We start from the raw sequence: 72,089 nt of genomic DNA, 5'->3' as shown, positions 1-72,089 counted from the left end.
ATAAAAATGCATCAATCAAGTGTCCCCACTATTTTTTCAAAGTTGCATTGTTTCCCATCAACCAAAACCACAGGGATTCTTCATTTCTACATCTGATTTTCTGAAATAAAAGCCTTTTGACTCATACTTAAGGCTATCTCTATCTCTGATGGGAGGTCTGTATAAGCTAATGGTTAATCATTTGGCCTCTAAACCTCAATCTCTTCCTCCCTCGACACATAAGTAATATTTGCATCCATGAAATCATTCTCGAAGATATCCCATACCTGGTTACGATAGGAGTGAAGTTGTGGATGTTTGGTTCAACATTTGTTCATCACTTGCACTTTTCTTCCTTGGGCCAAATAAATATAGTAGTACATAGGAGAGTGATCTAACCCCTCATTCCACTATGGGAAGGCCCTTACCCCTGCCTTCATCCTATGGGGATCTCAGATAGTGAGTTAGTAAAGCCCTATTGAGATGAAAGGGTAAGGGGAGATTGGATGAACGGAGTATGAGGGTGTCAGCTATAATTATAAGGGGGGAGGCCTTCCTCCGATTTATACCTCTTTCCATATTGTAAGATACAGGATTAAAATTTGTATGACAAGCCAGGGTCCGCCTTTCTTTAGCCCCAGTAGTGAGCTCTACTAGATCTTCATAAACTGAATATGGTACTGGATATGCTCCTACTCGCGGCAGAGATGCTGGGCGATATAGTGAAAAAGGGTAAACTAAAGAAAATACAACCACTGCTACCTGTGCTCGTTTTGCATCTGGATATGATGGATCTCCCACCTCACCTTCTCTTGCCTTTATACAGATTATTTAGACTGTTGACTGCCATACATAGATCCTTGCATTAACTGATGTTATTCCTATAATTGAAAGCCCCGATATCCCATGTTGAAAAACCCATGAAAATGCCATGAGTTCATTGTGAAATAAGATCATTACGTATTTTCTCTCTGTAACTAACTGGATGAGCCATATGTGATGATCTTAGCTTAGATGTCTCGATGTTATACGTGTTCCCAATGCCTTAACGTATATACTTCGATTGGCTTACAAGTGGCTAGGTCAGGTCATCAAGTACGATAATTTTTGTCTTATTCCTATTTGATTGGATTATATTTTACTTTATCATATAATAACTATAGACGATGCAGACAAAAAGAATCAATCTATACATCCAATTTAGTTCTTACTAGCCTTTGTCCAAGTAGCCAATCTTGCCTTGTTGGTCCATAGAAGAAACTAGCCTTAAGAGATAAGCATATTATATTAGTCCAGTTAATCTTGCCTAGTGATCACAAGCCACCTTTTATCTAGCTAGTTTACCAGTTCTCAGAATGTCACACATTCCGTTGTATCGTTCATTCACAAAACCTCGTATACCCTCAAACATTGATATGCAACCGATCCCAGCAATAAGACTATTTGTGACTTGAACAATGCAGAAAACTCTAACACCCTAAACCTTTTTTCTCTCCAACATCCATAGATCATAATATCAACCACTAATATCAACTACCTCTTTTGTTGTATTCGATTCTAAAGTCGATACTGCAAAGGGAGATATATTTTCCAGATTTACACACCCGCCGAGCTTTGTTTTCAGGAATTTCCATCACCATTACTTCTTAATTCTTCTTCTACTTCCCAAGATTCTTTCTAGGAATGAAATCTAGGGATCCAACTATTGCTGAGTAGGAACGTACATATAAAAATGCATCAATCAAGTGTCCCCACTGTTTTTTCAAAGTTACATTGTGACCCATCAACCAAAACCACAGGGATTCTTCATTTCTACATTTGATGTTTTGTATCTCTTTCAACACATTCCGTTGCATCGTTCATTCACAAAACCTCGTATACCCTCAAACTTTGATTACAATCAATCCCATCAATAGGACTGTTTGTGACTTGAACAATGCAAAAAACTCTAAAACCCTAAACCTTTTTTCTCTCCAACATCCACAGCTCGGAATATCAACCACTAATATCAACCACCTCTGATGTATTCAATTCCAAACTTTGTTAAAAAATGACAGAACTTATCGTTTCCAAGTTTAACGATTAAGAGTTGCATCTTACCATTCACTGCCTCATTTACCGGAGAAGCTTGTGCAAGTCGACTGCTTGGGAAGGATGGGCTTATCATATTTCCCATTCCCTGCCATTCCTAGATGTCGTGAGGAAGAACCAACCTTCAAATATCTTTCTCTGTGCCTCTCCTCCCTCACTGCCTCTTTTACCGGAGAAGCTTGTGTGAGTAAACCGCTTGGGAAGGATGAGCTTATCGAATTTCCCATTCCCTGCCATTATTGGATGCCGGGAGGAAGCAATAACCTACAAATATCTCTCTTCATGCCTCACCCGCTCTCTAAAATTCCAATGTACGTTGAGACATTTTTTCAAACACTTGCCAGGCAAACTACTTCATTTAAAACTTTTGAGTATGGCATGCATACGAGGATGCTACAAGCCAGAATCCAAGGAGTTAGTGGGTTACATTTATCGACAAGGAGAGATGGAGAATAGCCTGGATGCTCGGGACCTGGGACACCACCTCCTCCTTCAGTCTACTTAGATACTTGTGTACCATGAACGAGGAGTGAAAACTGGGAACTGGGCATTTGATTGAACGAAGCCCACTACCAAAAACACAAATCCCATGCTCGGTTGGGTATCATTATATCCGATGAATGATCTTGCATTTACTACATAAACCAAGATAGTCGGGTACCAAGGGTCAATTCCTGTCCCAGAGTAGTCAAATCACCAGGGAAACCCCACCAAGCAAAGCAGCCTATTGAAGCCCACATGGTGCTACAACCGACTATGCATAAAACTATTATATACTATCATATTCCCGAAACGGGGAAAGAGAACGCCGAAGGGGTTAAATTTTGAGTATGCTTAATAATATAAATTATGAAAAAATTATTTTTTAACAATTAATATAAATGTATTGAATATGAAATTAGTATTATATTTAAAAATGATAAAATTAAAAATATAGTTATGTTTGTTATTTATATTATTGAGATTTGAGAAAGTATTTATAATAGGTATAATCAATGATGTAAAATTTAAATAAATTTAATTTTTTCTTTTGAATATTCATAAATTGTAATGGTGAATCTCTATAATTAAAAATCTTCTCATATGTTAGTTTTTAATATATATATATATATATAGATAGATAGATAGATAGATAGATATATTATTTTTATAATTATTAATAATAATAATTTAAAATAAAGTTATTCCCAGACAGAGGTGTGCATCTAACGATACAGTTGGAATGTGACCAGCCATCTGAGCCTGTCTCCCGCTCACACGTCCATTAACTCCATAGCTTTGACAAGACCCGACATTACTCCACAAGCGCATCATTCCTCCTCAAGCACTCTGCTTATATAACCGAACTCAGGTGCATGTCTTGGCTCAATTCGACATTTTGGGCAATGAGTTTGGGTGGTAAGGAGTTGGATAGAGGTTGGGTTTGTGTCTATGCCACATCACTAGGGATGTGGCCTTGGGTGAGGAAGGCAGATGACACCTGTAACAACTTGAACTGGTTTGATATGGATCTATTGGTCTGCCCTTGGGATCCCGATACACAGATAGTCGCGATTCGATCCTGCTCCCTTGGCTCTAGTGGAAATAAGGACTTTTCATCTCTCCTCCAGCTCTTGGATCCTCTCCCGCTCAAACGTACCACCGCATAATTTTAAAGGTTTGTGGGTTTTTATGTGGTTTTTGGTAATTTATGTTTGTAGGTCGGGTTCTGCTTTTGGCCCAAAGGAATTCACAATTTCTTGGACAACTTTTAGGGGTGGGGGTCTTGTTCACATGCAACAATATGTTGGTGTCTCAGAGGTTCTCTGTTTCGGCACCTGGGCTAGGTGGTCTGGAGCCTCTCTCATCGTCGTGGTAGCAGCATTAGGATCGTGGCTCATCTTTGCTCGAGACTGACGGTCTGTAGGTTGGGTGTTTACTGTTTTCTTTGTAGCAACTATTTGACAATTTTCTTTGCGGTCTCCCCCTATTGTGAGCCACCACAATCAGGGCACAGTAAAATGCCTTGCCAGTGATGCTTCCCTCGCTATGGATGGGGGCAGTAGGCCCAGGAAGGTTTCCATGTACCAGGACATCACTCATCCTCTTCTACCTCTTCTAGTTAGGAAATAGAGGAAGCCGAGGCGATTTCCCCTATTAAATCGCCAAGCTGCCTAATAGCTCGTATCTATATGGAATCGATCGTTGAGCAGCTGCGGCACATTCAAATTGACATTGAAATTCTCTGGAACCATAGGTACGAAGAGCGCAATGAAATTTTTGACTATCTCACTAATATTCGATATATCCAAAACACCATCCTGGAGCAGTTGGACAACCTACGGTGCAGCCAACGTTGCACAAATGACCATCTCCAGAGCATACTATATGCACTTTCATTCTCCAGAAACCTCCTTCGTCGGGTGGAGTGCCCCACACCTCCTCGCATTAACCGTCACATGGAGTACAAATGGTGGGGGTGGGGATCCCAAGGCCCCCTCGACTATGGGTTGGTCAACCCCATTGGGGGTTTAATCCAATGTTAAAATATAAAAATAAACATGAAAAATATAGTTTTGGTTATTTCATTTGCTATAAGTTTTTATAATGTTTCTAGAGACCAATAAATCATTTCGGTTTTAGCACATATATATATATATATATATATATATATATATCTATACCTTCCTAAGGTCCAATAAACATTAAGGAGCAGTCAAAAATAAAGAGGAAGGAAGATGAATTACTTATATCTCTGGCTCACAGTGCCTTCAAAAAAGGATGATGAAAGTAGTCTTGTTTTACTTCATTTAGGGACAACAAAAATCTTGGATTTCCCCCTAGCCAGTTGATTTATCACCCCCCCATCCTAATAGCAGTCATTACGAGAGTATATTCCCCACTTATTTCCCCCACATCCTAGTGGATCACAATCACCCTATCTCCTTCCCCTCCCTATCATAGAGGTTGCTTGCATGAACGCTACCCATGAGTTTCGAGCAATGGATGTTATAGGCAAAAGCCTAGTTTTCCCATTTTAGTGGACATTAATCGTCATACACCCTAGTGGATCACAGTCACCCTATTTCCTTCCCCTCTCTATCATAGAGGTTGCGTCCACAAATGCTACCCATGAACTTTGAATAATGGATGTTGCACGCAGAAGCCTAGTTTTCCTTTTCCAGTGGAAATTAATCATCATACACCCTAGCGGATCACAACCACCCTATTTCCTTCTACTCTCTATCATAGTTATCCATGAGTTTCGATTAATGATGTTGCAGGCAAAAGCCTAGTTTTCCCCATTTTAATGGACCTATCTTTCTCTCTCTCTCTCTCTCACTCTCTCACACACACATGGGTCAACACATCTAGTCTATTTGATGGAAGATATTTCCCCAAAGTGGCTTCCATCCTCAACCTGTCCCCATGAGGTTTGAACTTGAGAGAGGTTGGGGACTAAACCCCACTTAACCAAGTGATCTACACCTTATGGGTATATTTATAAAAAATATTGAATCCGACACACACAATTTCATTACATAAAAAAATTATAATCTCAAAATATTAATGTAAATAAATACATTCTTCAATATTCCAAAAAAATCAAATTCCATTTTGTCGAACCAAATCCCATTTATTAAAATGTGAAGAGTTGAAGAAAAAATTTGATATCTTAACTTAGTTTAAACTTAACTTACTTGGGTTCAAAATAAAGGTGATTGACTTAATTTTAATTCATAGATATCATTGACTTGCCATTTAGATTAATATTTAAATTTAAAGGTAAAAATCGATATTTACAGTGAAAGAAATGTGAAAGGTTGGATTGAAGCCAAGAACAAATATGATACCTAACTCAACTAGATAGAATTACATATGAGTTGGCTTAATTCTACCCATATGCCATTAAAGATGGAAATTAATATTTACAATGAAAGATTAAATTGCCATGACTAAGATATAGCTAATATAATAATTAAAAATAAATTACTTTGATAAAAAAATTAATAACAATTAGATAAAAAAAAATTATACACAATAAATTTATTTATTTTTAATTATATTATATAATTTTATTTAAATTAGTTCAATTTTTTATAAAATTATATTTTAAAATTTTGTCATTTAAACTACATTATTAAATTAACGATACCACAATGAAATGTGTTTGATTACATGACCCTATCACCATTGTGTCCAAATATATTGGCATATTTTCATATGATTTATACCATTATTGAACAATGGTTGGACCCTACCCAAAGTTGGATGTCTTGGTTGGTTGAAAATGGTCTAGCAAATGCGCTCTTACTGAACATTTCTCTCTAGCACATTATTCTTGTATGTTGCACCAGACCCAAAAAAATAAATTAATTCAGTAGAGCTTTAAAAAACCATTACCCCACTAAAATTGGCACATTGTTGGCTTTTACAGTGAGCCAATAGTGAAAAAGTATGATATGATTAACATATTGTCTCCACTGCAACATTGACTATTAGATAACATATAACAATCTTAATTAATTACTAGAGAGATGAAAAGGACATGAGTGAATGGGAAAAGATAGATATGTGTACCTTCCCATTCATATTCCAAAGTGACAATGTGCATGCACATATTATTGAGACCAAAGATCCAACTGAACCTACTGGGCTTCCTTTCAACCCTTTTGATTTCAAGAGTACAATTATTTTCCTTTTCTTAATCCTATTTCCAAAACATTTACTATATCCTTTCTTTGCATCCCATAAAAAGGCAACCAAATCACAGTCGCATAACCCATCATTTTTTGACTTCTCCTCAACTTATCGATCCAACGCTTCAGGCCCCAACTATATCTTGGTTTTGAAACCCCCTAAGGCTCCTCAAACTACGTGTAAGGGCTCTCGTAGGGTTGTTTCCAAGGTGAAACAATCAATATTACCTCCTCATACTTCGACGCCCTCCTCCTCACCAATTGCAATAGATTCAAGAGTCTAGACTCCTGTGTACAATACTATTGCACAAGTTTCCATTCTTGGCAGCCTATAAAATGTAAATTCCCCACAAGTCTATTATTTGTCGAACGTTTTGATTGATAGGTGGGTTGTTGCGGACATGCAAATGATCGAAAAAGTTCAAACATGTGGCATATTTCTATAGGGTTTGGACAGATGAGGAAAGTGTCGAGAGCAACCTCCCCTTAAAAAAATGCCTTCGGCGTAATTATAAACTATTATATATTGTAATAAACCAATGGTAATGAGAAGAAGGACTAGCATAAAACTATTATATATAGCAAAAGGGTAATAAAACTATTATATATTGTAATATTATATATTATATACGGTATATGGTATAAAACTATTATAATTTTAGCATTATAAATTGATTTAGAGACCCTTTTGTCTCTAAATCTTAATGCTGCAAATTGATTTAGGGACCATGGGATCTCTAAATCCATCTGCAATGTTAAAATTTAGTGAAATATAACACTTCAATATCAAAATTGCAATTTTTCATTTCCGGAGTAACACAATTAAAAATGACTAGCATAAATGACTAATTCATATACTTGTACACGTTAGTTGGTCATACTTTTATTCTTGGACTATAACAATCATTTCCGTTAATCATTTTTAATTTTGTCACTTATTATCTAGTCATATATTTTAGTCTTGGACTAAATTAGTCATTTAAGTTAGTCACTTTTAGTTGGGTCACTTTTTATCTAGTCGTATATTTTATCCCTAGACTAAATTACTCATTTAAGTTAGTTGTTTTTAGTTGGGTCACTAAAAATTGCTCAAATTTAGTAGTAATTCACTTGAAATAATTGTGGTGACTAAGTTTTTAGTCGTGTAGTCACTAATCTCTCATTTTGTACCAGTGATTTCCACCTCCTTAGTTACAGCTCAAGTGCTAACAACAAAAGGACCAACTTGAGCTTTAAGTTCAAATTGAGATTTTTGCTTCCTTGAAATAAAGTGAATTTCATCACCATTCATACTTTTCCTTATTAATTCAAGGAAAAAAACTCATGTTGTGAGAAACACTAGTAATTTGTATGGTGGTAGTTCACAACCATAAATTTTGATTTTTGTTAAATTCTAGTACAAATAATAGTCTCCAACTTTAGTTTTCTCACTCAACTGTAGGATTGTTTTAATGTCAGATGAAATCCTTGGAACTACATCACTGTTGAGAAGACAAAATGAAACATACAAAAATTGATCAACAAAATCACTTAAAGATAATTCTTTTTCATTCTTCCTGACCAGTGAAGTCTAGTGAATAACAAACCTTTGCACACCCTGCATATTTAGCTTCTGCAAGGACATGTTGAACCTTTCTAACTAATGATAATGGAATAAATAAACTAATATTGACTGATACTTGAAAGCCCTCTCAATCCCAAATTTTAGCAATTGTTTATAAATGCTATCATAAATGAATTGATTGAAATTAAAAAAGATAGTAGGTTTCTTTTGAGTTGCAAATACAGACAAAAAACCTAGAATTGCTTCATCAACTAATTCATCACTATGATATCCTAGTAGGAAATAAAGCATTGAGATGATTTGTCTAGACATTTAAAGGAACATGGCTGAAGAGTATGGTGGATTATGGTAAGGAAATGTAGTTCCTTCTAGTAGAAAATATTCAAAAATGAAGGCCTTCTGCTGAAAGGTGAGCTTTTGATAAATTTTGAACAAAGATTCAATTGAAAAAGCATGTAGGGAATATGAAACCTTTATCTGCAGGGCTTGATCAATAGGCTTTGGGGTTATGTACAATAGGGGTTGAGCATTTTTGGCTATGACAAATTTTCCACTAGGAAAGTACCTATCTACACACCAGGTTACGAATTTAGGGAAGTGATGTGTTTGGGGAAAAACAAACTTAGGTAACATGGACTCCCATAGGTTAAATTATTCACTGGAATCTTTGAATCTTTGAAAGGCCCAATAATCTAATTCATACAAGTCAAACTCGCATCTGGTCTCAACAATCTTAGCATCTAAGTCAACCAATGACAGGTTGCCAATCCTAGGAACTGCGGATAACTTTGAATCTTTAGAATGAATTTTTACTTTTCCCTTTTAAGTACTCATTTTGAAAGAAACGGGTAAGTGCAAAAGAAATTATATTACCCGTGAAAAATCATTAAAACTACTGTAAATTTCTTTGATTGGGTGCAATTTTCTTGTTCAATTTCACTGCAATAATTGGGGAAATAAAATGAACTTTTCAATACTAAAAGGAAGGGCTTAGAGGGACTGTGATGAATTTATAAAAAAATATTATGCAGTGGGGTGAAATTAATGATATATTCATTGCAAGGAAATGTGATTAATTTAAATGACTATTTGAAGATAGAATAAATGATAAATTTAGATGGTTGAGGTTTTATTTTCTAGATAGGTTAAATTAAGTGGAGGTTGTAACGCAAAAATGGAGGCGGTTTGTTGGGGGAGGTTGTAAGTGGTATAGAGTGGTGTGGGGGGAGGGGGGAGGGTTGCACAATTAACAAGCACATAACATGTCACAAATTTTGGTTTCAGGAAACAAATCATTGTGAGCCCCCTCGTCCCAAATTAAATGTCGAGCAAGTCGGGGGGTCCCGCAATTGAATGTGGATTGTTAATCTCAGCATGCACAATAAGGACAGTTGAAAACTTCCCTAGGCTTACCAAGCACATATTTATTCAGTGAGAAATAAAAATATGCCACTTTATTTGGAAAACTAAGACTTTATTATATATGGTATTTATAAATCAACCATATATTGACAAATGAATATATATAAACATTTTACGTATTTTTGAAAAAAATTCTTTGAAGAAAACTATAGGGGTCAAAAAAATTTACAACACCTTCTATCGCCTTGACTTAGGTTTTCATATCTATGACTATTGGTGCCAATATTGGAGCAAGAAAAGTGAAGAAAACAAGCCTATTCTAGGCCTAAAGAATTTCAGTCTTCAAGTCACTATGATCTCTTTATCTGCCAATGTTTTCACCTTAGATCTAATACCATGTTGGAAAAATTAAAGATTAGGGCAGCTTATTATTCCATTTTCCATACATGAAATTTATTTGTGATATTTATTTCTTCTTCTTTGTTTATTATGTTTATGTTCTTTATCAAATAAATGCCAAAAAAATACATATCACAACCATAAGAGAGAGACATCAAAATTAGGATCCAAGCTAAGGTAAAACCCCTCCAAAGGGGAAAACCCACGAGAAATTATTCTTATATAATTAAATCAAAGGAGACTTCCAAGACCAAATCCTAGACCCCTGCTTCCACCAATCAACCAGCTAGACTTCCTTCATAGGTTTCCAAGGACAATGAGATAGGTTCTCTTCAAACAAGACTTTTCAAGAACAATTGTGGTACCTCCTGTAACCTCAAACCTGAGGTAACCCTAAGTACCTTGCATAGGACAAAATATACCTCCTTCACATGCCTTGGAGACTCTCTTTCATACCTTCACTTATCCTCCAAATTGCAGACCAAGAGCTAAGATATGTGAGCTCACTTGTCTATGTTCAAATGGAGAGCAAAGTCAACCTTTTTTAGCCTTTTTTGTGGCTCCTCAAGCCTACATAAGGCTAGCATACACTATCTAGACGACTTCATTTTATGGAGCACTTGACACTTCTAAATCATAAAATAATATTTCTTCTTTTGATACAAGTTCCCATGAGGGTCTTTAAATATATAATAATGACCTTTGACTCATGATAAACCCTATAAGCATTCAATGGATGCTTTGATCTATTGACCAATGACCAAATCATGAACCCATGCTTTATAAATAATTTTCTTTTTTATCTTTACATCAATTCTTTTTCTTCTTTTTATGGATATGTAAAGATTACATCATGACACGAGTCAAATGAAAATTATAAAGACCGAAACTAGTTACATTCTTCAACACTTACAAGGAGATGAGTGGTTAGGGATATATTGTTAGATGACTTATACACCTATGCTACCACACCAACACTAAGGGAGATATTGTTACCACATCGGATAAATTTGGATGACTTATACACCTATGCTATCTTTTGAAGAAATATTTGTGAAGGTGCAATGTTGTTGTTGGTATGGGTGACCATTTTGTCACTAACACAATCTCGTAAGCACATTATTTGTTAATCCAAGTTATCTATTCATTCTAGGAAAAGTGGAGAGGTCCTTAGAAGCTATACATGCCTATTTTATTGCCTACCCTCCTATAAAGAAAATGTCAATGGAAGATTTTATTTATTTGTACCATGGACTAGAAAGGGAAGACACAAAAATATTAAGTACATGATTGGATGTTGGTTTTGTTTGGGAAATTTATTGTACTTGTAAGATTACTATCTCAAGTTTCCAACACGAAGGATTTATTTTGATTTTGTGCAAAATAAAATCCTTTGGAACCATTATTATTACATTAAATCTAAATGGGATTCCTAAATACTAGCCATATGTCTTGAATCTTGAATGAATGATATGTTATGTTAATAAAGAATCATTCTTGCCATATGATGAGACTTTTTGTGTTTTCCTAATGCAAAGTGGTGCTAACAACATTAATATAAATGTTAAGGAAACACATTATCCCTCAAAGAAGTGTTGGATAGTTTTGGGTCGATAATTTTGGGTTGAGATGTTTGTACATCACCAGACCACATCTATCTAGGAATGGCTTGGCCATAACCAAAATTGTGGAAGTCACTTAATCACTTTCTATGAAATTTACCAATAAAAATATTTAAGGTGTTATTTTTATCTTTTCAATAATAACATCAACCATAAATGTCAAGAGACAATAGCACCATACGCCAAGTTCATAGTGGGAAATCCTCATCCTTACAAGAAATCCACTTGAATAATGTTTAACCAAGTCAAATCATTATAGTACAAGATAAGTAGGTTGGGATCCATTCATAATGTCTACAACCTACAAATACGTATGACCAAATAGGAACCAAAAATGATTTTTTTGGGTCATTAAACAACAAATGACCACTGTATGTTGCATTAAACTCTACTACTTTCCATACCAACCTAACAATTGTTGCATTAAAGTCCTGATTTTTTTGTTTGCGTGTTTGCATGTTCATGTATTTTCTTCTTTGCACTCTTGGAAAAGCATGTATACAACCTTTAGAATGATGCCTTGGTCCATCATTACAATTAAAAATTACAAAAAGAAATAATTAGAAACATATCATAAGATAGTATGGAAATGGTATACTATATGATGTTTTATTGACCTTAAATTTCATGATCATATGGAAACATTACACTTGTTTTGTATTGCACAAGACTGTATGGGAGCATTAAGATCCCATAACATGTATTTAGTAGTGGAAGTGCCTTGGCCAACATGTTATTTTAGTTCTAAGTTGTGACCTAGATACATGAAAAGACCAAGATCATCACAGTAGATATATTTTGGTGACATATCAAGACCAACAATTAATGAGAACAAGGCAACAATGCAATCCTATGCATTGAAGTAAAGGTTATGTGTTCTTAGGCTACTTGAGGGAAGGCTCATTCGATATATAGAAATTGAGCAACCTGAATACTTTAATAGTAGAAGTAGCAACAGGTAACAAGAATTAAAAAAAAAAAAAAAAACTTCTTCTTAGACATGGAAGCTTCATGAAATATATACACTCAGATTTGGAGACAATCTATATTTGGAACCCATATATGCAAGTTGGAGCATGCATGGTAAGAAGAACAATGATTATGTGAAATAAATAGTGCCTTGTCAATTCCTAATGTCAGTCTATTGATTGTTTAGATGATGCATTGACTAAAAATGATGAAGGAGGATGCCATCATTAGTTCTATGAAGATATTTCATCATCAAAATCAACATGGAAACATGCTATTACAATTCTATAATAGATTTCCAACACTACTTGGGACATTTCTTGTAAAATATTTTGGCATAGGTTAGAAGCATCTTCTTGAGATAGTTTCCAATGTACTCTATAGAAAATGATTCATTAGTTTTGGGACATAGTGGTATGCCTTATCCATTTAAATGTTTCTTGATTTAAATATGATTTTATTGGATTAATATTTGTGGGCTACAAGTATGAAGATCGGTGTTGTTATCACATGAAAGGCTTTTTGAAGAATCAACTCTCTTGGGGGTTCTTATTCTAATTTTTTTGAAGTGCTTCCATTTAATTTGGAAATGCCAATTCTAACGATATAAAAGGAGGGTGCTACCAAATTAAATGGAAGCGAATGGTTTGATCATTGATAAGAGAGGCACTACACCACCAATAGACACCCTGATAGACATGTCATTTCAATAAGTGATACTACCAAAATAAAAACCATGAGTTGTAATGATTTCATTCGGTCAGATCAATCCGCCAATAGAAGTAATGGTTATTAAAGTTTAAATGGGCATGCTAAAAGCATGAGATGAATTGTTTGTTATGCATCCACGTGTCAGTTCATATCCCAAGGTTTTTATGGAAAAGGTTAGATTCACCGCATGATATTTTTCCCCTATTTCCTTTCTGGTAAGCATATCGTTAGTTTCTAGGATCAATGTGAGAAAATCCTTGATTTTTCTCCATAGTTCCTATATAAAATCAGATATTGGTTATGGTAAAAAGTGTATGGTTGTGCAGGAACGAGCCTGAATTCCCTAAAGTTTTTTAGGCCATCCCAGAGCTCCATGAGAAATTTCATCAACCAAGTTGGGCTAAATTTTTCTTTAGGTGTGAAGGGTTCCATGACGGAGTTTCTCGAGCATTTGCAAAGTGTTTAGATATACATAACATTATCATTTCTTACCTTTCCTTCCCGAACATGAAGGACCTTATTATTTAGTCCACAAGCTTTCCAGTGGATGGTGACTGTTGGTTCAAGAATCAAACCCTGGTGGGTATCGATATTACTTCCTTATCGAAAGATGAACATAAAGACAAATACTGGAGATAGGGGGTGCAGAGGTCATGGCTTAAGCCTACTAGGAGTGAAACCCTTAATATTATTGGAAAAATTTTGTTCTTCAAGTTAAATACTCCATAAGACTTGGAATGTGTAGATCTCCATTTATGATACAAGAATATATATTAAAATGTATGAATGAGAATGATGTTACAAGTGAGAGTGAGGGTCTGCTTATATACCCTAAGTAGGTACCTCTTCATGGAAGGTCATGTCCCATTTAGACATACCTCTTTAGTACTAGTTGCTAATAAACTAATTATTACAATTATCATCATTATATATATATATATATATATATATATATATATATATATATATATATATATATATATATATATATATATATATATATATATATATATTATTCATAACATTACATTCCTCCTCAAAAAGATTTGAAAAGACTTGATCTCTTTCTCTATTTCAAATCTCTTCTCGTCTCAAAACTATCATGCTCGTTGATACAAGTTGATATGATCCTCTAAGCAATAAAAAAAACTTTTGTACTGAGAAGGGTTTAAACCATCCTCAATTAATATTTTGTGAAACTTGACAATTACTTGATAAATGGGATAACTTGTTATCGTCAAACTGGATTGTGTTGACATAATTTTTCTTCAGAACATAATTTTTTTGTTTATGTTCTGAGTGATACGGATTCGTAGATTGATTGATATTTTTGTTCTTGTGATTCAGGTGTAGATAAGGATTCTTCTGGTTTGTCTTTCCCTTATCATATGTGAGGCAAGATTCTGATTTACTTCAGGTTCTGATGTCTTCGAGTTGGTTACAAAATCTTCACTTGGGTTTTTCATCATCTAAACTGAAACAGTTGAATATGGTTTCCCTTCAACTGGGTTTCCATTTTCTTGAGTTTTGATAATGACTGGATCAATATTCATTCCTCTTTCTTCAACTTGCTAAGCTACATTTGAAGACTTTGATATGTTTTCCATTTTGAGTTCTTCTAGTTTGCTTTTCAATATTTTTTTTGTCATTTTTAAGGTTCTTAATTTTCTTCTCGTTGTGGTATTTGAGGCGAGTAACTTCTTCATTTTTGTAAGTAGTGATTTTGTCAATTTCCCTTTGCATATTTTGTATTACTATTTTACCTTCTTGAGAAATTACTTTTGCAATATCTTGCATATCTTCTATTGTTACGGAATCTGGCTTCACTGTAACATCTTGTAATGTTATCTTTTTATTTTTGTATGAAAAATGTCAAAAACTTCATGTTCATGTTTAGGATAAAATATCCTAGTGATTTGATCCAGGGCAAACCCAAAATTGTATCAATATTGTTGCAAAATAAGGTTTTAACGGTGAATTGATAGACAAAAGTATAGTCTCCAATACTTTATTGTATATTTCTTATGTTGTATCTTTTGTCACTTGTGTTAACAAAATTTGTTTCAACTGTATTTGATTCAAGAATCACTAATTGGTAAGCACATTTAGTACTAACATAGTTATTATTTTGAGTAGGATCAATAGAGATGATAACATCATTTCCCACAAGTGATCCATTGATTTTAAATAGTGCACCAATACATATACTAAAATTTTTAGGAAATATTCCCTCTTTCATTTCTGAATTACACACAATTTCTTTCTCGTCAGCAATTGACTCCATTTTACTTTGTTAAGATGAACCTGGGGTTTTTAAAAGTAATCCATTTTATAAGACTTCAAAACTTTATTACTTGATCTTAAGAGATGTCTTTTTTTTATCCTTATAAACCAAGTAGTGACTGATGTAAATGCAGTGACTAGCTTTGGGAATAAAATGATCAGAATTAGCACGGAGGGAACAAACTATTGTTAATGGCAAAGAGCATTGTGCGCTTTATATTTCTTTAATAAAGTTTGATTTTCTAGGAAACTTTTCTGTTTTGGAAGTTTTAGAAAATTCAAAAGATAATCAGAGATAACTGGTTCTTTCTAGTGAATCGCCAATTGTTGTGGCCAACAACAACCCCCCTTTGTATTTAGTATTAGTAATAACACTAAATAAATGGGGACCCTTCTAAAAAAATAAAAACTAGCACTTAGAATTCCCTTTTAATAAAACACATTATCATAAACTTAGGAAAAACATCCGCAAACTCGAAGTCTTAAGTATTATGAAGAGTCTCAAATAAAATCGTTCTCTTAATGATGAACATTGCATCGCAAAAGGGTAATGAAGGGCTTCATATATAAAGAAACTGTCGGAATTGCGAAAACGCGATGATGCGAGATCGCTAGCTACACATATTAATCGCATATCGCAACGCCACCTAAGATAAAACGTCTCAATATTGCAAAATGCGATATAGAATCTTGCAAATCGCATCTCACAGTCGCATAATGAAGCAAATGATTGTTAATGAAAAAGGATTAGCGATATTGTGATCTGCGATATTGCGAAGCAAATAGCAAAATCGCTTTATCGGAGATCAAAAGGGCTCACAGTTCAATGAAATATCTCTCGTCATCTGATACTGAGTTATGGGCACTAATGTCAACTTAGTGGTTTATTGATGGTTATTTATGAGAAATGATTTAGATCTGAGCGAAAGGGTTATTTCATGCAAGGTGATATATTTTATGTGATTTTGAAATTAAGAGCTTTCCCGTCACCTTATTATTTACCATCATTCGTTATCTTTCTTATTGTGTCTTATTTCTCTACTTGTGAACTTACAAGAGCGGTACACATAACAATACACAGAGCAGTGCGCAAAATGTGATGGGGAAGAAAGGAAAAGCTCCGGTATCTGAAAAACAGAGATGACTCCATTATTCATGGACACCACCTGTACCAGAGAAGAAGGGATATCCACTTGGGAAGGCATTTATAGTCTGCTGGAGGAAGAAAACCCGATAGTCATGGAGGTTACAGCTACGACAGATGAACGCGGGTCATCTAAAGCATCATTTACAGAGCTTGCATGCTCATTCCTACACCGTATTGCAGCAAGGCCAAAAATACTTCCTTATACAGATATGGTCAAATGGGTGATAGACCATGCTGAGATAACAGACAGGAAATTCAAGACGCAGAACCAGGAAGTTATAGGATCATTTACCCCACATAATTTAAGACACATGTATCATTTACCAGAGCCGTAGGCTAGCTATAACAAATAGTTTGTGGAGAAATTTGCCAAGGAGAACGAAGATTTAGCGGAATGCACCAAAAGCTGGTCAGCGAAGGAAGAGCCGTTAAAGAAGGACAAATATGGTATGTACAGCACTGGTTCCCTCCCTTCTCCGTATTGTTTCGCTGCTGCAATGTTATGTAGGCTATTCGAAAAACCTGATATCAATAAGTTTTCATCCGAGTGGCTACCCCTCTTGGATGCGGCCACCAATGCCACTATAATGGGCTGGGCCCAAATATTATCTGATAACTTAGCCTCCGCTATTTGGAATTATCGGACTAAAAGGAGTCCTTCTCAGAGGATTTATCCTCCCTTCTTTCTAGCCGCTTATGTCATGGATGCTATCTGTTTTGTTTCTAAATTTCCTCTCATGGGATGGAAATGGACAATACATAATCCCTTACCCATTCAAGTCTACCATAAGGAACTGTGGGATTCTAAGTTCACCCCATATTTTTATAAAATCTGCCATGGAGTTATGCTACACATTCACAAGGTGTTGTATAATACAGATGCCCCAAGATTTTCTCCTAAAGTCAAAATTGATATTCTCCCTGTGGGAAGATGGTTTGGAGAAGAATTTTTCACTTATATCAAAGTATTCGGAAGCATTGCCTCTCCTCATGTACTTCCCTTGTATGTTCCTGACAAATTTATGGCCCGGGAAATAGAATACCAAACTTGTGGGGTTGGAGGAAAGAGCAGAGAACTTAAGGACAAGAAAAAGGCAATCTAGCCGCAATTCCCTGTGGTCTGTGGGGCTTTTGTACTGTTTTATCTAGGTCACGCTTTCAAGGAAGTAGAAAACATGTTGAGTCTATGATTTCCTAAGTTCCCAGGGAGACAATTTGATCCTTTGATGTGATAAAGATTTTTACCACGACAATTAAAATAAAGGTGTTCACTAAGGAAGATGATCTCTTTGACGACATTTTCCAGCAGAAGAGCACACTCAGAGACATCTTACACATGGCCCAAATCTAGTTTGGCCCAGTAGAATTCCAAGAGTTTAAACTCTACAGAGAACGAAGATTGGCAAATGTCCCCTTGGACAAATTGCGTGTAGAACCAATAAGGGAACCCACTCCCAGCATTAGTATGAGTGGAAGCTCGAGGCAAGACAAGTCTAAATCTAAGTCTGAAAGAGAATCGCCAGAAAGGTCTAGACGGTCAGAGAGCGATCACAACAAGAGTGAAGGATCAGTCAGGGATACTGCCCAATCCAAGGAGAATCCTGAGCAGCAAGTGTTGTCGCCAACACAGGTGGAAATTCCTGCTCCCCTCATCCAGCCAACAAAGCCATTAAGAATAGAGCTGGAGAAAGAATGGGAAAACTTTAATGAATTGATCAACACGGAGGAGCAAAACATGGAGACACCAAGGAATCCAGCACAGACAATCACAAAAATGGTGATTGAAACAGTTGTCAATGCTCCAGAAACTGAGCACATTCCCATAGCTCCATCATCTGAAATTATACTAAAGATAGAGGAAATCCCTCCTCTAGATGTGTTTTACAGTCTGCAACACAAAGCTGTGATCAGGAGACAGAGAAAGAGGCGAAAACTAGACAGTGTGCTCTCTCCTAAAGCAGAGCTGCTGGATGTCCTTTGGCGAGACCCTACCACTGATCCGACAGAGAACCTGACTAGATTATCCCAAATCGCAGGAGCTTATGCTTCTGCTACTATTGACAAAGCATCCAAAATTCAACTATTTCTTAAAGATAAAGAGGATAAAATCCTATTTTTGCAGCAACAGTTACAACAGGCCAGTGTTAGACAGGAAGCAAAAGAAAAATTGGTAAAGTTACAACAGGACTTCCAGAAAACGCAGCTGGGTTATCAAAGCAATCTGGTCGAAAAAGAACAACAATCACGGGCCATGTTATAAATGCACAAAGATGAGCCTAAAATCATATAATTTGTCACAGAAGCCCTTGCCCTGAATGATCAACTCTTGTAATAGCAGGAAACGTTTTGCGAAACAATATCGCAATGGAACTCTCACAGCGAAATGAGCGACAAAATCACAAGTCAAGTCGTAGATTTGCGACTTGATTATGATTTAATTTATAATAAATTTTTTGACTATTTGAATTGACAGGAATCAGAGGAAGGCAAGAAAGCAGGGTTGCCCAAGATCAATGAATCCCACAAAGAAATGTTGTTTAATAAATGGGATGCACAGATCAAAAAAGCAGAACAGGCAGCAGAAGAAGCAGCGACAGCAGCAAGAAATGTCATTGACTGTGTCAATCAATATCTACACAAAGCCAACCTAATATCGGAAACCGCTCCAGGATTTCTCCCAAAAACACAACAACTGCAAACAAGTTGGAGACAGAAAGCTGAAGAAAAGGCAAAGTCTATTAAAAATTTTACTAAGTTAAAATGGGACACTTACTGGAAATATTTGGTGAAACCACACAGTCAGTGTATGACTCTGAAGTGCCTTACAAATTCCGCCGAAAAGATAGTGCCAACGCTTGTTGATTCCGTCTTCGCAGGACAATTAAAATTGGAGGTCGGCCAACCGACACTCCTGAAGCCGATGCTAGATGCTTGCGACTTAAGAGAACAGATGCATAGTTGATCTTTAGATACAGTTTCAGTTTAATTTCATTTTATTTTTTTCTTTAGATGAGGATGGTCATTTAAACCTCCTCCTATATTTTTGTAATAACTATTTTTAGTCTTTAGTTAGTAGTATTTAAACCCCTCTCATGTATTTAGAGAAGGGTCCAGAAATTTATCAAAAACAGTTCTTCAGAACATGCACTTTTTCCCCCCTGAGGAGGTTTTGATAAATGAATGGAACAAGATTTATTTATATCTGTGTTTAATGTCTACTACTGAAATGCACTTCTATACTCTTAGTAGATATTGAATTATGAGAAGATAAATCTATATTGCTGAAGCTCATGAGTAGGACTTATTATCAATGGTACTTTTATCTCTTAATGATTTCTGCTTATGCGTCAAGTGATATGTTATTTTCAGTTGTTTATATATGAAGGCCTGAATGTTCAGTTATCATTTGGAACTTTTGTGTGGTGGTAACTATTCTTTTATGCTAAGTGTATGAATAACTTACTATGCGATATGCTTATCATAATTGTTTCGGTTAATTTGTTATATGAAACAATTTACTTTTAATGGATTCTTTTCTCATAGCAATTAAATAATCTTTATTACCAATTGCTGTTGGAAACTATTTTAGATCGCATAAGTGAAGAGTTAATCCCGGGATAGTTTTTAGAATTAGATGTTTTCGTTCATTAGAATAAAATTGCATGTGTTAGATTAGATTTAGATTAAAAGCATTCTCTTTAGAAACTTTTAGAAAGGAAAACATCATCCCTTAGCATCATCACAAACAAATTGGGAAACTGGTCCCATTATCCCCAGTCGGAGCCACTATCCCAAACGGAAAAGGAGCTGCTTTCAAGGTCCGGACCGGGTGGTTATCCCCCTTGTTGTAGAACTGATTTTCGAGGCTTCAACAGAAGTATAAGTGTGAGAGGTGTGGTCCAAAAGTAAAGTACTCGTAAGTTGGTAATTTTCATTTCAATGAACCTTGTTGGTGTTGCACGATCAGAAGGCTTGATTCTCCTTAACTCGAGTGAACACTATTGGTGCATGACAGTTGGAAAAAAAAAATCAAATCAAATATACTAGTGGTTGAATGAATAGCCTAGTGAAAGTGTGTGTTGGTCTAGTTTAGGCAGTGGCGGTTGAATAAGGAGGCCACTAAAATATATAGGAAAGTGGGGATGGAAAAATATTGAATAGAATTGAATACCTTGAAAGAATATACTGAGAATGAGATTGGTGCACGGCTTAAGATATAGAGACTCCTTATATATATATATATATATATATATATATATATATATATATATATTGTGTGTGGCTTAAATTACACAAATTCCATATATATACAAGGGCTAAGTTTCTACATTTATCTTCTACGGCTGAACACAAATTCTTGGTACATTAAAGAAATGAAGAAAGGAAGTAAGGCTAAGAAAAATGCTCCACAACAATAGTGTGCGGGTCATTTTGTGGAAAATGTTGATGGAAAAACCCGAAGAGTAGGCTTGTTTTCAGATACCGTATGTACCAAAGATGTTGGACTTCCCTCTTGGGAGTCAATTTAGCAATATTTTGAAGATGAGGAGCCTAAATTTACCACTAGAATAGTCACAACCGATGATAAAACTTTTGTCTCAGAAGCTATTGCAAGGGATGCTGCCAACTCTTTTCTTCAAAAAATTGCAATTAGACCACAGTTATTTCCATATACAAACATGGTTCATTGGGTAATTGATAATTTAGAGATCTCTGGGAGACTCATTTAAACTAAAAGGGGAATAGTGATTAATTCTTTCGCCAGTAAATATCTTCAAATTATGTATCATCTACCAAATCCTCATTATACATATAATAAGGAGTATGCCGAGGCTTTTATAAATGAACATGGAAACTTTTCAGAACCTATGAGGAAATTGAGGAAAGACCCAAACAAACATAAAGGGGAGGAATCTAGTAAGTACTCACTTGATTCCATCACTTCTGCGTTTTCCTAAGTAGTAGCCATGATGTGTCAATTTCATGCTCAACCTAATGTGTCAAAGTTCTTGGACACCTGGATACCTCTAATCGATGGTTCTTCTGAAGGCTTCATATTTGATTGGGCGACCATCCTTTCTCATAACTTAGCTACTCATATCTTATCTTTTTGGTGAGCTAGAATTATTTCTAAAGATTAGCTACCCCCTTTTTACATGTCCTCTTATATTATGGATGCCCTATGTTTTTCCATGGATTTTCCTGCTATGGGTTGGAAATTGACCATTCAAGATCCAAAGCCTATTCACATCTATGATGATAGCCTATGGGAGACCAAATACTCTAAACATTTCTATCAGATTTCTCACAAAGTAATGATTCTAATATATGAAGCCATTTTTTAGTCTCATCCACCTTATATGTCTCAAGAGGCCATGGATGACCTTCGAAAGGTTAGAATTGGTTCGATGAATAGTTATTTACTTATATCGGATTCTAGGGCAGCATTTCCCATCCTCACATTTTGCCTCTATTTATCCCAAATAAATTATTAAGCAGGGAAGTATCTTATCAGACAGTGGGCTATTGTATCACTAAAGTGTTTAGGGAATCAAGCAAGAAGACATGGCCTATTTTCCCTATCAGATTTGGCATATTCGCATTGGCTAATTATTGCCATGCTGAGAAATAAATATTGGCTATTCAAGCTCTCAAATTTCCCACTGCTCCTAACAGAAAATATGATCCCAGTACAGTTGTGAATAATTTTATTGCTTCCCAAGGAATCAGACAATTTTTCCATGAAGAAGATAAGTTAGATGACTTGTTTGCACAATCCTCCTCTTATGCATATGTACTATAGCGAGTAGAACAACAATTGATTGTAGAGGAGAAAACTCATTTTATGCAATATAGAACTTCCAGTATAACCAATCTTCCACTAGATTTACTACAGCTAACCCTGGAAAAGTCATCAGTTCCAATTGTTCAACCTGACAGTTCTTTGCAACAGTGGTTCCTCCTCGGGATCAGTGAGAAGTTGTTATAGTTTCTTCTACACCTCATGTAGAAGAATTAATTTTTAATCCTAAATTAAATGAGGCCTAGAATGAGTTTAATATGACTCTTAATCCAAAGACCGAGAGTCAAACTACAATTTATCAAATTGCAACTTCTTCACAACAAGTTGATTCTCATAATACTTCTAATAATTCTGAACAGGATACCAAGTCATGATAAATTAACGATAAGTCCTCTATTCTTGATGAGAAGGATATTGAGATTATTCCTATTTTCCCTACTTTACAAGTTACTCTAAATGTTGAAGACATTCCTCCCTTGGACATTTTCTATAGTCCCAAGCATAAGGTTGTGGTCAAAAGGGGAAGGAAAAAGAAAAACTTGATCAATCACAGTCATTGATACCTAGCAAGGTCTCTTCTTTCAAAGTTCTATGGAAAGGTTGTTCTACTACACCAACAAAAGAATTAGGAAAGTTAACCCAATTCACAGGGGCCTATGCTTTTGGCTACAATTGACAAAGTTGTAGAATTCCAAGAACTTCTAAAGGAAAAGGGATAAAATATTATCTCTGTAATCTTCAACTACCTTCCAAAATTTTGGGGACAAAAATACAATTGTAATATTGGGTTTGTAAACACCAAAATTTTAGGGACTATGCCAAAAATTTGGAGTTTGTTTTAGATATGGTTAGTCAATTTGGTGAGGTTTGCATTGATGTAAAAGAGCCAAGAGGGTTGTTCATTGTAAAAAATTTTCATTACATGTTGATTGTGTGTTAGGTTTACTGAGTGACCTAAATTATATTTTTTTTACATGTGTTTGGATTTGAAATTGTACATGCTTATGGAGATTATTGTACTTTCATATTTTAAATTGGTTAAGTAACTTATAATTTCACAAGCACTTAACTAAGGATCATTGTGAGGCACAATCCAAGTCTATTACTAATCATTTTGGTAACCCATCAGGTGGAACAATATTGGTGTTGCATGCCCTATGAGTGCATAATGTGACCTGATTTGTGTGGGTCTCCCTGGAGCTATGATAGGTGATATCATAGCAAGTTTTCCAGGGACTTCTTAACTCCACTCTTATCATCATGATACGTGATATCGAGAGTTGAAGTGAAGTAAAGTTAGTTTGGTGTTGTTGTCATATCCATTATAGTTTTTATTAGTGTAGGAGGAGACTATAAGGTACATTTTACCATTACATCCAAGGCAATTGATGTTCAAGGGGAGTATCATTACATGTGTAACAAGTTGGTGTATCAATTGAAATGATAACAACACTAGTAGTTAGGTGAATTTAGGATTCTTGGAGTGATAAGTTCAAATGGCTAAATCGTAGCAGAGAGATAGTGACATGAAGAAGGACCCTAAGACCCACAAGATGAAGAAACATTTGGTGGATATCGAGAGGGTTGTGAGTTAATTGATAGACACATTATAGGACCTGATGATAGGAGTCTAATAAATAGAATATAGATTAAAGGATATAGAGAACAAGTTGATGATCTAAATAGAGGAGGAATGACCTGTTATAGAGTTTTATAGAGTTGATGATCATTCGACAAAAATTACAGGATTAGGATAACACGATCGTTATATTGAGAAGGATATTGGGAAACAATTGTCCAACACTTCTATGAGGATTAAAATCAAAGAACCAGAGCCATATGATAAGGTGAGAAGTGCAAATGTATTGGAAAATTCCTATTTGGGATGTGAAACAATACTTGGATCAAATGAGTGGGAGTTCTAATGAAGCCAAGATGAATGTTGTAGCCATGTTTATAATAGGAACCGCTAAACTATGGTGGAGAAACTCACTCAGAGAACTTTGTAGCAAGCCACATCATGAACAGGATATCTAGATGGAAGATTTTAAGGTTCTCTTGTATGTGTAGTTTGGGTTTGGCAACCAAGTGTTGATGGCTTAGTACCATTTAAATATCCTTGAAGAATTCATGGAAGATCCAGATATATAACAAAGAGTTTTTGGGGATCATGTTGGAGATCAAGGATATGTCAGAGAAGCCATATGTTGTTCTATTTTATGAATGTACTACAGTCATGGGCATAGAGTGAGTTGCTATGACAGAATTTTCAAAGCCTTGTAGTAGTCATCACCACTACTGATAAACTATTGGACTATAGAGGCGAGGGGAAGTATGATCCAAAGAGAAGTGAGAGGGAGCATGGTGACAAGGGTAAGAAGATGAAAGAAAAGGGGAATTCGAAGGTGTCAACAATGGAAATATGAAGAATATGGATGCATAAAAAAGAATAAGCCAATAATGCGTTGGATATATGCCAAGGAACATTATGTGAAGTATTGTCCTTTGACAGAGAAGTTGTCAGCTTCGGAGCAGATATAGAAGTCGACAATTTGAGTGATACAAGTGCTAGGTTTGGTCATGGAGGTTTAGTCTGCATCTTCACAAGTTCTAGGAGGAACCCATCTGAGCTATATTCATGCATATATCAACGAAAGGAAGGTAGCAACGATGATTGCCAGTGAGATAGTGCATAACTTTGTTAGGGAAGATGTTGCGAGACAACTTGGATTAACACTTCATCCACACATACATCATTGAAGGCTGTGAACTTAGCAAAGAAAAAAGTAGTCGTTATAATCAAATGTATGCTAATCAAACCAGGAGATTTACAAAGCAAGACGAATCTCATCATTATTCTTTTAGATAACTATGAAATAGCGTTTATTAGATTCATAAACACAAAATTATTACCTGGACTATAAACACACTATAAAACATAATGTTCCATACATTCAATAAATTCGTAAACATATAAAATATCATAAACTTTATAATTTAAACATTCATTTAAAATCTTAAACACGGAAGATCTTGCACCAATCATAAACATATAAATTTAGTATGTTATAATTTTTTATGTTATTAAAAATAAACCATATAAAACTTAAAACTTTCATTTTCATTTTTTTAAATAGTTTTTTTCATTTTCATATTTTTAAATAATTTATATATATATATATGCATACATTCTTTAATCACTAATTTCATTTTTAATACGAAGTAATTTAGCTTCAAATATGAAACAATTTTTATACACAGAGTAAAAAAAATATTATAAAAATTTATACAAAATATCTGTTCGAATCTGAAACACAATATCAAAAGATTCGTTAAAAAATTTCACCGTGTATGTTGCCATGGTCGATGATAAATTTCCCATAAAATATTTAATGTATTCATAATATTAACACGTGGCAGGAACGCATGTTGAGCGTCTCATGACACGAGGAGCAACGTGGATTGAAGTGGAGCGGAGCAGGTAAAGGAATAAGTCAAAACCATATTGCCATAGCAGCAAGGGAATCCAATTTAATATTAAAATGAAAATGCATTGAAGCAGGTAGATAAAAATAATAAATAAACAAATAATTAACACAATTACATTAATCAATAGGATAGATAAACGTGAATAGCCTTATATCAAACACATATATTAATGTTATTATTAATAATATTAATGTTATTATTAATAATATTAATATAAATATAAGAATCATATTAATAATAATTAATATTATATTGTTATTATAATAATAATAAAAGAAAGATAAAATAAAAATTATATTTATTGTATCTAAGTTTCTGTGATTTATAATGAATTAAGCAAAGTCTTTTGGTAGAAATCATATAAGAGAAATTTTTGGCCTATGCGTTTCGAACCAAGTATGGTTCGTGATCAGGACCATGAAGAGATAAACCATGGCAAAGGCTTAAATAAAGAGCAATGTAGAGACATAATTTCAAGTAACAACTATATTTGAACAATAATATTTAAATTATGAGATTAATTTATTAATATATTAAAAAATATTATTAAGTAATGGTTATATTAAACGACTAGTTTTTGAAAAATAATATTTAAATTAATTTATTAAAACCAAATATTACTAATTTATTAAAAATAATTAATAAGTAATGGCTATAGCCATTTAATAATAATAAACCAAAGGGAATAATATTAAACTCAACGAATTAATATTATAAATACAAGGTATATAAACCCTAAGATAAATATTATAAACCCAAGGGAATAATATTAAACCCAATGGATTAAGATTATAAACCCAAGGAATATAAACCCTAAGATAAATATTATAAACCCTAACATAAATATTTGTCACAATGAGACATTGGAATATGGTTGACCGTGATTTATTTTCTTATTGAGACAAATTAATGCTAAAATAAACATGGTTGACCATGATTTAACATCATTGATTTCCATACTGAGACTTTGTTTATCACAATCTGACATTGGGTCATGGTTGAGCATGGTTGATCATGGTTGATTTTCATATTGAGACAACCTTTGGCACATTGTGACATTGGACCATTATTGACCATGGATGACCATGATTGTAAACCCAAGGGATTTATATTAAACCGTAGCATTAATATTATAAACCCTATGAATGATATTAAACCAAATAAACCGAAGGGGTGAATATTGTTGAATTGAGGCTTCTGTGATCCATATCAATTTAATGAGAAATTTTTCGGCGTAAATCACATGGAATTTTCATTTGTCGATGCGTTTCAAACCAACAAGTGTGGTTCATCGTTAGGACAAGTTGAAGAATCAAATCCAGCTTCGCATATTAAATAGTAAGAGAAAAACATCCAACGACTATATTTCTCAAAGGCTAGTTTGACTAACGGCTAAATTTGACTGGGAAATGGTTAGTTGATAGGATTAAGGGCACGACCTTTATTTTAATAATTAAGCCAATTCCAATGAATATTAAATTGATAGTTAGTTATATATTTATTAAAATAAAGGTTAAAGGGACTTAAAATAGATAAATTATAAAATAAATTAATTTAATAGTTAGTTTAAAAATTATTAAATATATAAATAATTAGTTAATTTTTTATTAAAAAGTTAAAGGGTTATTTAATAAATTAATTATAAAATAAATTCAATTTAAATTATAGAAATTAATAAATAAGTCAATTCTAATGAATATTAAATTGATAGTTAGTTATATATTTATTAAAATAATAGATAAATTATAAAATAAATTAATTTAAATTAATAGTTAGTTTAAAAATAATTAGTTATATTTTTATTAAAAAGTTAAAGGGTTATTCAAAAAATATATATTAAAATAAAATAATTATAAAATAAATTCAATTTAAATTATAGAAATTATAGGGGGTTGGAAAGAATATTATTATTTTTATTATTATTATTATTTATTATTAATTATCATGTTATCCTAGATTGATAGAATTATTAATAGAGTATTGAAAGGGATAATTGTATTGTAACCATTAATATAATAATATTCAATTAATTTTATTATTAAAGTCGAAAACCTATAACCTAAGTAAAAAATAACCCTGAAGAGCGACTAAGAGGCGAAGGCAGGGACCCAATAGCTAAAGATTATCCATAAATTAAATCAAACAACTCATCAAAGATTAAAGGCCAAAGAGAGAAGGATACGGGAGGAGATTAGACCAAGAACCAGCTAAAAAGGAGGGAGGGGAGGAAGGGAAGAAAATGACTAGGAAGAGAGGGATGGGATCCAGCAACTACTAATCTTCCATCTGTCTTCTCTATTGAGATTGTTCGGTCTTTTTTCAATCTCAAGGGCTTCCCTAAATTTGTGGTGATGGAACTGCGAAACTTTAGCAATAACACTCGCCTCCTCTATACAAACATGATGTTTGGTACTCTCTGCATGCTCAGCTAAAGCGGAAGACTTGGTTCTCCTATGCTTGAGGTCCGTTGCATGCTCACTAATCCTTTGATTAATGGAGTGACCAGTCTCACCAATATAGGGGGTCCCACAGGGACAAGGAATAATATATACCCCTTTCATATTGTTACGGTCGATATGATCCTTCACAGATTTGAGGGACTTATGAATGGTGTTGAGAGGTCTAAAGGTTGAGGGGACATTATGCTTCCTAAGAATCCTTGCAATCTTATCAGTAGTCCCCTGTACATATGGAAGATGGACACCTGAGACCCGCTCTTTCGGTTCTCTTTTAATGAATTTTTGGCAGCTTTGAGGAAAGCTTTCTGACCCAGGTACTTACTATAACCATTCTCAACAAAGACATTAAGGAGGTGGGATTTTTCTTTCTCAAAGCTCTTTTCATCAGAGATCCTCAAGGCACGAGTAGCAAGGGTGTTGAGAACACCCAACTTCTGAGCCGGGAAATGGTGGGAATTGGCATGAAGATACTACTCCGTATGTGTTTTCTTTCGAAACACTTGGTGGGAGAGGGAGCCATCACTATTCTTTGAAATAAGAATATCAAGGAACGGGAGGCAACCATCAACTTCTTGTTCCTTGGTGAACTTAATGGCAGAGGATTAACTGTTGAGATGATCGAAGAAGAGATCTAACTCCTCTTGGCCATGAGACCAGATGACATTAGTGTCATCTACATACCTTTTCCAAAGCTTCGGCAGGAGGCGGGCCGAGTTTAGAGCCTTGGATTCAAAATCTTCCATAAAAAGATTCGCTACGACAGGGGATAGGGGGGAGCCCATGGCAACACCACAGGTTTGCTCAAAGAACTCTCCTTCAAAACTGAAGAAGGTAGAAGTGAGGCAGATCTCAACTAATCGAGCAGTATCTGGATCTGTTAGGTGGTTGATCACCTCCATGGCCTCATTTATAGGGATGCAGGTGTACAGGGAAACTACATCAAAACTAACGAGAATGTCCTTGGGGTCCAGCTTAATGCCCTTGAGCTCATTAATAAAGGAAGCTGAGTCTTTGACGAAGGACTTTGTTCGGCCAACTAAGGGTTTAAGCTTTAAAGCAAGGAATTTAGCAAGAAGGTAGGTAGGACCACCAATGGTGTTGACAATGGGCCTAAGGGGAGCTCCTTCTTTGTGAATCTTGGGGAGCCCATAGATCCTAGGAGTGATGGGATTGCTCTCAATGAGCTTATGGTGCAAGGAACACACAGATTTATAGGATTTAATGGCAAGGGCCACATTCCTAGAAATCTTCTTTAAAGGGTTTTTGGGAAGCTTCTTGTAGCTTCCACTATTATGAAGATGATCCAACATCTTACAGCGGTAATCAACCTTGTTGAGAATGACAGCAGCCCCACCTTTGTCGGCTTTCAGAACAACGATATCATTGTTCTGGTTTAGGGATCTAAGGGCTACAAATTCTTCCCTACTAAGGTTGCTCTTAGGGGGCTTTGCCTTCCTCAGGATTACAACACAATCTTGCCTGATAGTGTTTTTAATATTATCAGGTAAACCTCTAATCCCGAATTCTATGTCACAAATAATGTCATAAATATCAGGCAAACCTTTAATCTCAAATATTAAATTAATTTATTTTATAATTTATCTATTATTTTAATAAATATATAACTAACTATCAATTTAATATTCATTAGAATTGACTTATTCATTAATTTCTATAATTTAAATTGAATTTATTTTATAATTAATTTATTAAATAACCCTTTAACTTTTTAATAAAAATTTAACTAATTATTTATATATTTAATAATTTTTAAACTAGCTATTAAATTAATTTATTTTATAATTTATCTATTTTAAGTCCCTTTAACCTTTATTTTAATAAATATATAACTAACTATCAATTTAATATTCATTAGAATTGGCTTAATTATTAAAATAAAGTTCGTGCCCTTAATCCTGTTCAACTAACCATTTCCCAGTCAAATTTAGCTGTTAATCAAACTAGCCATTGGGAAATATAGTTGTTGGATGTTCTGCTCTTACTATTTAATATGCGAAGCTGGATCTGATTCTTCAACTTGTCTTGACGATGAACCACACTTGTTGGTTCGAAATGTGTCGACAAATGAAAATTCCATGTGATTTATGCCGAAAAATTTCTCATTAAAAAGAGGTGAATATTATAAACTAAAGGGAATAATAAACCCAAGGGATTAATTCAAAAACCCAAACGTATTATAAACCCAAGGGATTAATATTATAAATGCAAAGTATATGAACCCTAAAGGGATTAATATTATAAACCCGAGGAAATAATAAACCCAAAGGATTAATACTAAAAACATAAGGGATTAAAAGTCGAACGGATTGATAATATAAACATAACAGAAAAATATTAAACCCGAGGGATTAATATTACAAACCAAAGGTATATAAACCCTAGGATAAATATTATAAACCTAAGGTAATAATAAACCCAAGGGAATAATAGTAAACCCAAAGGATAAATATTATAGACCCAAGGAATATAAATCCTAAGATAAATATTTGTCACAATGCGACATTGGAATATGGTTGACCATGATTGATTTTCATATTTAGACAATGTTTGTTACAATGTTATGTTGGATAACAACTGATCATCTTGACCATGGTTGACCATAGTTGACCATGATTGAACCCAAAGGTATTATAAACCGAAGCGCATAGTATTAAACCCAATGGATTAATATTATAAATGCAAGATATATAAACCCTAAAAGGATTGATATTATAAAACCAAGGAATTAATACTAAAAACCCAAGGGATTAATATTAGAAACCCAAGGTATATAAACCGCAAGATAAATATTATAAACCCAAGGGATAAATATTATAAACCCGAGGAATATAAACCTGAAAATAAATATTATAAACCCTAAGATGAATATTTGTCACAATGCAATATTGGAATATGGTTGACCATGATTGATTTTCATATTGAGACAATGTTTGTCACAATGTGATGTTGGACAATGGCCAACCATCACTGACCATGGTCGATCTCCATATTGAGACAATCTGTGTCACAATGCGATGTTGGACCATTGTTGACCATGGTTGTGATAATGTGACATTAGACCAAGAGACAATCTTTGTCACAATGTGTCCATGGTTGTTGACCATGGTTGACCATGATTGACCATGTTTGACCATGGTTGAGACAACCTTTGTCACAATGCGGCGTTGGAACATGGTTGACCATCCTTGATTTTTATATTGAGATAATGCTTGTCACAATGCGACATTGTTTGATTTTCATATTGATAAAATCTTCATCGCAATGTGATGTTGGACCATGGTTGACCATGATTATAAACCTAATGGATTTATATTATACCCAAAGATTAATATTATAAACCCTATGAATAATATTATACCCTAGGAATATGAAGCCCTAGACTGATAAACCCTATAAATTATTAGTTTATAGGTTTTTTAATGAAACGAAATAAGAATTTGTAAATTCATAAATTCATTTACTATAATCTCATTTGAATATATTAAAATTTTAAAAAATATATCATGTGAAATATTCTAGATGGAATTTTAAATCTATGAAATTACAATTTTTTAATTTATAATATATTTCAAAAATTGATAATTAAAAAAAAACAAACAAACACTTATTTTATATTTTTAGTTCATTTATTTTACTTATAATCAATTTACAATATAATATATTTAAATTTTTAAAAATAAAAATACATTTCAAAACATCAACCATAATTTCTAAATTTCATAATTTATCAATCATGGAGGAACTTATCATGGAACTTATTAATATAAACAAAGTACTTCATAGCTAAAATATTTCAATGTCATATTAAGTAAAATAGTTCTAAGACAACTAATATGTACAATGAAAAGACATACATTTTCATGGTAAAAACATTTTTAAGCATTTCAAGTAATGCTATTATTTTATATTTGGGCTATATTTTTTCATCAATTTTATTTTTTAGATGCAAACATTATTTTTCAAATTTTTCATTTAAAAAAAATTACACAAGAAGAAATTATATCACTCTAAACACTTCTTAGATTTGTGATTAAAATAGATCAAAATTGTTCTTTTGAGAAAAAACTAATAAGATCAACTTGCAATTTTAAAATGTGTTATTGAATGATTGCTAATTAATTTTAGAGCACAAATTCATTCATGCTACTTTACCTAATTTTAAACTAATCCTACATTGAAAACCTAGGAGATACCAAATTCATAGTTGAGCTACTTTTATACATTTGCATTTGAAAATTAAATAAATCTTCCATAGAACAATCCTTCAAATCATTAACATCTAAACCACACAATTACTAAATTTATAGCAGTTACTAAATTTATAGCGGACACATAATTGATCTCGTGGAGATTCATGGCATAAGCTGGTCAAAGCTTGTACTCCTCATTTGTGTGGTGACACATATTCCTCTCACGAGTCAAGGTCCCGTAAGTCGACCTCGTGATCTAATATCAAATGCCCAAACTTCTCTACGAGGTTGTCCACGTTAAATTTTCCACTATCAGACACGTGTGGTAGTGTACAAATATATGTATGTTTAGATACTGGTAAAGTAGGCAGAGAAGTAAGTTGTTTCCATGATTATAGAAAAATACCTTGTTATACATGGTATGGAAAACTATGTCATTAATCGAAGAAGACGTAACATTAACAACTTGTATCCCACATTCTTCTAGTAAGAGTAAAAGATTGGAGTAGACAATATGATCTTGGAACATGTTGAGGGACATCTTAACGCCAGAATGGATGGAATTTATTTGAATGATAGAATACATTGTTATATATTTTATTATATATAAATGAATGTTATAAATAATAATGAGGAACTTAGCATGGAGGAACTTATTAAAATTGGAATAATCTCAAATCCCTAGGAAATTGGTGGGTGGGGAGCCATGTGGCACAAATCTAATTTTTTTCATTTATTAAAAGTAATGGACCATTTTTCTATTCCCTTGAGAATCAATCTAAGTCCTCAATTAAAAAAAAAAAGAAAAAAAATCAACAACCTTCCTTCCATCTAAAGTTCCTATCGACAAATTATTTCAAAAAAAAAGTAATCGACTATAATAATATTATAGTGGAGATGTATTTTTAGGCTTCTTACGAAATGAATTTTTCACGATATTTTTTCTAGTTAAGTTTAATGAATTTTTCACGATATTTTTTCTAATTAATTTTAACTAAAATCTAGTAGGCCTTTTAAGAATTTGAGTTTAAGTTTTTATCATAGAAATCGAGTGTCTGATATTTTTCCATGCATTCAAAAATATGTTTTAAATAACAAAAAATCATTTAATAAAATTAGACTACATATTGTTTTAAGAAAAAAAAAATTAAAATACTTTTAATAATTTTATTTTTGAGTGTGATTGGGAACTCTTTATGTATAATTAATATTTTGTTTTAAATTATTTTTATATATTTATTAATAAAGGGTAATAAGTCATCTTATATTGATAATGATAATTATTTCGATTATTAAATACATTATAATAAGTTTTCTTACCATTTAAATAACGAAACTTAATAAAATTTATAATATATTAAAAAAAATAAAGTTTCAAATACAAATATTTGATTGTATTGCATGTTAAAATATTTAATCTTTTAAAATTAAATATACAATGGGAAGTAGTTCTATTTTTTTAGTCTTTCTACAGAGAATGAAATTGTGTTAATATTGAAGATCAAATGTGGGGATCAGAGGACTATCCAAATATGTTTGATGAGGAATAGAATCAAATTATTTTCAAATCTATAGAGTTGGATGAAGTACACAGGGTACTAAAATATCTCCTCAAAGATAAGTGTTATGGCCTGGATCGCTGGATAGTTGATCTTCCCTACATTTATTCAATCTCATGGGGAAGGAACTTATGAATATGGTTGAAGAATCGAAGATCACTGAGAATATTATTGGAGCCATAAACTCAAACTTTATTTCTCTCATTCCAAAGACCCCAGATCCCGCCACCAATATGGAATTCAAACCTATTTCTCTATGCAATATTACATACAAACTCATCTCAAAAATCATTGTGAAGCGCTTGAAGTCAACTCTCTCGACCTATAGCACCCCAGAACAATATGGTTTTCTCCACAACCGTCTAATTCATGATGCAATGGCAACGGCCCAAGAATGTATACATTCCATCCACACGAAGAAAATGGAGGTGCTAATCATGAGGGTTGATTTGCAGAAAGCATATGATTGCATGGATTGGACGTTTTTGCATATATTGACAAAGATTGGATTGGTGATGTACAATGTTGAATGGATTAATGTGTTACTTCGGTACAGTTTGCAGTGTTGATCAATGAATATCCTGCCCATCTTTTCCATGCTAAAAGGGGTTTACAACAGGGATGCTCATTGTTACCACTTCTATTTATTCTTGTTACGGACGGGCTCAGTCACAAAATCCAAGAGGCACAAACTACTGGTCTTTTTTGTGGCATAAATATGGGGAGGAACACCAAAATATCCCACAACTTATTTGTCGATGATATCCTCACTTTCGGGATGGTATCCAAAGCACAATGGTTGGCTCTGCATTATATCTTTATGAGATTTGGTGAGGCATCTAGATTGCAAGTTAATGGAGGAAAATCACTTATCCTTTACTCTGGCAGAGACCGAGAGGTGATTGAATTTATTGCTGGTATATTTGGTGTGGCTACAAAGCCCCTGTGTGAGGGTTTCACATATTTGGGACACAGACTCAAGCCCAACAACTATAGGACTAATGATTGGCTATGGATACTAGATAAATTTTGTCAGAAATTATTTGGCTGGTCTCATAGATGGCTCACCCTGGGGGGAGATTCACCCTTGCACAGTCGGTTCTTCAGCAAATCTCACTTTACTAGGCACACTTATTTATGCTTCCTGCATCCATTGTATCCAAAATCCGGAGCATTATGCCACATTTCATCTGGGATGGCACTGGCAAAGGAAGAAAATACCATCTGATAAAATGGGAGAAGATCATTATCCCGAAAGAATATGGAGGATGGGGGATACTAGATGTGAAATTTTTTGGATGTGCCCTATTGATTAAGTCATTATGGTGTGCACTATTTCGATAGGGTACCTAGAGGGACATCGTTTGGGAAAAGTACCCAAATCACAAAGAAGCATTGGTATGGATCAGGGATGGCTCTATAGGTAAAAAATTTGGCTCTTATATCTGGTTGAGTTTTAACAAAATCAAGTTATGGCTCCTCCAGCAAATCTGTTGGTCTTCTAGTACGAGTAATTGCATTCTTATTGGTCTATATAACACACTGGGTGTCAATCCAACGAACGACCTCTCGATGGACATCATAGACAGATTACATGCCAAAGGGTACTTCTATTTGGCACAGGTTATTCATCACTGGCATGGGAGGTTTCCAGTTTGGAAGATGGCAATTGACATTGGGTTGACGGGACATAGTGTTGAGGTTTGGGATAACCATATAATGGAACTCAGAAGGACGAGCTTGTGCAGAACAGAGAAGGGTGATCATATTTCATGGGCTGAGACTTTTTACAAAGGTATAGTGGTGGTTGTGGAAACTTACAAATACATAATGTGCTCCAGACTCTCTTTAAACAACAAAACATGGTTCCAGAATATATGGAGAATGAAGGTCCCTACTAAGATCATTCTATACACTTGGTTGGTGTGGCAAGACAAAACCTTGACTTGGGAAAATCTACAAAAGAAGGGTATACATGGACCAAGATGGTGTGTACTATGTCATAACTCAACTGAGACAAATTTACATCTACTGCTGGAATGCCCGATTGCATCACAGGTATGGCATTGTACTTCTCTTTTTTTTAATTTCCCTAGAAGAAGTTACATCTCAATTAAACAATGCCTGTGTTGGTGGAGCGAGAGAGGGAGAATACACCAGCCTATCCCTCTCTTCATTTTCTAGGAATTATGGAGAGGTAGGAACAAAAATATATTTGATGGTATTCCCATAAACACTCACAAGATTTGTTCAGTGAGAGAGGGAGAATACACCAGCCTATCCCTCTCTTCATTTTCTAGGAATTATGGAGAGGTAGGAACAAAAACATATTTGATGGTATCCCCATAAACACTCACAGGATTTGGTCCAACATTGTGATGTGGATGGGCGCACAAGATATAAGTCCGCATAAGGATAAAGACATGAGTTACCAATATATACATCCATGCATACAATTCCCTGTAGGTTATTTTGATGGCACATCATAGGCATGCATATGTGGATGTGGAGCATGGATTCAGATATGTCACATGAAACAATACAAAATACACTAGCACAGTGGCATTGGCTCGAGCATGAGGGCAAATTTTATGGCATTATGGGGTCTACTTTGGTTTGCAAAGGAACTTTCTATGGACACAATCCACATATATGGGGATTCCAAATCTCTAATAAACAGAGTGACGGGGAATATTACTTTTTCTCCATCAAAACTTGAAGGTTGGCTTAACCACATACATAATGGTTCTCAAACAGTGCTTTGCGCACATCACTCTCCAACACATATTAAGAGAGTCTAACTCTATGACTGATTCTTTGTCAAAAAATGGTCTTTCTATGCCCACTGACACAATGCATTTCCAATTCCTAGTGGACAACACTCTCGTAGAAGATGGCTCCATTCCACTTCCATAGTATTTATTATCCTGTCTATGTCAATTTAATTGGCAGAATATTTACATATACTTGACTCCAAACTGAGACCTATACTCATTATGATAGTAGGTCTATAACTTTAGTACTCATTTGAACTTTCGTGCTTAGATGTTTTTGGGCCTTATAAGTATCAGACATAGAGATTTCCTATCTCAGATCTGATTAACTAAATGCAATGTATATTTTTTTTAATATACCAATATTTTGTCCTTCTGGAAAAAAAATATTTAATTTTTTCACATTTCATAAATACAACAATTAAATAAATTTACAAATTTTTAACATATTTTGGCTAAACTTTACCGAGATCAACCATTTATTGAAATTAATTAAACTATTTCTTCTTTAAACTATATAATAATGTATATATTTTTATATATTTTCGAGTTAAAAATATGATTAAATCCTCTAAAGATTAAGAGAGTTCATCGACATTTCGTTAATCAACAGGTTTGTCTTTACCTATTTTAAAAAATTGCACAGGGCATCATCTTTCTTGTGAACCAACTTGATATTTGATTTAAATGTTTTCTTTTTAAATAATTAAAAACAATCATGCAGATAACGTCTTCTATCTTATTCAAGAAAACGTGGTTCCATTGGGAAAGGGAGGTATATTCAACATCTAATAACATGAGGAACAACGCGGAGTGGAGTGGAGTAAAAAATAAAATAGCGTTATGTATTGTTTTAGAATAAAGGTTTTAGAATTTTTATTTAATTATTATTAGTTAATAGATGGATAGAAATTTCAAGAATTGAGATTTATTTAAAAGATAGTTGTTTTTTTTTTTTTTTAATTAAAAAAAATATTATAAAATTAAATTAAATTAAAATATATATAAATTAGTTTGATTGTGTAATGAGGTATTGTTTTTTGAATATTGGTGTTGATAAGTTATTATATTGTAATAAAAGTTATTTACAAATTAATAATTTTTATGGTAAAATGAAATGAATTTTAGTGATTAAAAATTTTGATCTAATTTTTCTTTTTATATATATGTTTAACTCATATATATTAATTTTTTAATAATAATAATAATTTAATATAAAATTATAATTTAGTTAATTTTTATGTTTTTTAAAATCTAATATATATAATAAAATAAATGTTTTAATACTTATTATTAGTTAATACTTATAATATATATAAAGTCAACCATCTTTTTATGCAAAATAATCTTATTATGTATCTATACAGTGATATGTATTTTTAGCTGCCCCGCTTGCATTTTTGTACTGTTTTTTACATGACCTAACACTAATATTACCTACACACTAGCATTTAAAATGAAGGATGGATGAGCCTATTTTATTTTTCTATAAGATGTTAAATTATTTATTTTGTTGTAAGAGTATTTTGGGGAAAGAGCATTATTATTATATATATAATAGCATTATATATATAATAATAATAAGAGCATTATTATTATATAATTAATAATAATAATTTAATATAAAATTATAATTAGTTAATTTATATGTTTTTTTAAATGTAAGATTATTATGAAATAAATATTTTAATGCTTATTATTAATTGATACCTATAATATATAAAATCAACATCTCTTTGTGTACAAAAAATTATTGTGTATATATACAATAATATGTATAGCATTTAACATGAAGCATGGATAATCCTATTTTATTTTTCTATTATTTGGTTGGTAAGAGCATTTTGGGGAAAATATATTAAATGTTTGATATCTTCAAGTGGTCATGACGAAACATGTTGCACTTGGAGTCAATCCATCATCCCAGACGAGCTTCATTTCGATTTTGAAGTCACAAATATATTTCCACTGTTGTATCATATTGGGTTGTCATGTATTTATTTTTATTCAAAGGTCAGTAAAATTTGAGAATTGAACGAGAATGAGTCGGGTTTTATTTGATTTTGTTGTATTTTACTGGTAGGTGCACAGTAGGTAAGATTGTGCAATGGATGGAAATTCTTCCGTATTGGAGAGTATCCTATTCCAGAAACATAAAATTTTTAGCTGAATATTTACACAATATGAGCACACTCTGGGCAATGAGAATCTTGTCGTTGTTTACAATGTTCGAAAACAATTTACCTTGTTACCATAGAAGTTGTATCATATCTTAGTACCATAGAAGTTGTATCATATCTTAGTACCATATCTTTGATAAGATATAGACTCCATATGAAGACCCAATGTATAGGTGGCAAGAACCATCGAATAGTTTTTTTTAACTCATATTCATATAAAAGCTTATGTTTATGTTGTAACCTTAGATGGTATAACGCAAAACATTTAAAAAATAAGAGAGAGTATGTAAGGATAGTCCATGTGATGTTAAAAAAAATATAGGAAAAATATTCCTATAACATTTTATGTTTGTGCTCTAACCTTTAATGTTGAGATGATATTTGAAGTAATGTTAAACATTTAAAAAATGAAAGAGTATATAAAGATAGTCCATGTGATGTTTAAATATCATTATATTCATATAAAAATCTTTAAGTTCTAGTGCATGCAAGGAGCCTCATATTGGATTACTTGTAAATCTAGCACATATCCGGATTTCATGTATAAACCGCACCAATCCATACACAATGAGCTAATTCATAAATAATTTGAATATTTGCGGAATAGTAGAGTTGTATTTTAGGCTCGGAAAGTACACTGAAGTAATGGCTCTTCAAAGACATAGGTTGTGTAGAATCAAGCAACTAGCCCATGTTTTATCTTAATAATCACTCTAACGAACAACATATTCATAACTCTCCAACAAGTTTAACCATCAAGCCAGTCTTAACTAAAGGGATCTGCAACAACATCAAGCCACTTTAAATTAAAGGATTTTGTTATTGGAAAGACAGAGGAGCCAAAACACAAATTTCACACACAAAATATAGGTGTTGCGACTCTTTTATTAATCATATAAAACTTGATTGATTACAATAAACCTGATGAGAAATATTTATATGATTTCAACTAGAGATTCACCTAAAATAACTTGACATGCAACCACATACTAAATTCATCTATCACTTAACTCGACTTGACTCAACACTCAATTAATTGACTCTCTAATTTTAAATTATTCTCCTACTAAAATTAATTAACTATTTTAGAATGAAGCAACTGGCCCATATTTTATTTTAATAATCCCTAAGTCTCCAAACTAAAGGGCTAAAGGGCTCTGCAACGACATCAATTATCATCTAGCCAGTCCAAACTAAAGGACTCTGGAACAGCATCAAAGATGGACGACCACGCGGCTCGAGACTCCTTCTCGGCCGACTCCTTCTCGGCCTCGGAAATGATTACACGTTCCAAAGATCTTGGTTTGACATTAGGCAGCTTCAATCGTGAGCACTCCCTCATGTCCAACGTCTTTAGATTGGGCAGGTGATCAAATTCGGCGGGAAGGTCTTTCAAAGAAGTGCAGATTGAAATATCAAAATATTCAAGTTGGGCAAGTTTGGAAATGGAAGGTGGCAGCCTTGACAAGCTTGGACATGCAGACAATCTCAAGACCCTCAGTGAGCTTAACATTTCCAGGTCAACTGGTAAGTTTTCGATGAGATGGCAATTGGTAACAGACAACATCTGGAGGGAAGTTATGCTGGAGAGTTTGATTGGTAGCTCCCTCAATTCACTACAGTGATCAAAATTAATTTCCAACAATTTTGGAAAGTTCAAGGCTTCAGATTCCTTATCCTTATCCACGGGAGTGATGTTTCCAAGGTCCCCACCGAGACATATATACAGCTTTTCCAACCTTTCCCAGGATCCACAGTTCTCATAAAATGAAGAAGGAACAATTAACTTATAAAGAAGTACAGACCTAATCTGAACAGATGAAGGAAAGCTGGGCAGCCCACTAAGTGTCACACGCTGAGAGCTGTAATTGTATACGATCAAAACCTTTAGGTTTGACATGTTCTGTAAAAATGTCGGAAGACAGTATTGCTTTGCGTCAAAGAATAAAGTCAAAGCTTCCACTTTAGGAAAATTTATTTGACCCCAATCTTCCTCTTTCATTGCACCTGCAGATCCCAAAAATGTAAAAATCAGTTGATAAAAATGCTTATGAAACCACTTAATAAGGTTGGAATAATGGTAAATTGAACCAGTAAAAATGCTTATTAAACAGTTCGGAAAAGTAGGAAATTGAACTGTTAATTATTTAATCTTTAGACAGGGAAAGACCGCAATTCTCATGAGCGGGCCAACCTGTATGAATTGAAACAAACTGAGCACTAGATGACTGAGCAGCACTTAGCCATTCTGTGGGAATGTTGGCCTCCTTGCGAGGCATGAAAAGTCTCTTACAAAGAATCTTGCTATCCTGGTTTGACAAACGGAGCGCTAAATCCCGCATTACATCATGCTGAGAAAAAGAAAGCTCAGAAGCGCAGTGATATTTAATGGCCGCACTCCTACACATCCAAATCTTGACACATTAACCGATGAAATAACAGTGAACTAACCGATGCAATGATGCTGAACTCATAGGGTTCTCTTGATCTCTAGTTTGATAGGAGCCTATCAATTTATGTTATCTTTCTTTTATGAATTTTAACACCTGATAATAAATATGAACTTTTCTGCAAAGTGCGTGCTCTAACGATGCCACAAGCACAGGAATTTAATTTGAGAAACAAATAAAGCCGTGGAAGCAATGATTAAAGGATGCAGATGAAAACAAGTTTAATACCCTTCGCCATAGCCTGTGAGATGCATGAGATTTCGGCTCGCAAGTTCTGACAAGACATCAAAAGCTTCCAACCATGTCATCTCCCGGACATATATCCAAATGTCCAATAATGAACAAACGCCGAACCTTCTACCTTTGGGAAATGCCCCCAAGTCTAAAAAGCACTCTCTCTCTTTCTCACTGAGGATATCTATACTTGTTTTTAAACGACAAAAAAGTTCAGCTTCGTGATCTTTCGAAATAGTTTCAGATTTGGAAAGCTTTTCCTTTACAATCTCCCATTTTGGCGGGGGTTTACTGTGCAAAGAACTTCCAATCACCTTGAGGGCAAGTGGTAGACCCTTACACTCTGCTGCTACCTACAAATTTAGCACCAGTTGAAATTTTATGTTTGTTTTCTACATAAATACTCTGTATTATAACTTTAGCAGGAGATATATTATACAGAAAATGCTCTTTCCTATTGATTGCAAACCTATTATCTTGGTAAGATTAAAATACTAAATTTGCTTTGTGGTACTCATGAAATGAACCTTTGCAACCCAAAGAAATTGGATTCGATGACTATTCTGAATCTGAGGTGCACATCAACAGTAGGATAGATAAACAGTTCGGTTCCATAAGATTATGAATAGAATGTTTAATTCATACCTCTCTAACGAGATCTCCATTCGCTGTCGGTGGAATCGAAGCCTGACCAAAGGCCCAGAAACAGAAAAGTGATAGGGCATCAGCATCATTCAACACAGGTATCTCATACACTCTACCATGTATATTTTGAATGATGGAATTATGTCTGGTTGTGATAATTGTTTTGTATCCTTCTGCTGTAAACAACAGGTTTTTCACAATTAAACCTGGCCAAACATCATCCAAAACCACCAAAGTTTTCGGATGTGCATTTCTATTAAGATTATTCTGCAGTTGGTTGCGTCCATACTCTATGCTCTGGAATTTAGGCTTTTTACCACCAAATATGCTATGGCACATAATCTCTAAAATCTTGCAGACAGCGTTTTCATTTCCATGAAACTGTGAGACGATAATGAAATGTATATTGCTTTGAAAGGTATCTGAAGATCACAAAGAGAATAAACCTTACAAACTAAGATTGTGAGAAGACAAAATGGAACATTTCTTTAAAAAGAATTGGCATTGTTGTTACCTTTGACTCCAGGATCGTGGCAAAGTGCTGATGCAAGAGTGGTTTTGCCGCTCCCGCCCATCCCCGTTATTCCAACGATATTCACATCCCTCTGCTTGAGAATTTGTTTGACCTCATCGATACGCTTATACAAACCCAATTCTTTCTCTGGCATACCCGGGACTTGGGAGTTGAAGCTGTTGGACCGTTCAGCGGCTTGAGCTCCATGTATCCCATCAATATTGGTCTGAGTTGGGCTGATGTTTTGAAGGATCATAAGTTCCATTTGTACCACCTTTCGGTGAAGATTCCTAACCTCTTCCATTATTTGCTGCAAACCAAGGGCGAGGTTGGGCGAGCCTTCCATATGGATGAATTCATCGATTTTCTCGCGGAACTCGCGGATTTCCTTCGCCGCATTGAACTTTTCCTGCACGGCAAACATGTTTGTTTGCTGTGCTTTTTGCGCCCGCTCAATGGCACTCTGCAATACGCCTTGAAATTCTTTCAACCGTTGATATCCCGGTGCTGATAAATCTGATAAATTTGGGTCGGAAGCTCTCTCTACCATTTTATCAGTGTAACGCTTGAGCAACGAGGCAGTTTCCTCCAGTTTTTTAGCCCATTCTTTGCAGTAAAAAATGTTGCAAAAAATGGGTTTTATCCCCTTCAATACTTTCTCTGCAACTATTTGAGTGGGTACACCCATGACGGCTCCCATGGCTGCCTCTCCCCATTTTTCCAAAGACATACTCGATTCCAGAAATGGGTACAGATTCGAGAAGCGTTTGAGATGGAAATCCCAATTCAGTTACGGCTATACAATTTCGGTCTGTCCCTCGAAAACAATGAAAACCACTAACTAGGGGGATGGAAAGGGAGCTGCGATTAGGTGGGATGAAGGTAGCAGGGACTCGGGAAGCATATGTCAACAGGAAGCGGGGATCCGGGGTGTTTCAATGGACATTGGCCACTAAATTTGTTGGATCAACCTACGCGGGTTGTGGGCAACTTCGCAGAAGAGGGAAAACCAAGCTTTGGAGAAAGGGTTAGAACGCGCGTTGGCCGTCCCCATGAACTTTCGATATCTTTATACTTGTTGGACCATGCTTTTTTAGGGCGCGGACAACTTCGCAGAAGGCGTATAACCTACTAGCTTCGTCGAAGGGGTCGAATGTATGTTGGCCTTTCGCTCGAACTTACGGTATCTTTATGTTTTGACAGGAGACTGGAATTAAAGTACTTATGAACATTTGTTTATGCATTTGTAGCCAAGGAGTTGTCATTTTCAAATTAACCGGCAATCTCAACAATGGAGTGATAGCTACGGACTTGGTTTTAATAGTGACTCAATTTTTTCCAAAGCAGAGTGGCTGTGAAATTTGTTAGAGTTCTATGGTAAGTTTAACTATGCACCTTGTGCACATTTTCACTTTTCTTAGTGTTCCCATAGTTATGATTATTTAAAGTTTTATGATTAGTGCTTGGTATTACTTTCCAGAAAACTCTAGAAGTTATTTTTGTTGTAGGTTTATTGTTAACCTAGTATCAATTTAGGTTATGGTATGGGTGAATTATCACTTGTAAATAATGCAATTATTGCACTTTTCTAGAGTATGGGACAGTCATGAGATTTCTTCTGGTAGATCTTGTTACTCTACAATATTTTAGATCATGTTACTTTATAGTATTTGAGTTTAACAAGGTGTAGTGATAAGAGAGTGAGTATTGTTTAGTTTTTTTATTGTATTATAAGTTAATTGCATTTGGCATTCTTGTCTATTGTTAATACATTCTCGAGTCATTTGCAGGTAAGGATGATTGAGGCTTACCTTCATGCTAACAAAAATGTTTATGGATTAAAATGAGGTGGCCTCTGTTGGGTATACGACCAAAGTCCCACATTGACTAGAGGTGGGGAGGATCATGGATATATAAGGATGGACAAATATCTCCATTGGTATGAGGCCTTTTGGGTAAGTCCAAAAGCAAATCCATGAGGGCTTAGGCCCAAAGTGGACAATATCATACCATTGTGGAGATATGTGGTGTCCAGAGTCCCAACAAGTGGTATCAGAGCCATGCCCCGAAGTTAGCCAAGTGGATGAATCCTCGGAATACCGAACGAAGGTGGTGGGCCCCGGTAATATCACGATGGGATCCGTGGATGAGCTCGGTTAGACAGGCTGTGTGCTTCGGATTCTTCATGGACGTGTCCTGGTCCCAACACGGTGAAGAGGAGTTGACCTGGGATAGAGCAAGCTCTCGAGGCAGGTGGTGCTCCATGTAAGGCGTGTGCTTCTTCTTAAAAAAAAAACTGCCCGTTGCATTTATATTAGAACTGTCTTTATTCAATTTGCCTTTATTTTTAACTGTTTAAACAGCCAGCAAATATATATAAAAAATTTATATATATAGCTCCTCCAGAAACCGGCGCTCACAGCAAACCAAACAAAAGCTTCACATATTTACACAGCGCATATATTAAACCACACCACAGTTTTATATCAACGCCGTTGCCAAAAAGGGATTCAGTTCCTAGGTTAGCTCCAGGTTGTTAGGAGGGAGTTAATGCCTCCTATATTTGATGTGCGGGAGTTATGAGGCTGTTAGATTCTCTATGCTATATAACAGGCAATCATTCGGATGATTTGCTAAGAGAGTGTGAGGATTTCTTGATGTAATCTCCAATTTGAATAATAAAATTTCTGATGCCTATGTTTGGTGGACGTAGCCCAGATTGGTTGGGTGAACCACGTTAAAATTGTGCCTTATGTGCTTGTTGATTTATTCTGCTGTGTGTTTAATTAATTTAGCTGTGCACCTGATCCAACAAGTGGTATCAGAGCCATGCCCCGAAGTTAGCCAAGTGGATGAATCCTCGGAATACCGAACGAAGGTGGTGGGCCCCGGTAATATCACGATGGGATCCGTGGATGAGCTCGGTTAGACAAGCTGTGTGCTCCGGATTCTTCATGGACGTGTCCTGGTCCCAACACGGTGAAGAGGAGTTGACCTGGGATAGAGCAAGCTCTCGAGGCAGGTGGTGCTCCATGTAAGGCGTGTGCTTCCAACGCATTGGAGCGGAGAATCCTAGTTGGTAGAGAGTGGACGGATGGATAATTGTTTGAGGGGAGGCTCGATGGTCCTTTGTTCGAGGGGAGGATTGTTGGGTATACGACCAAAGTCCCACATTGACTAGAGGTGGGGAGGATCATGGATATATAAGGATGGACAAATATCTCCATTGGTATGAGGCCTTTTGGGTAAGTCCAAAAGCAAATCCATGAGGGCTTAGGCCCAAAGTGGACAATATCATACCATTGTGGAGATATGTGGTGTCCAGATTCCCAACAGCCTCAACTATAATTAAAGAAAATTTTGATGGGGATTGTCATTGTTGATTTTGTCTCATCAAAGGCTTGAATTACAACCACAAATAAAGATGACTTATTCATCTTAATTGGAATTGGATCTTTCATAATTTGAAAGATTTACAAATAGATTTACAGATAGGTAATGACCCAATAATAACAATAAAATGACCTTTTTTGCTGTTTTTTTCGTCCATGTACATTCAGTGTTGCTAGGGATTGTGGTGTGCAAGCCACTTGTGTTCTAACGAACAGTTGTGTTATGATGTTTATTGCATTTTGAATTTAGGCGTTCTATTACAGGGATATGACAGTGAGTGGCTTTTCAGTGTAAACAATTGATTACTTATTTCTTTGGCTTCTCAGTTTAAACAATTAGTTACTTATTGCTTTGGATGTAGCTGAGCTTTCATGGAGAGAGGTTTCCTAAAACGACATAAAAATTGAAAGCCTCTCCATTTGAATAGTTTGTTTCTTATTGATTTGGATGTCACTGAGCTTTCATGAAGAAAAGCTCACTTGAATGACTCCTACCTTTAATAATAAAAACTGAAAATAAATACATGAGAAAATGGGGAAATAAGTAATAATATAGGGCATAACACTATCAGCGTGGGCCAACTCGATAAAACCTTTACGAAACTTCACCAATTAAATACTGACAAAATAAATGTCGTTTGAAACTCGGACGATGAATCTCTCACAATAAAACGCCTATCGGCATAAAAAAACCTAAAGAGATGGCGTTTTTTAATTGGTTTTGGATAGATGACTAAGGTTGGTGGGGAGCTCTCGCCTTCAACGTAATTACAAAGAGTGTAAGTCAACACACATAGGCCGCCCTTATCTCGCAGATTCACTTAACATTCTTACGTGGCTATTTGGACCCACTTTTCGGTCTCCGTTTATAGAGACAGATGTTGATCTTCATTATCAGAATTATTAAAATCGGAAAACTTTTGCACTCAGAAACCTGTGTCACGTGTCTGACATCCGTCGTTGTCTCAGCGCCATCTAGCAGATAGTACGAGGAATGGAATTAAATTCAACGTACACAGTTACGGATGCCAACCTGTGCAATGGAATAAATGCACAGCAAGATGGTTAACGCATTAAAAATATATATTATATCACACACGATTAAGTTGTTCGCTCATTCGCGGTGGTATTCAGGGGTGGAGTCAATTAATTTGTTTTTAATTATTAAAATTTAAATAATTATTAATATCGATTATTGATTTATGGAAAAGTCGTAATTAAAAATTAAATTATAAATATTAATATTATTTATTGTTAATGAGATTTAATCGTTTTTAATATTACTATTATTTTAGAAATTTTATTTAAATAATTTTATCTTTTTTAAATTTATTAAAAATTATCGATTTAATTTAATTGTTATTAATATTATGATTATTTTACAAATTTTATTTAAATAGTTTTATATTTTTAAAAATTATCAATTAAGAAAAAATAATATTATTTTTTATAAAATTTGTATGTTTTTTTTCAATTTCCTTTTAATATTGCAAAATATTCTATGTTTAAAGAAATGTGTAATTTGTTTTTTAAATAAAAATAAAATATTTTCTAATAAAAATTGGTGGTAATCATAATTAAAAACAAAAATAAATATATTTATTTGGTTAGTGGTTGGTTTTAATTAAAAGTATTATTGTTGAAGGGTTTTTATTTCAACTTTAGGTGGATAAGGATTTGTTGATTTTTTTAATTGGGGGCCTAAATTGATTCTCAAAGGAATATGCTCAGCATATGCTTACATTTAATGTTTATCATTAGTTATAGTGTATTAAAAACTTCCTTAAAGTTGCATTGACTTTTAAATTTTTTAAAAATTATAATCTTGCCACGTGGCTCCCCGCCCACCAATTTCCTAGAGATTTGAGATTATTCCAATTCTAATAAGTTCTTCCATGATAAGTTTCTCATTATTATTTATAACATTCATTTATATATAAGCAAATTTTATTTAGCAAAATGGTCCATTACTTTTAATAAATTTAAAAAATTATATTCGTGCCAAGTGGTTCCCCACCCACCAATTTCCTAGGGATTTGAGATTATTCCAATTCTAATCATTTCCTCCATGTGAGTTCCTCATTATTATTTATTACATTCATTTATAATTCATTTTCTTCTTAAATTAAAGTTGCCATAACCTTTTTATTCATGATTAATCAAGTAAATGCTTGCATTAGTAAGACATTCTTGGTGTTTCTATAGTTTTTTTGGTTATATTTATGAAGCCTTTGGCAATATCAACCACATTAATATTTTTAATGTGGTTGTACTAGTAAAATATAAATAATCTCACTCTCACTGTGCTTGCTTAGTTTGTGTCAATATTATAACTCAAAAAGTGTGGTAAAAATATTTCACCATCAATAAATATTCCGATATTCTTGTGAAATAACATAATTTTAATTAAACTTAAAAAATGATAAAAATAATTAAAAGTGAAAAAAATAAAATAAAAACAAAAATGAAATATTTTCTAAATAAAAAAATAATGTCAACTATAATTAAAAACAAAAATATATATACCTATTTCATTATTTTAAATTACATTACAATTTAGAAGATATAAAAATATTTTAGTCTTACTCTCAACTACGAGTAAAATATTTAGATGGTAATGTGAAATAACAAAATTTTTATATATATATATATATATATATATATATATATAATATTTCAAGTTTTAAGTGTGGAAGATGTATAATTTTTATACTTACTCAAAATATTCCAATACAAGATTTAGATAAACTATTTAAATATCTATACTATTATATATATGAAAGAAAATAAATATATATATTGAAAGTGGAAAAATAATTTCGTAACAAGAATTCCTAATATAAACAATAAAAGGCAGGTGTGCAATTCTTTCAATTCTTAATATAAAACTAATATGCGGCATTTAAAAAGTATTAATATAAATAAATGAAAAATTAGATTATAAATAAAATATTTCAATCATTTTGGTTGCACTATAAAATAAATGTGAATATGGAAAACCTCTTTTAGATTTGAACATTTGTGAGGTGTGCAATTTTTTGAATTCTTAATATAAAATTAATATGTGGCATTTAAAAAATATTAATAATAAATAAATAAATAATTGGATCATAAATAAAATATTTCAATCATTTTGGCTCTACTATAAAATAAATGTGAATGTGGGAATGCCCTTTTAGATTTGAAAATTTGACTTCCCTAAAAAAACAAGTCCTTAACCATTAGCTACAATTTAATTATTTCAAAAAATGTAATATACTTTAGATATGTTATTAAATTTATGATTGTAATGTAATAAATAAGTATTATGTAACAATAGTCATATGAAAGTTATTATGTAATATAATCATTAATATATAATATTGATTAGTTATAGAACAATTGTTACATGATATTTATTTACTGCATTATGATAATATTTCTTATAATATACCTTAGGTATACTACACAAACCTTCTTCAAATTTAAGAAGATTACTTAAATTTGATGAAATTTTTTGAAATCACAAGGAAAAATTAGTCTTTTTGTATATTTTTCAATTAAAAAGTGTTTATTATCAATGATATTCATTATATTAAGATTCTATCCTTAAATTTGAATGGGTTCCTAGATTTTCAAAAGTTTATCCACATAAAATCTGAGGAACCTTAAATTTGATTTGACCATTGGCTTGCCATCTATCACTATATGTCTAGAAATTCAAGGCATCACCTAATAGACTAGGTCCTTCTTAAAAGATTATGCATTTCTCTAGATTTTAGCTACTTAATTATGCATCTAAAATATGAGTAACAAATTGCAAGAGTCATCCTTCCCATTGGATAATAGATGCTCTTTTGTGAAATTCCTCGGGTGCAGCTTAAGCAACATATATGCATCCTCCTAAAAATAACAATAATAGTAGAAAGTAGAAACAAAGGCATGAAGATTATCCATAACAATAGAGTTAATGATGCAATGAAATAAAGTTAGAGAATTGCATATTCCACAATTCAGAAGAATGATTAAAATGAATTCAAATATTCTATAACAAGTTCAAAAAAGTAAGACATGCAACAATTTTAGTGACAATATTTCCTGTGCGCGCTAGCTCTCTCCGCCTGCTGCAGGTCGCCTTACCTCTCGGCTGCCCAGCGCCCTTCAGATCGTGCTCCGCTCTGCCACTCCAATGGAGGGCATTGGGGACCCTGATCCCCCATCAACACCTCCGGAGGTGATTGTGTTTCGAGCTATAATAGCTTCAGGCCCTAAGCACCCCCCTTTCGGTTTCACAGCAGAAATTCGTTAAAAAGCTGGACTCGATTCCATCTGTAGCGTTACCTGAAGAAGAAACCTGTAAAGCCGCGTTGAACCTTGTAGAGAGAGGCCTGATAGGCTAGTTCACAGGCCTCTGGCCATCTCCTAAGTCAGTGGAGAATTGGATTCAAAGGAACTGGAAGCCTTTGATCAAAGAAGAAGTAAAAAGCTACTTTGTAGGTAAGGGCTTCTTTGTGTTTGTTTTTGAAAACCCTGATGACAAAGGTCTGATCTTTAGAAACAGACCGTATTTCATGGGGCCTCAAGGCCTTTACTTGAACAAATGGTCCCCGGACTTCGATCCCACCCAGGACATTCCATCAGGTGTTCCAGTCTAGGTCGGACTTCCTCATTTGTTTCTGCACTGTTGGAACCAAAAATCCCTTCAGATCATAGGTAACACCCTGGGAAAATATATAGATCAGGCAGCGAGAAAAGACCAGTATTCATGTGCTCGCATCTGCGTTGAAGTGGATTTAGAGGAGGGGCTACCGGAAGCCATCAAACTTACTGTAGCTGGGTGGACGCATGTCCAGGAGCTGGACTATGAACAGTTACCTTTTAAATGCAGACATTGCCATAGTCACTACCACTTCGCAAAGAATTGCAAGAAGAGAGCAGAGGAGAAAGTAGATAAACAGAACGGGGAACAATGGAGTCTGGTTTAGAAGAACGCACCCTAAAAAAAAAGGCACCGGCAAAGGCACCAAGGAAGGAGACCCTAGCAGCAGCAAAGCAAACCAGGAAACAGAAGTAAACCCAAAAGGGGCAGAGAAGGCCCAGAATCCTCAAGATACCCCAACCCAAGAGAATGAAGAACAGTTGGATATTCCTCCACCAAATAAGGAAGTAGGGGAACCAACCCAAAGTGAGGCCAATTAGGGAAGCCCATCCAACCCCTCATAGGCAGAGATAGCAAGGAAAAAACCAGTTGAAAGCTCCGGCTCCTCAGAAGATGAAACCTATGAGCGCCAGGCGAAAAAAGCAGGAAGGAAATCCCGTAAAGAAAAAAGGGAGGAGGAGGCAGAAAGACTTAAAACACAAGGAAGCCAAGCCACAATAGAAATGTCTATTGGGCAAAACACCAGACCAAGGCCCTCCAAGGGAGGGTTCAACACCTGCTCAAGTAAATAATGAATCTCGTCTCTTGGAACTGTAGAGGATTGGGGAATCCCTCTAAAATAGAAGTAGTCGAGGATCTTATGAAAGCGGAGCCCTCAGACATCCTCATGCTCCAAGAGACCAAGATAGAAGGGCATGCCCTTCTAGGATCAGCAGCACAAAGTGGAATAAAAGAGCAGGTAAAGCGGTCAGCTCAAGGGGCACCTCTGGAGGGCTGGCAACACTCTAGAACGATGACCTCCTTCAGCTGAACAACCACAAGGAAACCCAGCACTGGATCCAAACTGAACTGATGCACAAAACAAGTAAGCTGTCTATTAACCTTTTCAATCTTTATGTTCCTATTTCTTATAATGAAAAGAGAGAATGTTGGAACTCCCTCTCAGCATTTCTAGAGTAGACCTCCCCTTGCAACATTATTATAGCAGGGGACCTTAACATCGTTATGAAAGCAAAAGAAAAGAGGGGAGGGGCAAGTAACAGAGACCCCATGCTAGATGAAGTGGAGGAACTCTTTCAGCGGTGGGACTTGTTGGACTTAAACCCCATTAGAGGCCTATACACCTGGTCCAATAATAGAGCAGGAGAGGATCACATCTCAGCTCGATTAGACAGATTCATGGTCCAAAGCTCCATATTGATGAACAAGAAGATTATAACTACTAAAATTCTGCCTAAGCTAGCTTCTGACCATAAACCCATCCAGCTCCTCCTGAAGGATGAAGAAGACCTAGGTCCCATACCTTTCCGATTCAGCCCCTTATGGACCGAGAAGGAAGGTTTTACAGAGACAGTAAAGGTAGCTTGGGACAAAGCATTTACGGGATCCCCTAGTTATGTCTAGGAGCAAAAGCTAAAAGCAACAAAATTTGCGTTGAAGAATTGGATTAAGAAACCTGGATCCACTCCTACCGAGCAAAGAAAGGAATCAGTTTATGATCTACAGACTTTGCAAACAGAGATGGAAAACAAAGACATTACTTCAGAGTTGTTGGAGAAGGAAACGAAAGCCCAACGCTCAGCACACCAAACCTTCAGAAAAGAGGAAGAATACTAGCGATTAAAATCCAGGAGCTTGTGGCTGAAGGCTGGAGACCGCAATACATCCTTCTTCCATCGTCAATACAGAGCGAGGCTGATTAGGAACCATATAGCAGAGATTAAATCGCCAGAGGGCACCGCCTGAAAAGATTACAATGAGATCGAAGAAGTCACAGAAACCTACTTCAGGAATCTTTATAGGAACGAAAATCACAGCAATAACAAAGAAGTCAATGACTTCACTGCTAACATTCCCACTCTTATTAGCACTGAAGAGAATGCAGCCCTCTGCAGGCTAACCACGGAGGAGGAAATTATAAATGTCATCTTGTCCAGGGACGCAGACAAGGCTCCCGGGCCTGATGGATTTATAATCCATTTCTATAAATCGTGCTGGAACATTATAAAAGCTAATCTTTGTAAGATGATACGATGGTTTATGAGCAAAGCCAAGGTGGGCGGAGGAACAAACTCCACATATCTCGCCCTGATCCCCAAAGAAACCAACCCGGAGACTTTTGCAAGGTACAAGCCGATATCACTGTGCAACGCCTCTTATAAAATCCTGACAAAACTGATTGCTGGCAGGATCAAGCCGCTCTTAAAAAATCTGATCTCTCCCCCACAAGGCGCATTTGTTGAAGGCGGGCATATCATAGATAACGTAATTCAGGTCCAGGAGATCATCCATTCCAGCAAGCTGCGGGGTGAAAAAGGCATGTTGGTCAAGCTCGATATGGCAAGCGCCTTCGACAGAGTGGATCGCTCATTCCTCTGCAAGGTCCTGCTTTCATTTGGATTTTCGCAACAATTTGTCAACCTTATTAAAGCATACATACACAAACCTTGGATCGCCCCATTAGTCAATGGCCGCTCCACGAAATTCTTTCAAAGCCAGAGGGGCATCAGACAGGGGTGCCCCCTCTCTCCATCCCTGTACATCTTGATGGCGGAAGCGCTCAGTCGCAAATTGTCTGCGGAAAAATTAAAAGGCAGTATTCCAGGTCTCAAGCCCTGTCACGGAGCCAAAGCCCAGAACCATGCGCTGTTCGCCGACGATACACTTCTGCTAGGCGGAGCATCCATAAGAATAGCCAGAGCCATTAAAGCAGTCCTTAATCACTATTGCAGAGCCTCTGGGGCATTAATTAATGAAAATAAAATTGAAGTGTATAGCTGGAATGTTGATCAGAGGGAGCTCTCTGACATTACCTCTCTCCTTGGATTCAAAGGACAATTAAATTGGGACAGATTCAAGTATCTGGGCCTTCCCATAATATCAGGAGCAAATAAAAGAACGCTTTGGACTGAAATAATTTCAAAATTTAAAGCCAAAATTGCAGCGTGGGGAGGCCACTGGCTGACGAAGGGAGGCAAAGTAATCCTTATCAAAGCAGCGATGTCGGCGCTACCAATCTATCAGGCAGCATTCCTCTTAGCTCCAAGAAATGTCTCGGAGCAAATTTCCAAAATGCTCAGAGACTTCCTGTGGCAGGGAGGAAAGGGAAATGAAAAAAAATGCACCTGGTTAAATGGGAAGTGGTAAAAAAAACAAGAGCAGATGGAGGCTTGCAAATCAGAGATCCAGCTCTTGTTAATTTAGCAATGGGGGGGAAATTTTTATGGAAACTGATCCATGAACCTACCCATCCGGTCAGCGTATTGCTGAGCTCCAAATACAGACCAAACAAAGCCCTTAGCAATCTCCAGAATGTAAATGCAGCTAACAGCACGCAGGTGTGGAAATTATGCTGCAGGAGTAGTAAGTTTTTCAATAAACAGGTATACAGGATTCCGGGCAATGGCAAGCGCACCCAACTGTGGAATGACAGAATTATGGGGAAAGAACCCCTGAAGGACAAGGAGGACATAGCTGACCTCAGGGATTGGCTGAAGCAGGCAGGAGTTAATACCATATTTGAACTGTCAAAATGGGATCAACGTGGAGATTGGATAGGATGGGATTTCCATGGAGTCCCAGAGAGGTTAACACACCAACAAACTTTGCTAGAAGATTTGCTAGAGGAAGCAGCGCCCACCAACAAAAATATGAAAGACAAATGGGGTTGGGGCCAGACAGGAGTGTACACGACAGCAGCAGGATATAGAGCTTTGCAGGAATCAAGAAATAGTAGTCAAAACCCAGCCTTTTGGAAGAATGTCTGGGACCCTCTAGCCCTTCCAAAAGCGAACTTCTTTTTCTGGACTCTGGCCCATAATAAAGTCTTGACCGGAGACAACCTGAAAAAAAGGAACATAGAAAGACCACACAGATGTGTTCTATGTAGCAGCAATGTCGAAACAGCCCTGCATCTTTTTCTGGAGTGCCATTTTGCAAAAGAGGTATGGAGTATTATTTTATATAATTTTCAGATTACTATGCCTTCACCAACCTCTGTTGCAGATCTATTTGCCATTTGGAACAGTATCTACCCTCAGAGCATCCCTCTTAAATCAATCTGGAAAAAAATATGGACAGCAATCCCAAAGTACGTGTGTTGGCAGCTCTGGCTAGCTAGAAATCAGCAGATCTTCAGAGAGATGAGGCACACTCCACTGCAAGTTGCAGCAAAAGCTAAATCATTCCTTTTAGAAGCAGTTCAACAACAGTACTTTAAAGAAGATCCATTACTCTTGCCTGAAGAAAAAAGATGGATTGGCACGCTAGAGCCTAGTCCGCATAGGCAGCTCCTTTCTCCACAAAAGGCAAATCAGGAATGGCGCATAAGAGAAGAAGATGACAAATTCAACTGTGGTGGCGGTCACAAAAGTTAACCACAATTTTCTTTGACGGAGCTTCCAAAGGGAACCCCGGAGATGCAGGTGCGGGTGGGTCATATACTCAATTGATGGGATAGCAAAAGATTGTTTCAGCTGGGGACTCGGCTAGAAATCTAACAACCAAGCAAAGATACTTGGGCTGCTAAAAGCCTACCACATTGCAAGAGATAAAGGAGTTAAATAACTCCAAGTTTTTGGAGATTCAGAGTTAATACTTAAGAGCCTAAAGATGGGAAGCTTATTTAGAAATGCCAGCCTCAATAAAATTCTGGACAGGCTGAAGAGAGTACTTCTAGATTTTGATACATGTAAATTTTACCATATACTCAGAAAGTCAAATGGTGAAGCCGACCAGCTTGCAAACAAAGGCAGCTCCCTTCTGAAAGGATTGCTAATTGTAAACACTGAAAGCACTATTCAAATGCCCTGAATATCAAGCTGATTGAGAACAACAACAGCCTGGAATCGGAAATATGTATTGTAATGTAACCGGAGCAGCTTGGGCATAGATCCAAGGTTTTCAAATCAATAAAATCATAACCGTTTTAGTTATAAAAAAAAAAGTAAGACATGCAACAAGTTAATATGTAAGAAGCTAATGTTTTCATATGAAATTTTTGGGAAACACTTTTACATTAATGTTTATTGTGATTTATATTTTTGTATAAATATTAATTTCACTATTGTGGACTAAGTTATGATGAGGATAATTTGGTTAATATTGATAAATATGTATAACCATTCAAAAAATAAAAGTAAATTGAAATTATATGACTTCATAAATATGAGTAACTTTATGTGAATATAAAGGTTTATTGTTACATTTTAAACACAATGAGGTTTATATAGTTAATTAAGGGAGGATAAAGGAATTTGGAACCTTATTTAGTGCTACAGGGGCAATGAAATATAGATACGACCAATAAATAGTTGTAATGTGTGGGAAAAAAATATTGGTAATTATTTTATGTATTATTTGTCTTTTATACGTGTCCTCATAATAGAATCTTCTGATATGATTAATGAGAGTAACAACTTGGCAATCATGGCCAATATTAACAACTATATTCTAACAATTATTTCCTTATATTAAAATATTATTTATTTAGTCATATCTAACTATTTTATTTTAATGGATTAATATTTTCTCCCCATCTATTTAACTTGATGCCAAGATCTGGTTCATCATCTTGTTCTAGCAATGAACTGCACTAGATGGTTCGAAACGCATCAACAAAACTCTGATGATGTTATTTTTACCGAAAGTTTTCTTACTTTTCATGATCATGACAGAGTTTGAAAATGCAATTCCAGTTGATATGAATGATGGGTTCAAATATAAAATGGATTCAAGATGGTTGTTGAGCATAACACCTAATTAATGGTCATTGGATTTTCTTGCTTCGAGGATGTTGCATTTTGAAGATGGGAAGAATGGAGATAAAAGCCCAACCATGGACATTAAGAAAAGAACATCAAAGATGAAGTAACATACAATCATAGAATATGTTCAATTGATTTACCTAACATGTGGTAGTAAATAAGACACTATTCGTTCATGCAAGATGTGGATATGACTAGTAAATTATCGTGGATATTCTATTGGAACAATTCATCATAATAGACCTGATAAATATTGAATTTTTCATATTATCTCTGTTTGGCACGTACGGTACCTAATTGGAAATATCTCTCCAAGTAATACAATATTTTCTGTAGGCCCCTACCTATGGCAATGATCCTACTATAGACCTCAAAAAAATGTCGTTTAGGGGGTCAAAACTGCTCCGAAAATTCAGGATCTAGAAAACTGTTAAAAATAGTAAATGTTGTTATAATCAAGGAAACTGATGAAATTGACTGGAGGTCTAGGTAGAATAGGCAGCTGTCTAGCAATATCCACATGGATAATTCCTCCCTCCTTATGAAGCAATGGTCCCCATTGCGTTCAAAGCCTCCATGATGTGAGGAAATTTATGTTGAACCTGGTCCCTGGTGAACCACTTTCCCTGGTGAAGGAGTTGGCCCACTTTGACAAATTGATATAGTTAGATTCGTTGTTGGCGAGTGTTCTTCATATGCGTGTCCATGATCCAATTAGTTTTGGATTGTTCCATGCAGTTTTGGTTTAACTCCATTGGTGTGAGTTGTTCTGTAATGTTGGATGTGTCCAACAATGGTGGAAAGTATGGCCAAAGGCGGTCCACATTGATTTCTGGGTGCATGCCAAAGAATGGTGGAATGTTGAGCTCGAAGGAATTTTCCCCTATAGCCTTGGTGATGGTGTATGGAAAATATCAGAGTGGGCGAAACTTGCGATGGGGGCCAACGAGGCATTCCTTTTGCAAATGTAGCCAAACTTTGTCACCCAACTAGAACTTGTGTGGCACACGATGTTGATCATGTCACTGCTTGTACTTAGCATTAGCTTTGTCCAATATGTCATGTACATACTAGCATATGTGATGAATGCGCTCAATGAATTTGTTAGCCCTATCAGCTTCAGACTGGATATGAGTCGAATCTTCCTGAGTAGGTACAAATGGTATGGCCACATCAATGGGACATAGTGGTTGCAATCCCAATCCCACCTAAAAGGGGTTGTGGCCAGTTGAGCTATGGAGAGCTCTGTTGTATCTATGTTGGACATAGGGGAGGCTTTCATCTCATGTGCGTGGATGCTTCAATTTTTACATGCGCAGAATGTGTACAATAATCCTATTGAAGACCTCTGTTTGGTCATTATTTTGGGGGTGGAAAGTCGTGGAATTAGTGAGCTTGGTATCTAACATCGACCAGATACTTGACCAAAATATACTTAGCAATCTGTTGTCCCAGTCTAAGATAATGGTCTATGGGATCCTAAAGTGTACCCACACTCATTCAAATAAGAGCTTAGCAGTGGCTTCTATTGTGATACTCTTCTTCCATGCTGCCAGAATGGCCATCTTAGAGAATTTGTCAACAACCACAGAAATGTAGTCTTTTCCCTGCTTAGTAGAAGGAAGACCTAACATGTAATCCATAGAGATGGATCCACAAGGTCGAAAAGGAGTAGGCAGAGGAATATACATGCCTTGATTCTTGATGGTCGGTTTGGCAATGACGTAGACAGTGCAGGATCTGATGTACTTCCCAACATCCTATCAAAGGTTTGGCCAATAAAAATACTTCTATAGCACTGCCAGTGTTTTCTCTACCCGAAAGTGTCCAGCGATATGACTATAGTGTGCCTCCCAAATCATCTTTGCACGCTCGCTTGAAGGAACACAGAGGTGTCCCAGGTGGCATAACAGTGCATCCTATAGGTGAAAATTTGGAACTTTATTTCCTTCCAAGAGCATATGGTATGTGTTTTCAAATTATAGATTTCTCTTGTAAAGATGTAGTCACCCCGGATTCTCGTGCCCACAAGAGTCAAGCATAGTGGTCAGTGCCATGACCGGCAGTCAACTAAGGCAGTCTACAACAATGTTAGTGTTGCCCTTCTTGTACTTAACGTTCAAATGGAATTGTTGCAGGTATGTTCACCATTTCTGATGGTGATCATTCTGTAACTTCCCTTGTGTCTGTATGAACTACAGGGGTAGGTGGTTTGTGTGGATGGTTGTTTCCTTCCCCATAATGCAATGCTTCCATTTTCGGAAGGCCTACAAAATGGAATACATCTCTTGTCATAGGTGAGATACTTTCGGACTGTGTCTAAAACTGTCTCACTGTGATATTCCATTTGATGCCCCTGTTGAGTAAGAACTGCACCAATAACATAGTCAAAGGAATTTGTCTTGATCTTGTTAGGTAAACTTGACTCGGAGATAGAGTCAAAATTGACCAAGTTTAATAGTAGTGGTTTTTGGGCACAAGGTATTATGTACCCATTTATGCCCATGGTATTTCATGTAATGTAGCCTATAAAATGCTAGGAAGGCTCCATTGCAATATAGGCTAGGGAGGTGAGCAGGGAAGGCTCCATTGTAATGTAGGCTAGGGAGGTGAGCAGGGAAGGCTCACTTGGCTGGGTTGGCCAGGGTTTTGGCCAAGGCTAATGAAATTTCATTAGGGTGGGTTTTCCTTGGATTTGGGGTTTTTCCCGGTTAAATATATTGTGTGTATTGTTTATGTGCATACTTGTTGCTGGTTATTTTTTGTTTCTCTGGGTAAATATCCATAAATATGTTTTTCTTTGTGGTTTATTTTCTTTATCTAGTATCAAAGCCAAGTTGGCTTTAGAGGGATGCTTCTATTGCCAAGCGTTTGTATTAGTCTAGTGGATAGAGAGATCAACACAACGTTTGTTCGCAGATTCAAAGAGGAATCGAGATCAGGATAGATCCAATCAGATCTAGTGTAGATCAACCGATGGCATAGATTTGTAGCAAAATCATTCTTTTGGATGATTATTGTTGTTATTTTGATCGTGTATTTCTTGATGAGATTTTTCTTCACGTGTAGAGATGAGAATTTTTCTCAGCACACCACAATAGGGTGGACATGATTGGAAAAACTGCATAAGGTATTCATGTCGCATTAATATGGAGAAAGGGATCATGGTCAAGTTCACTGATGCAGTTGGGTTGGTCAACAATCATGTGTCCCTAGCCTTGGAGACTTAGCGGTTGAAGGTGTCGATGAGGCCGAGCTAAACACATGTAGGAATGAAAGTGGGTAAGATGAGTCAGTGATCAGATGCGGTGTGAATTAACCTTGCGATGTAACAGTAGTTGTGCACTATGCAGTGGTGGAAGAGTATTCGCTCTAGTAGAGCCACCACATTTGTCGTCACTCTAGAATCTTCAAGTTCATGTGAAAGTAAATATGGATGGAATTTCTTCTGTAGGGTTGTCAAACTTTGTGGCATAACCTCTTGTGGAAAGTGCTTGCTGGTGAGAAACATGGATATGGGAACATAGGAAAATGTGAGAGGAGTTGACCATTGTAGACTACATGTAGAAGGCGATACAGGACATCATGATCTATTGGGCAGCGCACTCTTTGGGACACAGTCAAATTAGTAGCTGAAAATTAGTGTAAGGAGCAAGTGTGATGCTGTCGTTGTAGGAGGATTTGATCAACAAGCAAGGTTTTATAGATGCGAGTGATGGTGAGGAAGGCATCCACCAAGAAAACGTTTGTTTTGGAGAAGTATGGACCAGATCTAGTGATCATCTTTTGAAGATCCGATGATGTTTTCCAAGAAAAATCACGCTATAAGTGATCCATTACCGGTGGGTAATGTTGGGTTCCTTGGGCTCCGAGAGATCTTGTCTAGAAACAGGGTAAGATTGAGGAGGCGTGAATGACGTTCAAGGTGATGGAGTAGTTGGAACGTCATCAAACCAAATTGTCTTCTTAGTGTGTTGCACAAGAAAAGTAGTGCGTTGGGGTTAACATTTCACACGACAAAAGGAGCACGTGGTTGTGTTGATCGTTCCACATAGAGGATGAGAGGGTGAGAGGAATGACTTGTGAGCATCATACATTGCAACATAAGTTTGGAGGGCATGGTTGCAGTCGTGGGTTCGTGGATCAAGTAGTGGTGAAGTTGCAAAGGCACTATGAAACCCTAGATTGCACATAGTTATAGAGGTCATGAGGCATAGATCTTCTTGACGTGATAGGATGGGTCAAGACAATAAAAAATATTTATATTAATTATTATAATGGAGTTAATGTTTTACAAGTAAATGGGCATATTGTTGTAAGACCCGGTAAGGCATGTGTACCCTTGGGTAATTACCGATAAAGTTTGGGTTAGACCTAGGTGATAGGGGGGATGTCGAGTTAACAAATACCCCTTGTAAAAACTTTGAGGGGGCCAAGGGACAAAGTAGGCAGGGATGGACTGACTCACTTGGAAAGGTTGGCTTGATTTAGTCAAGGAACCCCAAGTCAAGTTTAAGGGGGCAATGCTAGGTAAACTTGACTCAGAGATAGAGTCAAAATTGACCAAGTCTAATAGCAGTCGTTTTTGGGCACAAGGTATTATGTAACCATGGTTTTATGCCCATGGTATTTCATGTAATGTAGCCTATAAAAGTCTAGGAAGACTCCATTGTAATGTAGGCTAGGGAGGTGAGTGGGAAAGGCTCACTTGGACAAGTTGGCCAGGGTATTGGCCAAGGATAATGAAATTTCATTAGGGTGGGTTTTCCTGAAGTTGGGGTTTTTTGTGGTTAAATATTGTGTGCATTGTTTATGTGCATACTTGTTGCTAGTTATTTATTGGTTCTCTAGGTAAATATCTGTAAATATGTTTTTCTTTGCGATTTATTTTCTTCAGATCTCATATGGTCGTTGCAGTTCTAGTAATGTGAGCACTAGTGTAGAGCAGAGGCGATGCTTCAACTCACAAATGTCTTCTGCTGGGATTCAGACCAAAATAACTTTTCTTTCACTCCTCCCTTGGTGACTTGAATCAAAGGCCAAGTGATATGAGAGAACCCCAACACGAACCTCCGGTAGAAGTTGGCAAGACCCAAAAAGCTATGAAGCTCTGTTAGAGTGGTTGGGGCTAGCTAATCTTGAATGACTTACATCTTAGCTGGGTCCACATGCACACCCCTCTCATCAATGATGTACCCCAAATATTGAACCTGGGTCATACCAAAAGTGCATTTCTCCAAATTGGCACACAACTTGTGTTGTTGCAGGATTTGGGAGACCTATTGAATATGGTGGAGGTGCTCTTCCCAACTATGGCTGAAGATCAGAATGTCATCCAAATACACCACCATTAATGAGTTGGGGAAGGATCGCAAGATTTCATCCATCAGCCTCATGAAGTTTGTGGGGGCATTCATCGACCCGAAAGGCATGACCAACCATTCAAAAAGGCTCTCTTTAGATTTGAAGGAATTCTTCCACACATCAGAGGCTTCAATCGGTACATGGTGATAACCAGACTTCAAGTCAATATTGTTGAAATATTTTCCCCTTTGAGCTGCTCTAGAAGGTCATAAATCCATGGGATTGGATACCTATTCCAGACAACGATCTTATTCAATGCCCGATAATTAATATAGAGTCTCGAAGTCCCGTCCTTCTTCTGTACCAACACGATCGGGCTCCCATAGGGTGATGAACTTGGCCTGATGTTCCCTTTCTATAAAAGCTCTTCAATTTGCCTCTTGATTTCATCGTTATCCATAACTAAGCGTCGATAGATAGATCCATTGGGTAGTCACGCATCCGGGGTCATATCGATGGAGTGCTTGACCTGACAGTGTAGAGGTACCCCTATGGGTGCTGTGAAGATGTCCCTTTACTCCTCCACAACCTTGTCCATCTGTTGTTGTCATGCGGAGGAACCCTATCTAGAGGTCGTGGCCATAATCTTATTTTGTCCCTTAGGGTGAATCATAAGGAAAATAAATTTCCTAGTCTGGGAAATGATCTTACTGCATTGCTTCACAGTGATAAAAGAAATGGCGATAGGCGGTGCTACCTTTGGTATCCTATACGATGTATTGCCCAAATTAATAATAATAGTGTGAATTCTAGACTCATACACAACATGTTGCTTCCACAAGTATGGTTGGCCTAATAATACATCACAAACTTCAAGAGGATCAACATCACACAATACCTCATCTGTGAAGGGCTTGATGTTGCAAGGAAGGAAGCATTGTTGGCTGATGTGAAGATATTTCCCTTAGTGAAGACACCTGATGGTGTACGACTGTGGGTGTGGCATGGTTGGTAGGGCCAACCACTTCATGACCTCTCATGAAATAAGGTTCTTTTGGATCCTGATGTTGACTATGAACTGCAGAGGAGAACCCTTCACCCACATCTATGAGTGGAAGAGCCACTCCCCCTCCTCTAGATCTTCAGGCTCATCCTTCTAGATCTTGGTTGTGGAAACTATGGCACTAGGCTCCGCATCAATAATATTCTTTCCTTTGTCATTCCCCTTGCCAGTTTTTGACTTAGAGTTGGAACATGCATCTGACTCAGAAGCCTTTAGCTCGGCCACCAATGGTTGCTTAGCTCGACACTCACTTGTGTTGTGAGTGGGGCTCTTATGGAACTCACAACATTTCCATGTGTCCTTTTTTGTCTTCGTGGTGTTGTTTTTTTCTTATGGCTTTGGTGGGTTGCCTTTGGTCACCTTGCCTTGGATTTATCCTTTGTTCTGTGGTTTGGGGGTGCCTTTCCCTTGCTTCAGATTCATAGATCCAAAGTCTCGCTTATTCTCTTTAAATTTCTACTCAATCTTAACAGCGTATCGATAGGTGATGCCAAGCGAGGAGATGTCCAGGAACTCCATCTCATCCTAGATGCTCTTATGTAGATAGCCATAGTACTTGAGTACCAAATTCAACTCAGAACCCTTGATACATAGCTTCTTGCAAAGGGTATGGAAAACATTTGTGAACTCCAACACATCTTCATCCCTTCCCTATCGCAACGTGGTCCACTTTGTGTATTTATCTTCATAGCTCCTGACGGGGTAATATTGTTCCTTGATGGCATCTCAAAAAGAATTCCAAGTGGGTGTGGCTAAAAACAATGAGGATTCCCTCTTGCCCTTTTGTTCATAGTAGGTTTCCCACTAGCCCTTGGCATGTGGGGTGGATTTGAGGAGCGCAAAAGTAATCTTTTCCTGATTGGAAAAGTGATGCACTAAAAAATATCCGTCCAACAGATTTAACCACCTATCTACAGTGTCTGGATCTATCTGTCCTACTTGTACCTTAAAATGAGTGGCACCTCGAGAGTGGTTTCTGGATGAATATGCGTTGCCTGTGGGTAGTCGCCGAAGGATTTGGGAAAATTTATCCATCAACACGTTCCTTTGTTGCTCAAGGGATTCCTCGAGAAATATTTTGAAAGGATCTCTTACCCCCTCATCTTTATTTTCTTTCACCATGGGAAGTTGACGGAGTTTTTGAGGCTAGTCTTGCAAAAGTTCAACCAGTTCGAGCCCTAACTCCTTATACCTTGACCTCGTTGGGGACATGTAAAGAAAATAGAGAAAGAGCAGATTGCTCTGATACCATAAATCCATACTTATGTTGGAACACAACAAAATACATATATACACATAAATAGAAAGATGCATTAGAAATAAAAGTTTGTTTCATTAATATCAAAGAATTGAAATATGCTTACATACAGAAATGGGAATAAACTAGCTCGGGCAATGGTAGCTTATCACAAGAGATGTGGCATCTACATGCCTCTAAAATGTGTTACAATGAGGCTAAAGGACCTTTTTATTATTTAACAACAAGGGAAAACCCTAAACAACCAAGACCCTAATCCTAGGAGATGGAACATCAAGAGTTTGTGGGCCCTGTTGGGGTTAGTTGGGAAACCAAATTCCTGAGGTCATAACTTGGTCATATTATCTCTGTTGGGTGTGTACGATACCTCGTTGGAAATATTGCTCTGAGTATTACATGTTTTTTTGCAGACCTCAAAAAAATGACATTCAGGGGGTCAAAGCTGCTAAAAACAGTAAATACTGCTATAAAAATGGAAATTGATGAAACTTACTGGAGGTCTAGGTGGAATAGGTGGGTGGCTACCAATATCCACCTGGATCACCTTAAGTGTTGAGGAGCAGTAATGGGCAGGTGAGGATTTGTTCACAAACGGAGTTGCGAACAACTCACAAGAAGACCCTATGTGTTGATTTGTTAATAGACTAATGATCAACTAAAGGGCAGGTTAGTGAGCCATGTGCAATGACCTAAAGAAGAATGATTCATTGATAGAGGAAAATTAGTGTGGTTGTAGATTGGGAGATGATGGAACAATAAATGTGTTCAAGACACATGGAAAAAAAGTGTTGTATAGCCACCATCAGCAAGTAGGTCATTTATTGTCTTGTTCATGGTAGATTGGTAGTCAAATTGATTGAACCCAAACCCTAATGTGTATTATTGCATCAGCGATTGTATGAGGGCCATGATCCCTGGTACTGGAGCCCTAGAATTTTCTATTATAGATTGTTAATATAACGAGGAAGGGTTGAAAATTTTAAAAATTATCACGTGTGCTAGTTGATTCACTGATGTGTATTTTTCCGATGTGCAAAGTAGGATGGTTGAGGAATTTGAGTGTGTTTGTGTCAGAGATTATAAGACCAAAGCGAAACTCTCATGTTCCATGGAAATTCAACATGGTACCAGAGCCATATTTGAAGGCGCAATGGATCAGAGTGTGCATAGTGGAAGAGTGTGAGCTAGTGGAGATCGTGTAAAATTAGAGGGAGTCTAGCTTCAGAGGGAGTAGCCCTAAGGAAGTTTGAGTCCTCGGGTTCTTATGAGGTAGAGAAACTATAAAGGCATTGGTCTATTCTATAGGGTATGAAAGATGGGATAGGGTCAGTATTGATGTTGGTTACTTCCAAGCAATGGAAGTACCTCCCTCGCTAACAGGTTGAATTGTGTAGCTTGGGAGGTGCTCCATAAATTTGGGGTTTTTGTGAGTTTGGTAAAAAAAGGTTTGTGGATAAAGTACCCAAGTGAAGGTGTTGTAGACCCAAAAGGGGTTTATAATTCTAAAAATGAAATTAAGAGATAAAACTTAAATATCAAATCTAGGTGAGCATATAGGGAGATGGAAGATTTAGTGCTTTGATAAGGATTTCATATGTCACCACAATTTCACCACAAGGATGCAAGGGAGTTTGGGGATACTCTCTTTCTTTAATAAAACCAGGTCTTGGTCCCAATAATAATTGAAATGAAATAAAAGCTTTGGTTAGCAAAAACAGTTCAAAAGATGTGTGGACTTAAGGCCACTTACTTTCCTCCTAGTTAAGGTAATTGTGGTGTGATTTTTGTAATGAGGAAAACAAGTAAAAATGATATATGGATTAGGGCCACTTACTTTCCTCATAGTTAAGTTATGTTTTAATGAAAAATTCTAAAGTAAAAGATAAGCAATTTTCCTACTTATGGTGGTCAATAAAGAAAATTAAAAGTCTATCTAAACAAAAAAAAAATGCAGAAGTGTAGGCAGATCACTAAAAGTTGCCACAACACTTTGGAAAAGGGAATTACAATGAAATTTTAAGCTCCCTATGTGTCTCACAGGTTATGTTTTGCACATTCATGAGACCCACATGTTTGTCTCTACAAAAACCATGAGGCTGACTCAAAATAAATAAATAAGGATACTTTTCGTTCGCACACAGGTCTAAGGGAGCCTTCACAGGTTTAGAAATATTATGTGATGGAAACAAAATGAAAATATAGAGAAGAAAGACCCGTAAAGCAACAAATTAGACCCGCGAGTAGAGTCGTTTATGTGTTCCCTACCCCCGTGGTCTTAACCTGAACAATAAATTATCATGTGGCTCCTGTGAGGAATTTAGTGTGTTTAAGTTAAGGTTGTTTTTAGAGAGTCATTTCTTCACTTAAGGTGTGCAAAAAAAACGTAAGCTTAACATATATATGGAAGCCATCTTATGTGTATGCACATTTCCATATTTATGTGCATATATAGAAAGTTACGCATATGCAGAAGTTGTGGATATACATAATCCATCTTCCATATATGCACACTTCCATATGTATGTGCATCTATAGAAGTTGTGCATATAAAAAGGTCATCGACTACATATATATGTGCATATAAAAAAGGTGTGTATATACAAAATATTAATTTTGTATGTGTAGTTTCTATATATGCATGTATATATGGAAGTGTGCATATGCAGAAGATGGATTCCGTATATGTGTAACTTCTATACATGCATATTTTCCATATATGCACCGATGGTGAAAACTGAACCCCAAAGACACAGCCCTCAGAGTATCCTTCTCCTACATGCTTGACTTTATATGCTTGACTTTATTCTGCATGGATAGATTGAGCGGGGCTCTCTTGGCTCTGCATCCTCGTCTGGCTTGTTTCCGAAACACATGTAAAGGAGGATACACAATATTTTGGTTCAAAAGTGCTCCATCAATCTCACCACTCCCACGTTCTGAGTCACTTTGTTCCATAGGTTTTGCACCAGGTGGTCTATGTTCCATTGTCTCGCCTCCCCAAGCACCTTCATTGTCGAAGGGTTCAGGGCTTCGCAAACCATATTTCTGTGAAAGATTCACCAGAGTGGCCGGTAAGGGGCTGAAGCAATATTGTGTTGGTTGTTGGTGAAAATTGTGTTCATCCCGAAGGCACACGGGCAGGCGATCAACGAATACAAAACCCTACTTAATGAGTGCCTCGTGGGCAAGGTCGCGATTGAATATGAATAGTATGGCGCATGAACCAATCCATAGGGTGAATATTAGACCATATCTCTTATGAAATTTCTTCAATGAGCTCTAGAACGCGTTGCTAGAAAATCCAGGCTGATGGATGTTACCAATAATTGACCATGGTCGGGGGCCTGGGGACATTCTTGTAGCGCCAATTCCTCCAATTGAAAAGAAGTCAGATGAAGAGAACAGAAATGATGCAAACAAGAATAGGCTAGAGAAACGAATGCAGTCCAAACAGAGTCGCCATCATGAAATGGTTTCAAGCAATGTCTAATGCGTTCACAGTTTACCTTCTTATAGAATGACGAAACTCCAAAATGTCGCCTCTCTGGCATTTTATGGTCGTCGAAGTTTTTGACGAGAAGTAAATCATTATGTCATGACAACTCGATGGAAAAAACAAAAACTATCACCCACATTTCATTTCATAATTCTATTTCTCATTATTTTACATTTATAATCAAAACAATGTCATTTAGCGTCATGATTTTATTCTATGAAGGGAAACCCCCACAAAGCTCTTTAATCTCTCTCACACAAAATAAAATAATAATTTATCTCAATAGAATTTACATGATCAAAATAAAATAATAATTTATGTGAATAGAATTCATATGATCATTCAATATTATTATCTAAGTTTATTGGTGTGTAAATTAGTTGATAATAAAGTATGTTTTTAAAATATATTTTGAATAACTAAGTTTATTAATTATATATATGTAGCTTGCATATATTTTTGAATATTATTAATTAAGTTTCTTTTTGTGTGTAAATTAATTGATGATAAAATATGTGTTTAAGATATACTTTTAATTACTAATTATATATATATATATTGTAGGCAACAAATAAAAACTTTTTAGGTAAAGGTAAACTGCAACTTTTTAGGTAAAGGTAAACTACTTTCCAAAATGTATATCGACATTAATAAATATAATGTGGCTATTGAATATGAAATATCTAAATATCTAAGTATCATTACGGGAAAAAATTATCAATTTAAAATTGTTCTCTTTTTAGAAAAGATAAAACGAAATTTGTGTCAAAGAAGTGATTTATGCAACATCTGTGTTAAAGAAGTGATTTATACAAGTACTTTAAGTGAATAGTTCTAGGCTAAGTCATTTGATTCGAGATTGTGTTCGGAAAATTGAGAATTATATATATATATATAGTTGTAACTAGCTTATATATAATACTAAGTAATTATTTTAAATATATAATGTGTAGATATAAATGTATTTTTAGAATAAATAAATAAATATATATTAAAAATAATGAATAACAACAAAAATAAAATATTAAAATATTTTTTAATATAGATATAGTTACTTTTATATATTATTGAAATATTATATTTTTACTATAACTATTTATAAATATATAAAATTTAAGTGTATATGATATATATAAAAAGAGTAGAAGTGTAATTATATGCATATTATGTTGCAGAACCCTCCCGGATCTGACTACAAAGTATAGATTTGAAGGATGAGGCTGAGAGACCCTTGTAAGTGAAGGATTGGAGGGCCACAAGGCCTAATCTCTAGCAAAAAAGAGGCCACACTCCTTAGTGGACCATAATGTGCATACAATGACTGAATGAGTGAATTTCGTAGAGAGAAAGTATAGTCGAGTTAGGGCCACCTGTTGTTGATTTGGGTACCTTATAAGAGGCCTGAAAAACTCAGAAAATGTAGAGCACTCAGACCTTAAGATGGACAATAGGGCATATTAGAACAAGGGCGCGTCTTGCATGAGATTTGATGCCAAGTGATGGAGGAAGGTCTTGAAGATTTCAGGATAGAAGTTGTACACCCTACATTAGGATTACTCCAGTGATGATGCGGCCAAAGTATCCTTGTCAATAGTTTGAGTTGTCAAGCCTTAGTTCAGATTTGGAAGGTAGCTCAAAGACCCTAAAGGAGAAACAAGTTTTGCTGGTGTATCCCTAAGATCAGGTCAACTAGTGCATGCACAGGTGTTGTGTATGAGAAAATATTTTTTGAGGCCAAAATATCTTCAAGTCTGAACTAAAGCAAACGAGAATGAAAAGGGAAAAGGGGTCTTGGATCATGTGGAAAGAAGGGTACATAGAAGTCTATTCATAACAGATGGATAATTGTATTTAGTATCCCCAGTTCTCTAATTTAGTGTGAACGAATCAGAGATAAGAGGGTAGTTGCAAAGATCCAAAGTGGTTGTTCTTAAGTATATGGAGTTGTAGTATAGTGGATCCAAGAACAATGATGAGGAGGTAGCCTATTTACTAGAGGGATGATCTACAAGCCCTAGGAGAAGGCAGTTATGATGGTCCAAATTGGGACAAGTGTATGGAAGTCCAAGTACAGTAAGGAGGGTTGTTAGGTAATTGCTATAGAGAGACCTAAGTTCAATACTTGAGATGCAAATCAAGCATGTTAAGAGAGGAAGAACTATTGAGCTTAGGGACTACAACCAAGATAGCTAAATTGATAGCCCTAGTTTACTATCAAAGAAGGGCATTTGTAGTGAGAAGAAGGGCATCCCTCCATGCCCTAATTTTGTCTTCATTGGAGCATCACATGAAAGAAATAAAGGGAAGAAGTCCCTATGATCCAGACTTACGCAGGAATGCAACAAAATACATATATACACATTAACACAAAGATGCAGAAAAAATAAAACTTCATTTTATTAATATCGAAGAACTGAAATATGCTTACATATAGAAATGGAAATAAATTAACTCAGGTGATGGTAGCTTATCACCGAGAAGAAATGTGGTGGATACATGCCTCTGAACTATGCTACAATGAGGCTCAAGGGCATTGTTATTATTAAACAACAAGGAAAAACCCTAAACAACCAAAACCCTAACCCCGAGAGATCGAACACCAAGAGTTTGTGGGCCTCATTGGGGTTAGCTGGGCAACCAACTTCCTGGGGTCGTAACTTGGTCATATTATCTCTGTTTGGCACATACGATACCTCATTGGAAAGATCTCTCCAAGTAATACAATATTTTCTGTAGGCCCCTACCTATGGAAATGATCCTACTATAGACCTCAAAAAAACGTCGTTTAGGGGGGTCAAAACTGCTCCGGAAATTCAAGATCCATAAAACTGTTAAAAATAGTAAATGTTGTTATAATCAAGGAAACTGATGAAATTGACTGGAGGTCTAGGTGGAATAGGCAGGTGTCTAGCAATATCCACATGGATAATTCCTCCCTCCTTAGGAAGTAGTGGTCCCCATTGCATTCAAAGCCTCCATGAGGTGAGGAAATTTATGTTGAACCTGGTCCCTGGTGAACCACTTTCCCTAGTGAAGGAGTTGCCCCACTTTGACAAATTGATATAGTTAGATTCGTTGTTGGCGAGTGTTATTCATATACGTGTCCATGATCTAATTAGTTTTGGATTGTTCCATGTAATTTGGGTTTAACTCCATTGGTGTGAGTTGTTACGTAATGTTGGATGTGTCCAACACTGGTGGAAAGTATGGCCAAAGGCGGTCCACATTGATTTTTGGGTGCATGCCAAGGAATGGTGGAATGTTGAGCTCGAAGGCATTGTCCCCTATAGCCTTGGTGATGGTGTATGGAAAATATCTGAGTGGGCGAAACTTGCGATGGGGGCCAACGAGGCATTCCTTTTGCAAATGTAGCCAAACTTTGTCACCCAGCTAGAACTTGTGTGGCACCCGATGTTGATCATGTCATTACTTGTACTTAGCATTAGCTTTGTCCAATATGTCATGGACATACTAGCATATGTGATGCATGTGCTCAATGAATTTGTTAGCCCTGTCAGCTTCAAACTGGACATGAGTCGAATCTTCCTGAGTAGCTACAAATGGTATGACCACATCAATGGGACATAGTGGTTGCAATCCCAATCCCACCTGAAAGGGGTTGTGGCAAGTTAAGCTATGGAGAGCTCTATTGTATCTATTTTGGACATAGGGGAGGATTTCATCTCATGTGCATGGATGCTTCAATTTTTACATGCACAGAATGTGTACAATAATCCTATTGAATACCTCTGTTGGGCCATTATTTTGGGGGTGGAAAGTTGTGGACTTAGTGAGCTTGGTATCTAACATCGCCCAGATACTTCACCAA

The 72,089-nt window shown here is 35.8% G+C and overlaps 2 protein-coding genes across 2 annotated transcripts; one reads left to right on the top strand and one right to left on the bottom strand.

Annotated features, from left to right (window-relative positions):
* Positions 1–40,172: 40,172 nt before the first annotated feature.
* On the bottom strand, positions 40,173–44,298 carry LOC149143431 (putative disease resistance protein At5g47280). Its single transcript, XM_089447538.1, has 5 exons — positions 43,125–44,298; positions 42,611–43,032; positions 41,960–42,318; positions 41,476–41,681; positions 40,173–41,288 (listed from the first exon to the last, which is right to left on the bottom strand). Exons 1-5 carry the CDS (start codon positions 43,852–43,854, stop codon positions 40,450–40,452), a joined length of 2,556 nt encoding a protein of 851 aa, XP_089303664.1. The 5' UTR covers positions 43,855–44,298; the 3' UTR covers positions 40,173–40,449.
* A 10,282-nt stretch (positions 44,299–54,580) lies between these two features.
* Positions 54,581–55,750, top strand: LOC149143430 (uncharacterized). Its single transcript, XM_089451823.1, has one exon. The coding sequence runs from the start codon at positions 54,581–54,583 to the stop codon at positions 55,748–55,750; it is 1,170 nt and encodes a 389-aa protein (XP_089307949.1).
* Positions 55,751–72,089: the final 16,339 nt, after the last annotated feature.

Source organism: Pinus tabuliformis, chromosome X (genome assembly GCF_031772625.1).
Source record: "Pinus tabuliformis cultivar Carrire ecotype Pingquan chromosome X, CPIR1, whole genome shotgun sequence".
NCBI lineage: Eukaryota > Viridiplantae > Streptophyta > Pinopsida > Pinales > Pinaceae > Pinus > Pinus tabuliformis.
This window is presented reverse-complemented; position numbering and strand designations above follow the sequence as displayed.

Excerpts from the sequence above, each read along its gene's own strand:
- LOC149143430 (XM_089451823.1), top strand. The coding sequence starts at position 54,581 with ATGGGGGGGAAATTTTTATGGAAACTGATCCATGAACCTACCCATCCG.
- LOC149143431 (XM_089447538.1), bottom strand. The coding sequence starts at position 43,854 with ATGTCTTTGGAAAAATGGGGAGAGGCAGCCATGGGAGCCGTCATGGGT. Across the intron at positions 43,033-43,124 it reads CCACGATCCTGGAGTCAAAG|ATACCTTTCAAAGCAATATA; the intron begins GTAACAACAATG and ends TGTGATCTTCAG. Across the intron at positions 41,682-41,959 it reads CTCACAGGCTATGGCGAAGG|GAGTGCGGCCATTAAATATC; the intron begins GTATTAAACTTG and ends TTGGATGTGTAG.